The following is a 72,089-nucleotide window of genomic DNA, read 5'->3' as shown; positions in this document are numbered from 1 at the left end:
AAAACCTCTGTAAAATCTGTATCTATCTGCAAAGACGATTATTATTATTATTATTATTATTCACTATGTGTATAAATCACCTCTCATTTGTGATTCTCAAAGAATTACACAACAGTAGGAATTTTTATTAGAGCTGATTGGCAAGACATTGGGGGTTATACTGACTTTGAAGGGCTTTGAAGGGCAAGTTTTGCCTATGTTAATTTAAAAAAAAAAGTTTTGGCATACTTAGAATAAGAAGTGTTGTTGGGGGTTTGTGTTGTTACTTTGAATTATATATCTATTTCAATTTCTTTCTTATATTTTATATAAAAAACACCAATGAAAATGATGGAATGTGGGGTTTATTCCCTTTTTAAAAAATTGTCCTTGTGTAGAATTTTGAAAATGTTGAAGGGCTTCTTCCCACCTTGAAATACCATAATTTTTTTTTAGGCAAAGTTCTGTTTTCCATCTAGGTCTAGTCTTCATTACACACTTGCAATTGCTGCCTTGCTCTGATAGCTGCCAAATGGGGAAACTTGTGAAAGGGTCTGGCCAACATGATAATAGCTGCTGGTAAAGCAGGACACCCCTTGACTCCAAAGCCACTTCTCTAAGTACCAGAGTTGAGTACAGAGGTCAGGTCAGCTTAGCCCACATTCTCTTTTAGTGCAGGGTATGTAGCGATAGGACAACGGGGAATGGCTTCAAACGGACAGAGGGTAGGTTTAGATTAGATATTATGAAGAAACTCTTTATTATGAGGGTAGTGAGGCATTGGCACAGGTTGCCCAGAGATACTGTGGCTGCCCCATCCTGGGAAATGCTGAAGGCCAGGTTGGATGGGGCTTTGAGTAACCTGGTCTAGTGGAAGGTGTTCCTGCTCACGGCAGGGGTGTTTGAACTAGATGACCTTTAAGGGCTATTCCAATTCAAATGATTCTTTGATTCCATGATTCTATGAAAAGTATTTTGTGCTGGTAAACAAAGAAAGAATGTCAGGACCTCTGAATGGTGTGCAGCAGGGGATCAGTATTCCCTTCTGCCATGTATGTTCCATGTCCCCTGGGTACACTACATAAAATGCAACCTTATCCCTATGTATCAGTCATGAAACATTGCTGCCATTTGCCAGTGTAAGATCATCATTTTGTGCCTCAATTGCACAATGTGAAGTGGATGTTCTGAGTCTTCCTTTTCCCTGCCAATTTTCTTGCCTTGTCTTTTAGCCCTTAAGTTCATTGCTTTCTGAAACAAAGCTGATGTTTTGTTATGTGCGTGTTTATTCTGCACAGCAGGGACTTGCATATGAGTTGGAGCTGAAGAAATAAATAGCATAATATAAACAAAATCCAACATCAGCTGATGTATCAAAGGCAGATAAATAAAATGAGCAAAAGACAAATGTGTGCTTGGAAACAGTGCCTTAGATAAACGTTTTGCTTTAGACTTATGGTGTTTTTTGTGATACAGCACCATACCCTTAATTACCTTTTGAAGCCAGCAATGAGCTCTCTTTTCTTTTTTGTTCTGCTCAGAGATTAATGTGGGATTTCACCCTTGCATGAATATTTTTACTTTGTTGAGTTAAACTTTTGTTTGCCTGATAAGTTCAACTGACCAAACTAAATTAGCTGCTCTGAGAATACACTCAAAGCAAAGCATCTTTATATGGTTTCTCTCATAAAAGTTTAATGCAGTGTATGATTAGAAAAGGTTGAGTGCTTCCATTAATTCTGCAGTGTTTTCTCACCCATTTATTCTGATAAACCTAATATTTTGCTGACAGGATGAATCTAGGCTCATTTAAAGGTGTATGTAAATACATATTTATCATTGTACCCCAGAAACAACATCCCACAGGAAGGGAAACAAAGCAGGAGTTTTCATGAGACTCAGCTGACATTTTCTGTCCTCTCAGAGCTTTAGAGATGATGGAGAACTCTGCGAGAATGTTAAAGTCTGGGAATCCCAGATATGTGGTTAATGGAGTTGAGTGATGTGCAGATCAGTAAGATGTCCCCGAGGAATTGGTGCCTCTCTGTTGCTGTTGCAGATCCCTTCCCTTAATAGCACAGCCTGGGCAGAAGCTGCAATGTTGCCATAGTCGTGTAGCAGCAGCAGTAGGACAAAATTTGTAAGAGTTAATACTGCTTGAGGCATCATTAATTCCTAATGGGTGTTGTGGAGAACAATATTATAGAGATCCTCTCCTGCTTGAAATCCCATACAGTCTAATCCCTTGGTGTACTGCTAATAGTAGTGATGTAAAACTATGCATAGGTCTGTTATTACAACTTCTGCTTTGCTCTCTGTTTATCTTTTTATTGAAAAGTTGGCTAAAATTAGGCTTTCTCAGGAATTTTCAGAAAGATTTTTACTTGAGATTACAACTTCAGGACTCTGAATATTATGTATATTTCTCCTGCACTTTGTGGTTATAGCTTCCAATAAATCTTGGAGAGTGCTATATAATTTCTTACTGAAAGAATTTTAATACAGTTTCCAAACAGTATTGCTAACTTCAGAAAAAAACTAATGTGAAGCAAATAACTCTATAAATTTGTCTTACAATGCTCCCCCCCTCCCTTTTTTATTGTCAAGTTTCAATGCAAGATTTCACTGGAATGCACACATTTCCATATTTTGGTACACAAAGATACAAGTTGTCTTTAATACAGACAGCTCTGATCACCTCAGGGAGATGATTTTGTAGTGCCTGTTGGGTGGCCTCATAATGTGTATGTGTGTGTGTGTGAATTCTTGAGTCTTCTGAACCCAAGAGAACAGCAGCATTTTACCTCTCCTTAAAATGCTTCAGACTCCTTTGCAAAATTAACACTTCAGTGACTCCTGAGTGGGTAAATTGGCTGCTGCAGCAGTTCTTGGCAAGGTCAGCACTGCAATGTGTTGTAGGTAATGGAAGGCAGCTCTTATAGCAAGTGTGTATCACCCTGCCTTGGAACTGTTCCCCTCTTCCGTGCTTGTGTATGGGGACAGGGGGTGGGGTGTGGGTGTGCCTGCACTTTCTTCAGGACCTTTTCCTCCTTAGCTTTAGTAAGTCCATCATTGGAATATGAATGTGTGGAAGTTAAAAGACTCTATGCCTTTAATAAAAATTCCTAATAATCAGGCACTAAACATATGTTTAAATTGTTTCAGTGCTCCTTAGTGCTTTCAAAGATGCCTATCCTACTCTCTGCATACGTACAGGGGGACAAAGGATACACAACTGGAGTTATCTGTCTTTTAAAATCTTGCCAATTTTTTTCCAGAAACAATAATATATTGCAATATTGCTGCAACAAAATTCTGTTCCTTAGACATGCACCCAAATTTTCTGAAGGGCCAGAGAAAAAGGAAGCAAAGCTAAATAGCCAACTGTCTTCCTAAGAAAAAAGTTAGCAACATTTTCCTAGAAGAAGAGGAACATTAACCCACAGCTAGGTGTCCTAACAGCTAGCTGTGTCTGTTGATTGGGTCTGTGAATTTATTCCAGTGCTTTTAATTTGTTGCAGAACATCCAGCATGTAGGCTATAATAATCTCTGCCATGATGCCACTGATATTCTTCAGGGATGTCAGAAATGGATTTGGCTCCACTGTTTCCTGGCCTTTTGTACTTTGTCAAAAAGATTTTCCATTGTCTGTTTCCCAAAACAGTTGTCTTTCCATGAAGGGCTGTTCTGAGTCCAAGGGAGAGGGAACAGATGCCTCATCATCCACTCCAATTAAAGAATTTTCAGAGGGAAGGAAATCCTGCCATGGTGCCTGAGTCACAGAGCTAACATAAGGGACCGGGATATTGTTCCCATTGTGTGCTGAATTGATACTTCCTGATATAATTAAAATTTTATCACTTTCTCTGCTATTAGGAATGTGGAAAATTATTTGGGGTTCCTAGTTGCATTGTAATGGGCATCTTTTACTGAAATTTAGAATAGAACTTGGAGACACAAATACTCATTGACTTCCTGAACAATTTATCTGAAGCAAATTTTGTGCCACAGGTTTGTTTCTTTTTAATTTAAAAAAATGGAAAACAAAGAAAAAAAAAATTCCTAAAGCTCTACTTGTCATTATAAAGAAAACCTTGAAAATATCTCCCAGGCTTGGTTATATGATGTTATTCAAGATCAGCTATTTCTGAGTAACTCCATATATGGGTTTTCTTATTCCATAATTATCATGACTCTCATTTTTAGCTTAACTCCTTTTCAAAGTGCATTAAGTTGAGCAAGAGCATAGCAGTCTGGGAAGGGAAATCGAAAAACAGCCTCCTGAAGAATGCCTTCCTGTGTTGGTAGTGTAGTCAGTTTACAGGATGCTTTGAAGAAAGAAGATGGGAAAGATCCTACCAAACCAACTACGAGCCTAAAGTGGTGACATTATTATCATGGTTGCCATATAGAGCTGGTAATAAGCTACATATTTATTTTTTATAATAAAAATCGACAAACGTGCAACATGGAACACAAAGCTTAGGTAGGAAATGCTTTAAACTGAAACACGTGTAGTGTTTCACCAGGGACAAGGGAAAAATTTTACCACTTGTTGATAGAAGGGGCTGTATGGTGGGTTGACCCTCCCTGGACTCCAGGTGCCCACCACAGCCACTCTGTCACTCCCCTCCTCAGCTGGACAGGGGAGAGAAAGCAGAATCAAAGGCTCGTGGGTTGAGGTAAGAAAAGGGAGAGATCACTCACCAATTACCGTCTGGGTCAAAGCAGACTCAAGTTGAGGAAATTAATCTAATTTATTGCCAATCAAATCAGAGTAGAACAATGAGAAATAAAACCAAATCTTCAAACACTTTCCCCCCACCCATCCCTGCTTCCCAGGTTAGCTTCACTTCGATTTTCTCTACCTCCACTCAGCTAGCAGTGCAGGTGGATGGGGAATGGGAGTTGTAGTCAGTTCATCACACATTATCCCTGCTACTCCTGCCAGGAGCCTACTTCAGCACAGGCTCTCCATGGGGTCACAGCCTCCTTCAGGCATCCACCTGCTCCAGTGTGGGATCCTCCAGGGGCTGCTGGTGGATATTTGCACCACCATGGACCTCCATGGGCTGAAGGGGCACAGCTGCCCCACCACGGCCTGCACCACAGGCTGCAGGGGAATCTCTGCTCTGGCACCTGAAGCACCTCCTCCCCCTCCATCTGCACTGACCTTGATGTCTGCAGAGCTGTTGCTCTGGAATATTCTCACTCCTTTTTCTGGCTGCAATTGCACAGTAACTTTTCCCCTTCTTAAATTTGTTATCCCAGAGGTGCCACCACCATTGCTGATGGGCTCTGCCTTGGCCAGCAGTGGGACCATCTTGGAGCCGGCTGGCATTGACGCTGTTGGACATGGGGGAAGCTTCTGGCAGTTTCTCACAGAAGCCACCTCTGTAGCCCCCAAAACCTGACCACACAAACCCAATACAAGCTGTTAGTCAGCCAGTCAAGCATGGGACATGATACCTCATCTAGCAAAGAGGTATTTTTCAACTCCAAGGGAGCCAAACAGTGTTTATTTTACAAAGTGGAAATGGTCAGCTGATAAAGTGGATAAGGTGGAAAAAATTTGGCTTATGAACCCTGGCTGGATTTTATATGGGAGGTGGCTTATAGAGTGTATTATACTTTTTAATGATGTTACCTGAGGCGTGTGTGTCACTGAAACAGGGAACCTCTTGTAAGAAAAACCTGCAAAATATTCAACTGTACAATGAAAAAAAAAAAAAAAGAGGTGTAAGTAGAAAGACGCTTTTTTGTGCATCTTTAATTTGTTTTGTACTAAAGTGATTCTGAAGTATCTGGGTAATAAGAAGCCACTCCATATCCAGGTATGTGGTGACTCTAAAGCTATCACATCTAACCTGGGGCATCAGGGTTGTTGGAGTGAGTGCCTGTGTGTTTTGCAGTGTATCCAAAGGGCAGCAGTTGCCCCATCCAGGTTGAGAGCATGATTCTGGGATTTAGAGAAGAAGAAGGGTTTTCTGGTGATGTGTTAGAGTTGATGGCAGAACTCACTGACAATCAGAAAAATACCTTGGACTCTGGCTGGCCCAAGGAGAGTTCATTACAGTCAGCAACTGCTGTTGGCTGGCACAAACTGCAATTTCAGCATCTCTAGTTTGCTGGAGCAGTAAAAAATGTAAGTATTACAAGGCACAAAATACAGATTCCACCCCACAATATACAGGCCACACAAGAGTGGTTATAGGGAAACACTTAACCCCCAACACACATGACAGAGGTATGTATAGCACAGGGAGACTTTCAGAGTCTGCCTCAGAGATTTGTCAGAGTCTCTCTTTGGAGACTCTGTGGTGATTTTCATGGGTTGGAGAAATTTTATGCTGAAGTGTTGAATATAATCAAAAGGATCTATCTTTTGTGGATATAACACAGTGAAAAAACACTGACCCTTGTTTTGTGACACTCTGTACTTCCTCTTTATGCATGAAACATAAAAGAAGAAAACATTGCTTAGAAGTGAGGAGTTTCATACAGGAGGAAGCTTTATTTTTGTGTCAGTTTGTTATTGTTTAGCGTATTTTGAATTGTTTACCTTTTGCTACTTTCTTTCAGTTGCCTGGAAACATTTAGTAAGTTGTTAGCACCACAGCATCAGCTGATTTTAAATTCAACTACAATGAGCTTAACACATAAATTTATAATCTGTTTTTCAAAACACCCCAAGAACACTGAATTAAAGGGCTTTATTCTTAGTCAGGTTTTGAGCAAGTAGGAATCAATTTTATCAGGACAACAGCATAGAATGTACTTTTTACAGTTACATAAACTTCTTGTCCTGACCTTGTATGCATTGCTGAGCCAAAATTTCTCACCAAAACCACTATCCCTTTCTCTGAGAACCAGACTGATGATGTTGCATGTGTTACAAGTCACTAATCCAATATAGTTTAGGGTTTTTTTAATTGCTCTTTCAACTTTCTATACTGATTTTAATCTCAGAAATCTGAGAAATCTATGTGATACCAGGACTTTGACTCTGCAAGGTTTTGAACATCTCCCTGAAACCTGCTTTTGACTCCCATCAGAGTTTATGAAAGTGTTCGATCAGCATTGGTATTTCTGCTACACTTATACTATAAGGAGTATAGCAGACCATGGTGTACCTTCACACTGAAATCATCCAGTGTAAAGTTGCACTATGTTGGACACATCTGCAAAGAGTTCACATCTGGCATTCTAGAGTAAATATCCCAGCAGCACTTTTAAATGCCTGTTATATGAAATTGTTGCCAGGATAATTCATGTTAGTGATCAGTCTCAGTTAATACCTAACTGTAAATGTTTATTTTACTTATGGGACTTTTTGAAATATATTGATATCTCTCCTCTAAATATATACCACTGCTCATAGGTGAAAGAATATTAAAAGGTTCACAATATTATAGAATCCACACTGTTCAGTTTTAAGTAGTTTCGTTTTAGAGTATTTAGTGCTTAACATTCCAACTATATTGTAACCCATAAATATGGGTTTCCCTTTCCCCATCCTCGACGTGGGGGAGCCCAGCTCTAGTTCCTTCTCCGTCTGAAGAACCATTTCCGACGTCTTGTGGGACGGGGAAGGGGAACTCCAGAGACAGGGTTTTTCAGGCCCCGAACCTGGAGGGGAGAGGTGCCCTCCCCTCCCCCCACCACCCACGTGGCTCCATGGCAGGCACAGAGACAGCACACCGGGCGTGGAGAGGAGGCAAGAGAGCGTTTATTGTTGGGAAGGGGTTTATAAGGCTTTTAGGAGGGTCAAAGGGGAACCAATCACGAGTTCAGGGTCACACAAAAGAAACCATCAGGTAAAGGGTCAACAGCCAATAGGAAGGGGTTAAACAAAGGACCAATGGGACACCTCAGGACACTTTTCCCAGGACACTCCTGCATGGGAGATAACAGTTGCTGTGGGGGGTATTGGGAAGAAGAAACACGTGTTTGCAAAGGGACCACAAAGAGCCATTTTAAAACATGTTTAAACAAGTTTCTCATCAGATTCACTGCCACACATAAACCTTCACTACTTTTTCTGCAGTGGTATTTCCTTAACTAAATGAGCTACCAGAATTAGCTTCCTAAAAGTTCAAGTTGAACAAGCAAGCTATCCAACAGTTGCCCTGATACATGTTAATTGGTTGAGATGGAAAGCACTGCTGAGAACTCTCTGACATCTCATTTTAAACACAGTACTATGTGTATTTTATGTCTCAGTTCATCTGAGACCCCTCTCCTCTCAGTCCTGGGCATGATGATATACATAAACTGTACCTCATTTTGAATTTACAGTAAAATCTTGGAATAAACAGAAAAGCAACATGCAGTAAAGGGGAACAAAGAAGCAATAGCAAGGAAAAGACTGATGGCAACCATTGTGAAAGAGCCTGCATTCTGCATAATGGTACTATTCATATATATAAATCACGTGCTTATGTGTTTTTCTGGATCTGGGCCTAACGGCACAACTGGATTTCTTTCAAGTGACAAGCACAAGAAAAAGCAGAGCACAAATATATATTCCTCTGGTGGAGGGTGTAGTTCAGGCCCACAAATTAGAAAGTTAAGGACTGTAAAGGAAAGCTGCAAAAGACCTGGAAAAGAAGAGAGCAGAATATGATTTTGCACTGTGGTGTCTTAGTGTTAGTATTTAAAACTGAAGATGCTTATTTGGTGAGTTTGAAGGTTCACTTTCCACCTTCCATTAATCTTCGGTTGTAATTTAAGAGAATGGGACTGGATGTGGACTGAAGTCCTTCTGAGGTAAAGAACAAGGCTATACTTTGGTCTCTGAGGAGGCTACCTACTCAGTGCAGGCTACTCTACTTAGTGCAGAGTAGGGTTTTGAAAGCTTTTGTAAGAGTGCATTATGAAATGCTGAATTGGTATTGGATGGCGATTGTGAAAGATATCAAGAGGGTGGTAACAGATTGGTGAATATCCTGAGTGCTGTGCAGTGTAGAACTAAAGTACAGGTAGGTCACAGCGGATTCCCTTCAGATCTGGCCAGTGTTATATGCAGAAGACAGAATGCAGCTTGTTCATCTGCCAGATCAGAGATCCTGCTGCCATGCTTAATCTGTTCTTTTGTCAGATAGCCAGTTGGCAGTCTAAACTCTGATTCATATATATTCTTAATGTTAATGTTTGCATGTTGCATAGTAAAAGTATAATAGGTGCAGAAATAAAATTGCAGCTTGGTCAGCTTCATTTTAAAGCAGATCATTCATTTGAGTGGAAAATTAGTGGCTATTCTACTCTCTGTTTTCCTCTACATAGATATACACAGAAATAGAAAAAGGTTTTATTAATTGATGATGGTACATTAATGTCATCTAAAGATGTAGTTAAACAGGAAGATAATTGGATTAATGCATAAAATACAATATTTCAGCCCAACAGATCTAACAAATGTGACGCTGTGCCTTATCCAATGTGTGTGAAATCTCACATGAGATTAGAGAACACAAGGCCTTATATTGCAGAATCTTCCATTCCTGCCTCAACCACACAGCCATAATCATAAGTATTTATTACAAAAATCAGTGATCTTAGTTTTCCTGACAGCTTTTGTTCACTGTTCCTAGGAACTGTTTTCTATCTTTTCTCAAGAGGGTATTTAGAATTTAAGCTCCCTCTCTCTACTTGTTTATTATGTACAGTGCTGTTCATTTGCCAAATGACCATGGTGCCAAGTTCCAGCTTGGCATTTGTGGAACATTTTCCTTTCAGTCCCTTGAGAATACACGCTTTGGCCTTTCCAAAACCAGCAAATTCTCAACACTCTAATGAAGTGGTGTGGTCTAGGCTGAAATGGACAGAAAAGTTACCAGCATCTGTCTCAGATTTGTGGCTACAACACAACACAAATTACAGAGTTATTGATGATAGCTTTTGAAAGAAAAAAAAAAAAATGAAGGGAGACTTTTTTTTTTGATTCTGAATTTGAATAAAATATCTCTAGTGGCACGGGTAGAGCATTAAAGTCTTTTAGTACATATTATATCCTATTGGAGACTGTTAAAAGAAAAAAAACACTGTGCAGCAGTAGGCCAGACTTGTGAAGGATTGTGTAATTCTGCTCCAGTAAAATTGGCCTTTTACAATTCATTATATTGTAAGTCAATATAAAATCAAGAGACCTCATTTACAAACTGGGAATCCCCAGCATAGTCACTTTCCAAACAGGGTACCTGATCAAAAGCATTTCCTATCAATTCTGGTGTTTGTCAGTTCCTTAAAACCTTTTATTCTGCTACCTGTAGGCAAGCTGAGAACAACCACCATCATTGAAAAAATATTGATTTTTCTAGGATATCCTGTGTTTGTTCTACAAATAGAAAATAGACTCAGAATACAGTTTATGTCATGATGAGAAGAAAATGTTTTGATTAAGTCTGGAATCTGTGTTCTCTTAACCCTTCAGTGCTCAATTTTTACAGTTTAAAAGAAATAATATGATACTCTTCTTTAAAACACAACAATAGCTCATGTTGTACTTTGTTAAATCTGGCCAGTATTCTTCCATTAAAAAATGAGAAGATGAATAAGCATACAGGGCTTAATCAGACAGAGACTTTAAATGTATTAATTCATCTTGATGTGCCTAGCTTCTGCATATCCTCCTTTGGAACAGAATTGTTAGTCTGCTAGGTCTCTGAGGACTAGCTTTTTACATGTGCGCTGGCAAGTGAATCCCATTCCTTTGTAAATGAGTAATAGGGAGAGACAGGGCAACAAGAGCCACAACCAATCTCTGTTAGGATTAGACAACCTTGTAGCTGCTCAGTAAGAAGTGAAAACTGGTTAGTTGGAGCCTGAATAGGCAGAACAAGGAACTGTTGCTGAGCTGCTCATGTGTGACATCTTTGGAATAGAGGGGGTAGGGGCAGGCAGCTGATTTTGTTGGAAGTGTTTTTCAGTAGTAAGTGTGGGACTGTCATCTTAATTCCATGTCTATTGGACTGTCCCAGTCTGCATCCAGCTCACTTTGGCCCATCTTTCTCATCTGCATCTGGCTTATCCAGATTCACAGCATCACATCCCTGGAAGAGTCTGGTACAGTAAAAAGGCAAACTCACATATGCCAGTACAGCTGAGCTGCTCATTCTTCTGTGCATTCACAGGGTCTTCAGCAGTTGCTTCACTGAAGAGCCCATGTTTAGTCCTTTAGTTCCCCTGAAGAACTATGAGGTAGTGCTACAACAAATAAAGAAGGTGGGGGTACTTTAGTCACAATATCAAGCCAAAAAGAAAGAATGGGGTTCTCATGCAAGGGTCTGACTCCACTACCCCAACAAAAAGTCTTTGGTATGATCCCAGTGCCCTTCTCTAGTCCGGAAACAGGCTTGAGTTTCAGATGCAGCACAATCACTTGAGCAGTCTTGGGCTGCATCTTACAACACCGTCCACAGTCTTCTGGATATTGCTAATTTATGTGATACAGAACAATGTTTGCCTCCTTACAGTATCACGGATTACCCTGAGAAGTGTCTTTAGCAACTGTCTGACAACTGACAGCTGCCTGTTGGGAGCGATGGGCTTCCATACTGCAGTGACCTCCTCTCTGAAGGTGACCTCTTGGGTGATATTTTAGCTCCTGGATCAATTTTACAAGCAAGATTCCCAATAATTACCTAGGCGTTTGGGTTTTTTTCCTGAAAAATATGTGAAATGTTAAGTACTTCAGAGGCTTTCAATCCCTGCTTTCCTGCTGAGAAGAGATGGATTTTTTCTGGAGTTTTTTTCTGAAATTGATGTAGAGTAGGAACATAGTTCTCAGTGGTGTTGTATCATATAACATTTGGCTAATGCTTTGGGGCTATTTCTGGTAATTGCAACAGGAATTACAGTGTCAGGATAAGTCTATTATATGTTCTAATAAAATAACTAGTAGTCTGATGCTGTCAACATGAATAACAGAGATTTGCAGTCTTTTACCTCATTTGTGCTGCATATATTAAAGAATGAGCTCAGTGCTTAACAGAGATTACATGGGGACTATGAAATGAAGAAACTATAGTTGCAAAAAGCAGTTTTATTCAACAACAGGTTACTGTCATTTTACTGCATGCTTATGAAAAACTGGACTTTCTAGTTAAAACCAGACTCCATTAGCATGTAAATATTAGCCTATATAGAAATAGGGCATGTCAGTTAAAAAAAAATGGAGAAACATTTATCAATTAATTTGAAATCCATATAATTTACACAGTTTCATGAAGCTGTCTGCAGTCTCTTCAGAAATACCTAATTTATAGAGGCCCCTGCACTTGGCAAACTATCCAATGAATAAGATAAAACAATAAAGATAATGAATAGCTGATGTATGGACAGTGCAAATGTGCTATTCCATCCATGATGGAAAAAGAAACATGTTATTTAAGGCAGAGATGTATCAAATGAATAAACAAAAGAACGTAACATACTCATAGACACACATATGAATGAGGACATTTAAAGACTTATGTTCTGTTCTGTTGATACTGTTCTGCAAAAATCTGCTGCAGTCTATTGATTAGTTCATCCTGCACCAACCCATAAGTGGTATATCTGCATAATTAAAATTGAATTATACAGATGCATGTGAGTAATCCTGCCTCAAAACAGGGAACTGAAAAAACAGTAGGGTCCTCTGATTTATTTTAAAATGTGAAGACTTTTAGGGCAAACAAAACAAGATCCAAGCAATAAAAAAACCCACAAAATAAGGTATTGGAATGGGAAAGGAATCAAGAAGATAAATCTTCAATAGAATATTGATTTTTATCCACAAAAAAAGAGATCACCCAGAGTAGAGAATATTTAACCAAGAAGACAGCAGAAAATAAGTGAACTTCCACCAATCCCATAAAGAAGGTGCAGTCATCTAAGCAGAACTATGAAAAGGACTAAAAATATCTTCCTGATAAAAGGTATCCCGAGAGAAGGACTGGAAATATATTTCATAGTTTTGTGATAATTTACTTTGACATTGGGAGTGAAAATTTCATTGTTTTTAGGAATCTCCTTTTGCTTCACTTGAGTATGTTTATGTCTAAACAAGTTAAAATTTAGTCTACTTTGAAGATGAATCACCTCTGGATGCTTTGAGTGAGGAAAAAAAAATTTCATTTTGATCTTCTTAAGTTTACTCTGCACACATTAGAGAGAGGGGTAACAAAGGGAGTGTCTTTTTCTTGATGATTTTTTTTTTTTTTTAATCATGTTTTCTGACTAAGGTAGTGTTCACCTGAAGGAAGGAGTTAAACAATACCCAAACAGCTCAGGAGCTGTCTGTCAATCAGGGCTAATCTTGAGGCAGAAGCCATAAGAGGCTTCAGAAAGAGGGAAGTAGTGCTGGCATTTATTTTGCCTCTCTCTATTTATCAATTGAGAATGACTGGGCCTGAGTCGTTAAGGAATATGAGTGGTTTATTGTGTGGATAATCAAAACCTGTGCAAGAAAAGACAGATATATTTCAGAAAGCCCAGATTGTGCATCTTCAATGTGAGCTCCCAAACTCTGTGGTTCCACAACACAACAGGGTGACAGTCTATGGTGGGCATTTGATGCATAGCTAAATAGTCCTGAAAATAATTTAAAAAATGGCAGATAAGGGAGACAAAGCTCTTTTTGATAACTCTGGTACTATTTCCATGCCTAAGATGCTTATCCACCTAGGAAAGGTCTGGTTAGAGCAGAAACAACAGGAATCTGATCTCAAAATAGAAACTGGCGATAGAATAGCAAAATGATTTGATAGTGATGCTGAATTTCTAGTCAATCATAAGCAAGGCTTTACATATATTCTCCATGCTATACAAGGCTGGTTGTTAATTTTTTCTCAGTTTTGCCTTGTCTTGTTGTGGTATGAAATAGCATCTCATTACATAACTTGAGTGTTCCAAGTCTGCCACAGTTATCATTTGCTGCCATACATTCTTATTTGGATAAGAAATTGGTACTTTAGCTTCAGTTTATATTACTGCTTTTGCCCATTTTACAGACTTATACATGATACCATGGACTCACGAGTCTGCCTTTACTGTAAGAGTAAAATGACTCAGTTTGGGCCTGGGAGCCAGAGAGCTAAATATAGTACATAGCATTAGAGCCTGGTACAGCTCGGGGAAAAAAATCCATTTGAGGACTTACAAAAGGTCAGTTTGGAACAGAGGTGCCTGAGGTGCAGAAACACTTGCCCTGACAACTAACTTCACTCTGTTACCATTTGAGAGTAGCACAGCAGAGCTGCTGGAGACAGAAGAAAGTGTAGGAAGGTAAGACAGGGAGAGGAAGAAACAGACACAGAAAAGCTCTCAGCTGGTTATTCCAAGCACTACTGCAGGATGTGGGCTATTAAATATCCAGTTCTGTGGGAAAGTGGTGTTAGGGCACTGCAGATATCTGGGGTACCAGCTCTGAGCTGTGCACCAGCTTTCCCAGCTCTGGAGAGCAGAGATCCCCCAGCTGTCCCCATCTTTTAGTTTTGGAGCCCAGCAGCTTTTAGTTTTGGAGTGCCTTTGTAGAGCTGATGTAATGCAGTCTCCTCCGCATGATAAACATTGTCATGAGTACTGGGACTGGGGGCAGCCTGCTTCACTGTGTTCAGGAGCAACACTTTGGTGGTAGCCTGCCTTCCCAAAAAATGCTCCGACAGACCTGTTGGAGGAGTTCAGAATGCTGGGAGGGAGCATCCTGAAAAGATGTGCTCTATATATAAAAAAAAAAAAAGGCACAGCATATCAAACCGCTCCAGTTGCAAGACTGGGTCCCGTGCTGAGACAATAAAATAGCATATGGCTCTAGCCCTGTGTTCCATTTTTAATCAGTTTGCAACCCCTTCCTTAATGTTCACTGATATTTGTAAATAAATTGTGAACATCTCAGCTCCATTGTCTCAACTGAAACTGTTGAATAAAAATGCTTCTGAAAATATTTTCCAAAATTGGAACACTCTTTTGAACAGCAGAGTTAAATCATGAAATAGCTGTCATTTTCATGAAATAGCTGCTGTTTTCCTGCTGTAGGCTATCTTTTCAGCCTAAAACACACAGCTGGCAAGAGCAAATCTTTCATGTGTGAAAGGGCAAATCCCCCCCTACACTCCATCTCTCTCAGTGACCGACTCTGGCTGCTAGTTGTGTAGCACCAGCAGAGCCAGGAAAAGGTGTTAAGAGTGTCTGCTTCAACTGAGTCCTGCTGAAGACTGTTAGGGAGTGATACAGCCCAACTGCTGTGGGAAGGAAACTCATCTCACCCCATCCTTTTAGGGTGGGTGAAGAAATGGGAGCAGGTATGGCAACCCACACTTCTCTTTTGTCTTGGTACTATGGTGCCTCTGGGAGAAAAGACTTCTATTTTGTTGGCCCCAACTCTAAAAACTGCAGCAAGACTTTTTGCAAGGCCCCATGACACAGCTCAGAGGGGAAACAGCAGACAAAAGAGTCCTTTGAATTACATGTGGAAGTGCTGTACTGCTTCCAAAGAGAAAATACTACATACATGAGCCATCTAGGCTATGGATAACAGCACCAATTCTATATTCTGAAAATAACAACCGGTCCCTTTAAGAGCTTTATTAAAACTTCCTTTCTAGGTAATTAACTGTTTCTCCTGACCAAAGTTTCTGGAACATTAGCAGATGTACAATAAAAGACATTTTTACTTCCATTTGAACTGGAGCCATGGCATACACTTACTAGGAAACTATCGTCTTGTTGAATGTGTACAAACTCAGCATACTCTGTGCAAATTCTTTATTGAAACAATGATCAATGCACAAGCTACATCACATTTCATTTCGCCACTTCAGCATGAATTGGTCTCTTTGTGGTTTATGGCCATGAGCTATAAAATCATAACAGTTATTTAAATCAAAGTACAGTAACTGCTTCTCAAAAGAACACATTCATATTTGTCTTACATTTCTTTTAAAATCAGAAAGGATTTCATAATAAATGAAATTTAACTTAAGATACTTTAGTGCAAGCATTTCCTTTGCATCTAAGAAGCTTTCAGTTGTCCCACTAAGTATGGTATACTTGAGGCCAACTCTTAAAATAGCATGCTGCCAAGATATTCCATGAGAACTTTTAAAATTCGACACTGTTAACACTTTCCGGAATTAGTTCATCTGACCAAACTGAAAGTCAGAAAGCCCTGGTTATATGTTACAGTACTTTTGTCAAAAGGAAACTGCAAATCAAGGAAGTAACATAGTATGTACATTAGAATAAAACAGGCACTGATTTTAAAAAAAATCAACATCTGCCCACATATGCCATTTCACAAGTCTCATGATTATACAGTAGTTTTTAAGCACAGCAACAAACTGCTGTGCCTTATCAAATACCAATAAACCTGCATAAAAATGCTGATTTATGGGTTCTTTAGATTTTTTTAAATGACTCATAAAATGACTGAAGGGTAGGTTTCATCACAAACATGCTCAAATCAGAGAATAAAAAAGAATACCGGTAAACAAGTGCTGCTCAAAAAGAAAATGTTGAGCAAGTAGATAGTGAATATTATGCTTAAGTGATCAGATTAATATGGTCTTACATTTACTGGAAAAAGAATAGTAAGTATAAAATTCAAATTCAACACTGGTTTCTTGTACTGCAGAAATCTAGTCATCTTTCATGAAATTTTGGCAAAAATATTTGAAAATGGTATAAATATATCATGCAAATCTCTTTTCCTTTCTAAGCCTGGATTTGTGTTCCTTGTGCTTTTAGAACACAATTTCAGTTGGACTGGGTTTTCCAGATTCTGAGTGTTTTAAGAACCATTAGTGTTTGGTGATAAAAGAAATAGAACAATGTAACAAAAGGTGTGCATAGCCCAATGATGGGAACAGATTAATGTCCCTGAAGTGCTTAAGGTACATGAAAATACTTAACAATGCAAATGTTAATGTTTTCTTAGAGCCTTCATTAATTTTATATTTGTCAATTGCGTTCTCGCACCATAAAGTAGCCATTCACTAAGAAATACTGCAAGACACAATCATTTACTTCATAATAGAGCACAGGCAGAGAGTTTGGAACAGGAAAGATGGGTTTGGATCTGGCTTCCCATCTGTCTCCCACAAAGGAAGTGCCTCAAAGCATATAAAAAGCTTTAGGCTCAGAGGTGTCACAGAATGGATGCATAAAGATATCGAGCAGCATACATGAAAACACAAAAAAAATACATAAACCAAATGCATCTCTATTTTGTTCAGCTACAGCGCTGTTCGGCTTTTATTCCAATAATACCACAAAGTTAAATGTCCAAAGAATTTATAGCTGACTGGTTATACCCGTGAACTCTCAGCTTGAAGTGAGTCCAGCTCCAGCAAATTCAGGGTTCCCTTTGACCCTGCAACTGCAGGAATCCAGCACTACACGAATTGCATGTATCTAATCCAAGTGCCTGTTGCTCATATGTGGTTTGCAATGTGCGTTTGTGGGTACTTCAAATACATGCCCCTTGTGGGAAAACTTTGGAAAAAAACATCATCGGTATCTTTAAGGAAGTTGACATCGAGATACTGAAGAAAACCATGGTGATCGTTTGCTCTCAAATGTTTCTCAATAAATACATACTAAACAGGCTGAAGGACAGCCTGAGGGAAGCAGTCAGGGTCAGAACTGCCTGGTAACAAACACCATAGGAATACATGATCTCTACTGTAAAAATTTCATAGTTAAAAAACAATTAAAATTAAAATACTTCAGTTTAATAAATATTTTCATAACTTTTTTTTTTTTTAAAGTATGCTTTAAGGAGAACATCCTTGCTTATCTGTGCAATCTTAGTTGGGCACCAAGTAGGTAACTTCAGCATGCATGAGCATGTCTGTAAATGCTGGACAGGCAGAAAAATCAAGATGCCTCTTTTCAGGAGGTTAAAGTGAATTAAAAGAATTTAGTGCAAGTTCCTGCTTTTGTTTCTGCCCTTGTCCTTTTTCATACCAGAAGCAAATTAAGTAACTTGAAAAACTGATGTGAACACTAAACAGAAATGTGCTTTGGACTCAGATAAGAAGTTAACAGTTTGCATCAACAGTATTTTCAATCACACTGGTCAGAAGTGAGGTTCTTTATGGTATTCTCTTAATCTACTTTGTGTTCTAGATTTATATTGCTTTGCTGGAACTAAAATATTTCCAGCCACATTCCTAAAGGGACTTTGCCCTTGCATGTTTCCTTTAGGGCATGTGCAAATTATTTTGTATAGACACCTGCCACTGTGGTGAGCACAAACATGAGGCAACTGAATGATGCAATTTTTCAGAAGCTGGTTGTAAAATCTGAAGTCCATTATTAAACATGTAATTTTTTTTAGTAACCATAGATAGGTAAATATGGAGCCTTCTCTGCATCACCTACATAAGTCATGGAGTATTCCGATATTACATTGCTAGTGAGGCTCTGCACTTTAACATGAGGAAGCTGACATAAACCCTCAGTTAATTATCAAGGGTTCTTTTAGATAGCTGCAACATTGACTTTGTCTGGTCTTGACTACCAGTTAATATAACTGATTGCCTCCAACAGGCACCTTATGTAGATGTGGCTGCTTCACTAAAATGTCCAGAGAGCTATCCATACATCGTCTCCCCAGAGACCTAAGAGACTTCTTTTTCTGCACTATACTTGATTCTGGATTTATTTTAAGTATCTATACTTACACTAAAACCCTTCTTAAAAACTATAGGGTGATAGTTTGTTCATTAGTTCCAAACAAAATGTGTCAGGTAATTAAGTAATATTAACCCTACACAAACTTCTCCTGGTAAGAGCTTGCTTTCCAGACTCACTGCAGAGGAGGTCCTTTTTATTGTCTGTCTGCAACAGAAATTATCACTTCCCTTCCACTCCTGGCACTTCCTGGCATAAATGCTGATCCTTTTAAACACCACGATTGCTGTGGTCATTAAAGCTTTACTGGGGTAGAGTCACATGTACTCAAGCAGTGAACATTCTACATAGGTAGGAGGTTCTTAAAATACCAAAGCAATTGTATCACAGTAAACAGTTTGCATGACTGTCATTGTAATTTCTCAGGACACTTGATTATATTTTTTTTCCCAGTTTGGATACAACACTCTCAAACTGATGCTTATATACAAATTTTGGATTGATCTTCAGAATCTGAATTTGCACAAAATTAAGAATCCCAATAAAAGGGTATTTTGCCATTTGAGCCTTGTCATCAACTGATTACTGTCATTTGCAGGACTGTTAAGGAATCTGCATATCTTCTGGTACAGTAGTACATACTTACTCCTTCCAAATTACTTCAAAACAAGACATCTTGCATATTTGCAGCTGTTTGGCATATAAAATTCTGGCAAGGTAAAAAATGGTCAAATATATGCAAAAAAACCTTGCAGAGATGTTGGACTGCAACTTTCTGTAAGATGTTTATGGGCCTTCCCATCTGTAAAATACACCTCAAAGTTGTTCCTCCATGCAAAACAAACAATTGTTGGCATCTTTGTTCCACGGAAAAGAGAAAACTATTTTCCATGTGCCTAAGCAGTGTGGTCACAAATGAAATGGAAACATTTTAACTTTCTTTAATAGCCCTCTAAATCACAATGTAGCTGAGCAAACAGGCTTTGTAAATGGGATCTATTAGGATTTTATTTGGCTATTGGAGTGCTGCCTCTTGGGCAATATTTCAAATTCACAAGTTAATATCTGCAAAAATGCAATAGAGGGAAATAACAAGAGTGAAGGAGGAAGATGGAAACCAGTTTTATATTTAGTAAGTTCAAGTGATCTTCATCAAAGACTATCAGTGACTTCCAGGAGGCCACTACAGGTGACTCCAACCTAGAAAATGCTGAGGTAAATGTTTCTTGGAAATACTCCTAATCAAAGAGAGCAATCAATATTAATGTAATAGCAATTACTCTGCCATACATCATGGTAAACGAAACTCAAACTGAGAAGAAAGTGCCAAATAATCCACTTACATGCTTTTGCTATGATAGTCTCCAGGTAAGGCTTAGCGGCAAGTACAATATGTATTTTTAAAAGAGCTCCACCTGATTTTCCTGCTATGCATAGATTCAGGAGTAACTATCATACATGGCTTTCATATATAACACATGTATTTGTGTCATTTGCCAATGCCGTGTCATCAGAACTGAGTTCAGCAGAAGTCTCAGGAGGCGGCTCTGCAGGAAGTGCTGGTGTTTGAAGAGTGTCTTCTTCCTTGGTGTCCAACTGCATGCTTTCCTGTGACTGACCATCCATGCAGTCCTTTTTGGACAACGGGTGAACTGACACTTTTATTGCAATCTGTTGAGGTGGCTCATGCAGTGACGATGCGTCTGAGTCAGCTGTGGGAGAGTCACTGCGTGTCAAAGCATTTGGGATCATATATAGCTCATCTGTTTCAGTGGTTTCCTGGCCTTCTGCTGCCTGACGTACAAAATTCTGTCCTTGCTCCTCCAGACCAACAACCTCCATAATTTCTTCCATTATAGTCCTGCAGTTCATGATGAGAGGTGGCAAAGGTACGCTCCGAGCAAGCTCTTCAATATAGCGAGCAAATTCCATGGTCTTGAACTGGGTTACTTTGGCAAGCTCAAGCGTTTTGGCTGATGTGATAATTGGGATACGCTTCGCAATCTCAAAGGCTTTCTGAAGTTTCTCTGCCCCTTCTGTTCTAAAGAATTCATTGATTGCTTTCTCAGTTTTTTTCAGATGACTGCTCATCATACATAACCGAGTAATGTTCAGTATCATAACAATGGTAAAAGCTACAAGGCAGACAATCATGTAATAGATTCCCATATCTCCAGAGGTAAAAACAACCCTCAGTGTCACAGTATTGTTAACGCTGCCATATGTATTAGATGCGACACATGTGTATTTACCTCTGTCTTCAAAAGACACCCTGGTAATGTTTAGTAGCCCGTTGTCAAGAAACCACCATTTTCCTGTCAGAGAGGAGACAGAGTAATTTAGTTAGAGGTATTTTGTTCACATGATCAGCATAGTCTTAAACATCAGCTTTGTCAAACTGGCTTCAGATTTTGGAAGAAGAAATAACATTCACAAGAAGACAAAGAATTTACCATCACAAAGACCTGTCTGTCCCTGAGACCCTAACTGTGTTGCTATCAAATCCCTGACAGCAACTGTGAATAGTCAGAGCACACCCTAAAAGGGTTTCATAAAAAATGTTAATATGCATGACAACTATCTCAATCTTATGGTCAGTTAAGTTACAAAGATAGGACTATTTACCCCAGAGAGCCTCCCAAACACAGGTCACACTTCTTCAAAGAACAGCAACAATGGGATTGTGAGACAGAAAAACCTAGTAAGTCCTCCTTGTTTTGTTCCCTGGCAATGCATTTGCTTACAATTGGGCTATTTTTGGTGTTTTCTTACAGTATCTCATATAATTCTGCTAATGTAAACTTTGAAAACTCTAAAATTTCAGACATCATATACTAGACTGCTTGCTCTCTGAGGAGTTGAGAATCTGATTTTGAAGTATGATTTTAAAGAAAGGGAAATAGGATAGGAGGAGTAAGATAGATGGGAAAGAAAAGAGCCATGATAGGGAACATCTTGTTTGTCAGTATGAACTTCTATGCACCAGAATGGAATTTCTTTTACTTTTATGAGTCATTTCTATCAGTGTAATATCGATAACTTTGTCCACTGCATGTACATGTACATTTCATATACACATACATTTCCACTTCATATTCTTTGAATATGAACAGTTTAGCTATGAAACTGAGTTTGAAACGTTAAAATCCATTGCTCTTATCACTGCTAAAGTTATTCAAGATTCAGCTAGTTATTGTATTTGCCATTATATATTGGTAATGAATTAAGATTTTTAGTTTTAGTGAATTTCATTTTTATTCAACTATCACTACACTATTTAAGAGCTGAGGACATATATTTTTGCTTTATTTGATGTGATACGACTTCTTAAATTGTAACATTGCTATAAATAACATGATTCACTCCAACAGGAAAGCCTGGTGTCGATGCTTTCCTTCATGTAAACCCAACCTTGACACAGGCTGATGGAAGCCAACTCAACTGTTTTCAATCTCTGTAACACAATCCAAAGACATTCCTGACAGCTATCTGCTGAAGGTAGAAATTGAATTTCAATAACCTTCCACAGGAAGGAACATCATATGTTCACCTGTCTTTACCATCAGGAAGTTGTTTTTCCTTAAACCTAACCTAACCAGCTGCCTATTTATTCAGGCAGCTGAACAAAGACACAGAACATGTGATCAGAGGACTAAAGTAGCACAAAATCCCTGTGCAATGCCTGTAAATCACAAGGCAAGGATTGTAATCCTGCCACAGGTTGGTGTATACCTTGCTTCTACATTTATTTTATCCTTGTCATAGACATTCTTTCATTGTTACAAAGATTGTTCTATTTTTTTTTAATTTTATTTCTTTTAAGGAAGAAACTATGGGCAATTCTGAAACTCATTAGTCAAAAAAAGCCTTTAATTCAGAGTAGTTGTGAGCTTTTACCATGTTCAAAGTTCTTCTAATTAAACATGGCTCATCCAAATAGGTTTTTTTTACATTATCTCCAGTAGAAACCTATGTAGAAAGTACTCCCACAATGCCCCTGCCTCAGTTCATGTGTACAGACAGCTCTTAATTACATCTAAAAAGATGTAATCCTCTTAGAAGCTTTAACTTAACTGAAGCGGTGTTTTTTTTACCCTAGCATAATTCTTGAAAACAGTTGAATCACTTTTTCTGAAATTAAAAATAGAATAACAAAAAATACAGAGTATTCCTGATCGGTATTTCTTTGAATTGCAATGTTGGTCCTTCTTGCAAAGTAGGTTTTTATTAATTGTGAGATGACAAGATGCCTTGCTGATGTACCCTGGCTCCAGCTGTTATAAATGACATAATGGTATTGAACTGTGACTCAATGACTGGGTCTGTGCCAGTGGATCCTGGCAGACAGTATAAGCCAAATAAGAAAACAGTGATTAGAAAAAGTATCATTGCTGGGTTTTGATAACAATTCAATGCCATACTTAACATCATAAAGAAAGGTCTCACGCTAGGAAACATTTCTTACAGAAAAATTACAGTTTCTTAAAGGAGGTAGTGCACTGTTGAAATTCTAACTTATAAAGTGATGTTGTCTTAATACTACATCTGCAATTTTATTGATTTGGTCAAAGTTTTTGCTCATCTACCTAAATGGTTGTTTTAGTAGCTGCCTCTCTCAGTTGATTACACAAAGACCTAAATTTAAATGCTGCACTAAAGGGGAAATTTTCTTTTAGCAAGCCTTAGTAAAACACACCAGCACACTTATCACCGTATGTTGCCACAACCACAAAATATTCGCAAGTCTGCTTACTAGCTCAATTATTTCCTTTCACTAACTGTACTCAGAAAATTATAACATGCCATAATGTAAAATACAACCAGTTATGCAGTAAGCTTTTACAGGTACACTACGCTGTTGCACATTCAGCTGGGTCAGTCGTTACTCCCATCATAACAGAGTTCTCTGTCAGGTCAGCTATTAGTTAGGCACGCTGTCTTGCATTCAGTGTGAATAGTTAAGTGTTTATTTCATCATGCTGTGAACGAAGCAGTCAGTATGGAAGGATTACATGAGAAAAACACCTTTCATATAGCCACACTGCCCTCAAACACTCCCTAGAAGTATAACTAGGATTATCACCCAAACCTTCCATTTTAAGGAAAGTAAGCAAATGTGTAATTAAGGTCTCTGGCAAATGCCAGTGAAGAGTTTTAACTAAAGACAGGAAGGCTCAGACTTGGTGTGTCCTTCTGACTGCTGCCCTATATAGGTTTTTCACTTGGTCGTTCAGGGCATCTCCTGTTTCTCACACTCCCATGGCACTCTGCATAAAGACAGCAGGTGTCTCAGGGAGTTAGCTATGTTGAGTGCATGCCAACAGACTATTCTCATATGTCATGAAAATCCTCGTTTGAGCTGGAAAATAGCTTTTTAATCTTTTTTTTGGTGCCAGAGAAGAACAAAAGATGACAGAATGAGAAATAGGAACAAATTCAAAATCTTCCAATGAAAAGAAGCCTATCTACACCTTCTGTTAAGTGCTTCAGCTTTTTGTTATGTGTTGCTATAAATAACATACAAAAAAGTTACTCTTTTCTTCTAAGGTGCACATAAAAAATTTATAACTGCCACCAGGCTTTCATTTATTTTCACACAGGGAAATACCACAGTCAGGCCATTAAATCTGCTGAAATCAGAAGTGTCTCCGGACAGTCTACATCAGTGATATTACTAAGATCTTACCTTTATTCTCCTCCTCTTGGAGCAGGCGACCATTGGAATTGTACCACCTATAACGTGGACTAGGACTACCTTGGACATTGCAGTCGATCAAGGCACTACTGCCCTCCTTGACTATAACATGGTCGATGCGGGAGATCACCACAGGCACGGATCCTGTATTTACGTCAGTGCGGTTGAAAGTGCTGTTAGTCACATCCTCAGCAGTTGTCAAAGCTGCTAATAAGATGACAAGGCGTGTGGTAGGCAGAAAGTACAAAAAGTGGTGGCTGTTCAGTATGTCCATTTTCCTTCAGTGGTGTACACGACTGCTGGGAACTGGGACCGGTTCTGTTGAATGCAGGTCCTTGGGGTGAGCAGGTCACAGCAGAGTTCTATTTTGATCTGTGCGATTTTATGTTTAAAACATCCTATAAAATAAATAAATAAGTACAATGAGATGGCATATATAAACAATCCATTAGATGTGCTCTTTTAAAATAGTGACACGTCCATTAATGCATTTCACAATCATCAGCTCAGTGTCTTGTCTAAATGCTAATGTTATCACAGTCCTTATTCTTACTGGAAAAAGATGCATATATTTTCCTGACAGTAGTGTTGTTTGGAGTGGCAGGTGTGGGAGAAGGCTTTTATCACCTAGACACTTAGCAGCAATTTAGCTACAGTAGCAGCTACAGTTTTATGCCAAAAGTTCAACAGATTTTTCTTCCTTTTTTTTTTTATTTTCTTTTTAATTTTTAACATTTGCAAAATCAACAGGAGAAACAAAGGTACAGTACATTAAAGCTGTCACTACCAGCTCAGTGCTGCAACTCTGTCACGGGCATGGTCTTAGATGAATTGTGAAACAGTGTAAGAAAGAACTACTCCATGAAAGGTTTTTGAAACTAATCTTGGAATACTTGATACACACAATTTTGCCCAAACACAATAGCACATACAGCAAAACATCTCAGATCATTCTTTTTTTTTAAGCTACAGCTAAGTTAAAACATAACATGGAAGATATTCTTAAAAGAGAATATTTCATACTTGATAAAGTAATTTCAGTGTTATTTTTAGAGCAAATTTAGAAAGAAGAATATTTGCTAGTGACATAATTATAGGTAAGGTTCCTTTGAGATACAAATGAAGTTAGGACTTTTCAGTTCCTTATGTGGCATTAAGCATTTTGCCTGTAGGACTTTTTGCACACTCTCACTACAGTATTTTCCCTCAACTAATCACTGACAATGAGCCCTTTCTAAACAGTGATTTCAGTTTCTGGACAGAGGTGGGATTGGGGGGGGGAGGGTTACAAATGTGCTCTCTGTTGGCCTCATTATGCTCCCAGTGAACACAATTGGCATTCAGTGCTGACTGAGGGCAGAATGTTGGCCACTAAATGAGCACCTTGGAAAATTTCACTTGAAAGTCTAAAGGCCACAAATGATGTTAAAATCATGTCATAGTATCCACCTATATTGGTTTTATTCACATATTTCTAAGGTAAATAAGTAAAACAGTGAAACTTATTAATTAAAGGAATCTATTTGGAATCCAAATATAGGAAACTATCTAACAAACTTTCCCCAAATGCACATTTCCATTTTGAAACTGTTTAATTTTTTTTAAAGATAATGTTGACATCATGGTCACTCATCTACCTTAGCATGGCAAATGACTGCTGACAAAGTTAGGTCAGTTCCATATGTAAAGGAAACACTAAAATAAAAAGAAACAAACAAGGAAATAATCCCCTTCCCTATTTTATTCTTTATTCAAAAAGAAAAGAAAGCAACATTACTGTCTTTCACGGTAATATTTGACTTAGGTTGTTTTCTTATCCATTCCCTGTTCTCTGTAAAGCAATGAACTTTCTTTCATACAAATAGATACAGCTGTTATTTAAAGGGCAAAATAGTTTTTCCATTTTGCAGGATGAATCATTACTAGAAATGACAAACTATGTTTTTTTGGATAAGCTACATGCATGGTGTAGATGGCTGTCCCAGCTCTAAACCTGCCCTTGTTTTATTCTGTTTTTCTATTTATTGAATGTGGAAGTATTTGTCTTGAAGAGACAGAATAATTTTAAAATTAATATGCAAATCTCATGTTTCATATAAAGCTATATAAACAATGACTTCAGAAATCCATTCCCTATTATGCAAAGCATGTAGAGCCTGTGCTTTTGAAGATCTGTATAGGTACAGTCTGTCTGAGTCAGCAATTTGAAAAAAACCCCTTCAATTCTGCCTATTCACTTCAGTAACTCTCTGCATCTCATTTCTACTACTCCATTAACCTCAGAGACTGCCATTCGTCATGGTTACACATATTAACTCTATAAAATGTTTCTGTACAGTGTTATAGATCTGCATTGCACCATACAGAAAAGCCAAAATCACACTTCCTGGCAAGGGAACAGGAACAGAGACTGGCTGGATTAATACAATGAAAAGGGCAAAAGAACAATGGAAACTGATTAAGCTTTGTGTTGCTAATTACTGGCTGTGGTTTGTTATTGCTGTATTTGAGCCTATCATATTTTTTGATGGCAGAAACATCAGTAGCAATCAAAAAATGATGTTTAACGTTTCATTTTCAGAAGGAAATGAAATAGCATCTCTCCAACGGGTGAACAGAAAACCTGTAAGGAAGGCTCCACAGTGTACTGGGAAGTTCGAGGCAGCTGATGGACCACTGATACCCTACAGCACAGGGATGCTGTGGGTGGATGTTTAGAAAGTGTGTGATGGCAGTAAGACGTGCCTATTCTGCATGTTTACCTATGTTTAACACAGAGCATAAGAAAGAAAAAACTGTACCTTTGTGTGCTGATAACAAATGTGACTGGCCCTTAATATGGTCAAAGGTTGATTACTTGTCTGAACCTAACAGTGACTCCCCCATTCTGGCACAGAATCATAAATAGCTGCAGTAATTTTAAGAAATAGAGCTGAATAATTTATGTCTACCGTGTGAGATTCTTACCTACTCCTGTTACTCCTGGGAATGTACTTTCTCATGCATGTTCCTGGAATGAAGAATATTAAGACAACACTAAATACCTCTGTAGATACATTTCTGTTTGAAATAGATACAGTTTGATGGAAGAGGAATAACCAGGCAACAGGTTTAAAGCAGAATGTTTGGAAATGGAGGCTGCTGCTTTCATGTACCATCCAAGGAGGTGCTTTTGATGGATGCCTTAGTATGTTCGAGGAGACCGGGAGAGGTGTCTCCGAAGAACGGTGTTTTTAAGATGCAAGTTTAAACAAATGTTCCCAGGGCAACTAGGAGGTTGGTAGGCAATCTTTTCTTTGGTGTGCATCCTCTCCACTGTTACCGAGGAACAAAAAAAAAAGGAAGAGACCAAAGAAGGTTTTCTCAGCATCACCTGACACAAGAAAATTACAGGGTGGCCATGCAGGGACCTGCATGTCCAGGACCCTCTGCTAACCTGTTGGGCATGACCAAAAATGATGGAGTCAGGTTAGGAAAGCAGGAAGAAGCAGAGAAAGACAGAGAACTGAAAGGGTAGAAAATGTGCTTACACCAGAGTCTGGTGCAAAGGAAGATTTGCTGAGAGTTCCCGTCCTCCTACCTTGCCATAGGCACAATAGCAGCCTGAGGATATCAGGGAACACAAATCTGGGAGCCAGCTGCTTTGTTAAACATAAATGATGTAAGGAGTTATAATTTAATCATGCAACTAAATGGGGAGAAGACTGAGACCAAAATAGGACTGCTAGCGATGTCTGCCCACGTTCTGGCAAAACAGTGAGAGAATACAGAATACTGGAGAAGTGCATACAGTGCTGTCACCCAGGATCTTGGCCACGAGAGGCAGCAGTTAGCTGTGACCCATGGTAAACCTGATGAAGGCAGCCAAAATTGTAACCTTTTCATCTGACTTGAAGTCAGAGAAAGCTGGATTGACTAGTGTAAAACAAAGATTCCTGTAATAACTCCTCTAGACTGAAAGTGAATGAAGGAGGACATCTGCCATACTGAAAATCACTCTGTAGGAACAGATTGAGTCTCTGGGAGCATTTTTGCCACAAAAGGGTCACTATAAACAAAAAGCTAATTTCTGGTTATGGAAAGAATGTAAGCATTCCTTTCTCCCATCTCTAAAGCACATCAGCTACCTGTAAAGGACTTCAAAAGTAAAAGACTATATAATATACTTAACGTAGTTATGTATGCTTTTTTCCTTTTATTTTTTTTTAATTTTAAATTCGTAGTGCATGAAATGGAAAAAGAATACCTCTGGCTATTCTGACTACCTTTTCCACCCAAAGTTGTAGTCAGGGACAGGCTTACCTCCCAAGATGGAATCAGAGGAATCCCCAAACCCTCCTCCAGCACCTGGAACATATATATAGGTAATTTTCCAGCTATATTGTATCTGGAGCAACATTTACCACGAAAAGATGTTTGCCAGTGGTCTGTACATTAAATAGCTTTGTTTTTTTTCTTCCCCAACCCAAATGATATAAACTGAAAATATGAAATTAACAGATTTACTGCTCTTGGGATTAACTTCCTAGGAAAGTTGCATGAGACTTGAGCCACATGAGAGCACATGACAAGCTTTTCTTCTAACTAACATGAGAGGCAGCTCTAGCATGCTTTCTATGCATTTCTATCCAAAAAGTCCCCTGGAATGTGCTCCAGAACAAGCAGAGCTGCAGCATGGTGGTATTACTCCTAACTATGTGAAACAGGGACAAAAACTAAGATTAGAACTTCTTTGTCCAAAATCAAGCATCAGTCTAAACAAAAGACATGGCTAGGACTGCCTAGGAACATGTTCTGACTGACCATTTATTTATTCATGTCATAGCTGTGTTTGCCTCCCACATTACTGCCACTAAAGAAAATGACTTTGGGTGAGGGGCCACATTTGTAAGTACTGCATTTGTGCAGAACAACACGATGACAGAGCACAAAAGAACAGAAAAGGAGGCCAATGATGCATACCTTTTCCTGGCTCGCTCACTTCTGTAAGACTGGCTTGTTCTTGGAATAATGTGTAATCCTATTAACTGTGAGGTTATTCAATTCAGAAGTGAAGCACAAGAAGCCAGCCTATTGTATAATGCATAAATTGTGTTCCTATAGCTTTAACATCCCAATGCTATCTTGCTTGGCTTGTAAGTGACCAAGAAAATTAAATTATTTTCATTCTAGTTCTCATTTGTCTAAAATAAATATCAAGGTTGATGATACAAAGCAAAATTAAGGCTAATTTTTAATTATTTAAAAACTATTTACCACCTTTCCTAGTTTACAGGGGCAATGTTTTTACAGAGAGGGCAAAAGTAAAAGTTAACAGGATTTACTGGAATGGGAATGCAAATGAAAGAACTTATGCCACACAGAAGGTGAGAAGCTCACTGCCACTTCACAGGCTTAAGAGTGAGAACCACCTACTGAAAAGCTTAAGTTATTAGGGTCCAGACAGGCAGATGAAGAGAAATGTCACTCATTTACAATTAGCATAAACTAACTTATTTTTCTACTCATTTGCTAGTTGATAAAATAGTAACGCTTGGTTCTGAAAGAGCTGCTCTGTTCATTCTCTTTGAGGGGGGGGCAGGTTTCAGTCCTTCGTAACTTTGTGACTTTCTGCTCCCCTGGCTATGTTGAGTAGGCAGCACTGGTGATGTTTGTAAGATAAAGAGCTCCCTTCTGCATGTTTAGACTGGGGCTTCCCAACTGGGCAGCAGCTCCCAGCTATACACGCTTAGTCTCTTCAGCTGCTCTCAGCTGCCTGGGAATCTTTAATAAACTTTTCATCAGGGCTGAGCCCTGGCCATTTGTGCTCAGCCACCTGCTGTCAAACTTGCTGCCTTCAGCCACCTGATGGGAGGGTATAGAGAAGACAGACAGGGCTCCTCTCAGAGATGTGCTGTGAAATGACATGAGAAAAGGGACACAAGCTGCAACAATGGAAATTATGATTATTTAAGCAGAAGGTCAGTTAAACCCGACAATAGGTTACCCAGATGGGCTGTGGAATCTTCATCCTTTGAGATGTTCAAAACTTGACTGAGCTGGCGTACGGTGGCTCTGCTTTGAGCAGGACGTTGGATCAGATGGCCTCCAGAGGCCACCCCCCCCCAGTCCAAACTAAAGAAACTCTAATACTCCAGAAACACAAATCCAAGTATTGCCTTGGAGAAGTCAATGTTAAAAAATATGGCTGATCTTAAAAATTGCTATATGAGATGCTAGGAAATTGCCTTCATGATCCCCTACATAATTTTTGAATAGCAAAATTTTAGAATAACAAGACAGACTGAGAGTGTTGACTACAGCCTGAAAAAAAAAAAGTGCTTAAGTAAATAGAATGGTAAGTCCTTTTTACCATATAGAGAAGACATTTCCAAGCAAAGTAACTAATGAAATATCACTCATTTGGGGTGTCTGCAATAGTGAATGTTGGGGGCTTTTTTCCCACACGTAGATAGTCAGACTCTAAAGTTCACGGTTATTATCTGCTGATATATCTGGTTTCTTGATACTAGAGAGTTGTCAGTTGTGGTGAATCTAATCTTGAAATAGAATAAGGCAGAAATAAGTCAGACTCAAAGAGACTAAGATGACTTTTTCAGACTACTGATTTCAGATGGAAGATAAGTAAGAAGAAATGTCAAAAATATGCACAGTGTTGAATGGCGTAAAGAAGACAGCTGAGACATGCATATTTACTGCTTCCTATAATACTAAAATGAGGCAAATTTCAGTGAAACTGAAGTGCAAGATGAAACAGTGGGAGGAAAGAAAATAAGGGGTTTTTGTAACAATGATCACACTGCAATTTCACAGAATCACAGAATGGTTTGGGTTGGAAGGGACCATAACGATCCTCTGGTTCCAATCCATCTCTATGGGCAAGGGCACCTTCCACTAGACCAGGTCAGTCAAAGCCACATCCAACCTGTCCTGGAACACTTACAGGGATGAGGCAGCCACAACTTCACTGGGCAACCTGTTCCAGTGCTTCTCCACACTCACAGTAAAGAATTGCTTCCTAATATCTAATCTAATCCTACCTTCTGCCAGTGTAAAGCCATTCCCCCTTGTCCTATATCTACATGCCCTTGTAAAAAGACCTTCTCTAGCTCTCTTGCAGGCCCCTTAGGTACTGGAAGGCTGCTGTAAGGTCTCCCTGGAGCCTCCTCTTCTCCAGGCTGAAAAACCCCAACTCTCTGAGCCTATTTTCATAGAAGAGGTGCTCCAGCCCTCCAGGCATCTTTGTTGCCCTCCTCTGGACTTGCTTCCTCCCATCCACATCTTGTGCTGAGGGCTCCAGACCCAGATGCAGTACTCCAGGTGAGGTTTCATGAGGGCAGAGTAGCGGGGAGAAATGCTTCCCTCAAGGTGATTGTCTCAATTTCTTGACACGGGATAAAATAAGGGCTGGGAATCTAGGAAGATTCAAGAGAGACTGTATATCATTTACAAGTATAGATTCATGGATTATGACAGCTTATGATGAATGTGGGGACTTAACTGTCTTCTGTGTATTCGTTGTCCTCTGCGTGTAGAGCCCTGGGCAGTGAACAGGAAGGGTGGTCAGTATGGCACCTTGGAGCCCTTTTCTAGGACTCCTGTCTTAAATAAAATATAACAAAGAAGCCTATAAATTAATTGTATGTTTTGCAGGCACTGCTAAGCTCTTACAGGCAAACACTCGTCAATTTGCTTTGTAAGGTGAAAAATGATACTTAACAGAAGAAAGAAAATAGGAAAATCAAGGGCTGTAGCTTATTCTACCATTGATGTCAGAACCTGAGCAAAACTTTGTCATTATAAGTTTCTATCTTCTAAAATTATTCTGTTCTGAACACACACAACACTGTAGGGGGTAATAAAGTTAATGACCACAGAGATACGGTTGTCTTAGTTTCAGGGTTCTATGGTGTTAACAATACACTGCAGCAAGCACCAAGCTTGTTTTATATGTGTGATTGAAAATTATTATAACCAGACTTTTCATACAGGGAAAGAAGCATATGCCATTTTATTCAGCAGGAGTTTTCATGTTGCCTTTGTGAGTGTGTAAATATTTTAGAATTTTTTGTACTGTAAATTTCTCCTCAGTTTTTTTCCTCTTCACCGTACTTCATGTCTCAGTATTGCAAAACTATCAAGCATATGGTATCCTAAAGACTTTAAGACCCTCTTCACTTTAAATATTTTAATGGATACATTGATTTACACCATATGTTTGAATAGTCTGATGTGCACTTCCCGCCTGTCAATGAACACCCAGGGATGCTAATCCATTAACCTAAAAAAGAATGAATGAAGATTGTTGGCAGGTAATTATTGGAGGGATTATTTAAAAGTACCTCAAGAATGCCAAACCTCTGAAAAGTTCCCTTTGATGTCACAGCTCCTGTAATTCCAGCATCTGTGCCGTATATATATGAAATACACTGAAGGAACAAAAGCAGTCGGGCAGCTTGGATGCTTAACTTCTCATTAAAAAGCTGTAGCTCAATTGTGCATTCCAATATGGACTGAGCAATTTAAGTGTTCTTTCTACATAGTATTTTAATGACTGTAGCAAAAGCAAAGTTCTATATTTAGTGGAGAAGCTTGCTGTTTTTAATCAGGGGAAGTACTGTGGTGGAAATGTCCTACTGAGTTGTGGGCTACCCAGATCATAAAGCAAACTCAACACTATCGATAGTGGAGACTTTTCAAGGCCCAGCTTATGCTTGATTAGTATACACACTTTAAGGAATTTTATTCTTAGAAATAAATACTTCACTTATATAGATTACCTAGATTTATTTGGTGTTTGTGTTTATTTGGAGGCTGCACAATTAGCATTCAATATAGTTTTGTATCCAAAGCTGTTATTCCAGAAACTTTTGTATGGCTTTGTTAAGCTTGCTTAACTCGATGCAAGCTTTCAGCATAGGTGCTAGTTTGCTGTTGCAGTAAATGCAAGTGGATCAATGCTTAAAAGTCCCCTTTGTTGAGAAAGGACCATTAAGATGCACAGAGAATCTCTTGCACACTTCCACATACATCTGCATGCTGCCTGGCCTCACCAAGTTCTACATATCTTTCATTTTCTTTACTCACCTGTTATATTTTATTTATTTCTGCACTCTGTAAGCATTATTCTGCCAACAGATTAAATAATCAAAGCAAATGCAACAGATCTCATATTCCCTCAACAGGGTTTACAAGACTCTGCTAAGAACATAGCAATGCAGAATGTGGTCCAGTTCGCTTCCTTCCACTGTCTCTTTTGAACAGTGCTTGTCAAAGCTAGCCATCCTTTAAGCACATCTAGTGGTTTTCTTTTTCCAAAAGAAAAAGAAAAATTCCAGATAGAGGACATTCAAATAAGACACAAAATTAAAAATTAAGTTTTGCTTAAACAAAGATATGAAGGAATTTGCAGGGCTAAAAAAATCTACTATTTAAACTCTAAATTTTGAATAAGTGAGTATGTTCAATGCACTGATGCAGTTTTTATGACGCTATTTTAACAAAAAGCTCCCATTTTAGTTGGAATATTAAAGAGACAAAAAAATTGAAGAAAAAAGATTTGAGGATTTGAGTATGGCTAATTCTCCTCTATCCCTATAGAACTGTAAGATAGATACAATTTTTAATAACTGGCTTTCACATCTATTGGTTGCCAAGGTACAGGGCAAAGAGGTTACAAGTGGATGCTGTGATTAGAACAGGATTAACCTTGTCTGAGGGGGAATTTAAAGGAATGTAACTATTCATGACTGATTGCAATTGAAAAGGATCATTTCAGGTCAGAAGCGTCTGCACCTCTTTCCTCCACAAGTAACAAAGGGGACAGCAGATGGATTCAAATAAGTTTGCCCTGCACCACACCACAGCTTAAGACTTGCTTGTACACAAACACGATCAATTCAGCTCCCTCCAAGCATGACTATATGAGGCCATGAATATGCAATAATTTAGTTGCAGGCCCTCAAGAGCTTACCAAAGAACATCTGTAATTTCAGACTTGTGTGCTGGTTATTTCTACATCATATTGAAAAATGTAACGTTAAAGTTACATAACTTTCTCAGCATCCCGTATTGCTGTTAGGACCGTGCCAGCTCCATCCTTGTCCTCCATAGTAGAGCAGAACCTGTCTATTTGCATGGAGGCAAGAGGGACAGGGAAGGACAAGGGCAGGGAGGCAACTCGAGTTATACTATACAGATCACTTCCGAATTCACTACCACGCTCCCACCATGTGTTAAATGTCTTAAGAGTGACTGATTTTATCTCTAAACTTTCAGGATGGGAAATATGCACTAGACACATAATACATATCACTGTATTAAAGTAGGAAGAAAACCTTTTTTTTGTTTGTTTTGGATGTTCTGCTCTTTGTCTAGGCCTCTGAAAACTTCAAATTCTTCAGAAAAAAAAACAGGTGTACAATATGCACTCCAGCTGTGTAAGCTGCACTCAGCATCAACTGACATTGACATACTATAGTCTAAATGAGAAGGCTTTCTAATAAAAAAGGATTCCTACTACAGCAACCACAAGTATATCAATGGTGCTGTTGCTAACTGTACACACTAAGCCAGACAGACAAAGGATTTCTGCCATGCAAAACATCATCTCCACTGAAAAAAAGATCTGCTGTATTTTGTCCTGCTGCAGTGAAGAGAGAAACTCTTCCATGATGTAATGTCTCTAAACAACTAAAATGCTACATTTTCCCCCCTTTAACTCCTTTGTATTCTTCCATTTGAACTAATCTTACAGTCTTGCAGACAAACACGTACCAAATGAGGTTTCATTTAGGATTTTGCCTTGCTTACACAGTTGATACTTCTATTTCCCTGAGCGGGGTTATCAGGGTAGCTCCATCTGACATGCTTCGATCTAACAAATGAAAGAGGGCTGTTAGGAGTGTAGTCTCTTACAAAACTCTCCAGATAAGTGCACTAGAAAAGTGCCTGCTCAGTAGTGCTCTCTGTTCTTTTAAGGTCTCTTGTCCGATATTGCTTGCATTTGCCCTTTAAGAAACAGTATTTGAGAGATCATTGCACGACTGCTCTGAATTTTTAGATTCTAGTTCCCTCGGGGCACTTCTGAAATTGAGTTTTATCGTATGAGGCTATCCTGTGAAGTAAAAGAGTAATTAAAACAAACTATCAGGTGGCAGCCCTTATTTTAAATTTAAGGCAGCACACCTTAAGCTCTCTTAGAAGTCAGTTCTATGGAAGAGGTCTCAGCACTGAGGTGTGACCTCCCATTCTCCTTCCCAGGTCGGGACAGCAGCGAGCATCCTGCGCGCAGGAGCTGGAGGGCTCCAGTAAAAGCTTTGGGCTCCTTAGCTTTTTTGCCTAACGAAACCCACTTTCCTGCAAGCCCCGGTGCGATCTGACATAATCTCTTGAACTTCAGTGTTGAACACAGCATTGCTCCGCTCCCGTTGCGCGGGTACTACCGGGCTGCACGGTGGGCTCTCCGCGATCGCCAGCCGCCGCGGGAGGAGCGCCGCGCCGGGCTCGCCTGGCTGCAGCGCTCCCGGCACGGCCACCGGGCCCTTCCGACTCCCCGGGGCCGCCGCCAGGACAGCGCGCCCGCCCCGGGGCTCACCGCCGAGCTCCGCGGCCACCGCGGCCCCGGGGACGGCACGCAGGTCTCCGGCAGCCGCGGCAGGTGCCGGCGGCGGCAGCGCCTCCCCGGGACCGCCGCCTGCCCGCCCGCCCACAGGGGAACCGCGGCCCTCGCCCCGCCGCTCACCTGCCCGCCCGCTGCTCCCGCTCGCACGGTGCTGCTGCTGCTGCTGCCGCCGCTGCTGCCGCTGCCGACGCCCCCCGGCAGCGCCCCCCGCCGCCGCGCCCCTCAGCGCGCCCCGCGCAGCACCATATCGGGGCCGGGGCCGGCGCCGCGGCCGGGGCCAGGGCCGGGGCGGGCGGAGCGCGGCACTGCCGCAGTGCCGCGCCGTGCCCGTGCCGTGCCGTGCCGTGCCGTGCCGTGCCCGCCGTGCGCTGCGCTGCGGTCCCGCCGCTCCGCCGCCGGCTCCGGCGGGGAAACTAGGTCAGGGCAGCACTGAGCATGCTCGGGGCCGGGCCGGGGGGCGGCCCCGGGGCCCGCGGGGGGCACGGGGGGCGGCAGGGCCCGGGGCTGCCGGGCTGGAGCGGGGCCGGGGCCGCGCGGCGGCGGGAGGAGCGGCGGCAGGGCTTGGAACGAGCGGGCGGTGCGGGGCCGCTGCGGGAAAGGCGGGGAGGTGCCGGGGGGTGCGAGTCCCTTGTACCTGAGGAAAGCCTGCGGTCCGGCGGGATGCGCGCTCCGGTCATCGCAGCCTTTATCAGAGACGCTGGCGGGAGCAAGTGCTGCAGGAAAGGGTAACACCCCAGCCTGCCTAGGTAATTTCGAGAACCAAAATGCCGCTCTTCAGAGAAATAGAACACGTGGGTTTCCCGCAAGGTTTTATTCCTAACGGGATTGCAGCACCCAACTCCAGTTTAAGCTGAGTCTGAGGAGGTCCCAGCCCGTGGGAAGCCGACACTGACACTGTAGGTGTCTAAGTGCTCTGTCACCAGAGGGTAAAGCTGCCTTGTAGCTTGAGCAAAACTGTAGTTGGTGCTACCTGTGCAGGCTGTGCAGATGCCAAAATAGGGATTAGGATGTATGTGGACAGCCACAGGCAGGAGTCTGGCAGGGATGCAGTGTGTGCTGGTGCTGTCCTGCACCAGCCTCCCGTGCTTCCTCCCTGACCTTGTGGCGTCAGAAAAGGAGGATGTAGGGTGACCTTCAGCTGAGTGGCAAGGCGAATGGGATAAACCATGGAGGTCTGTGTTTCCAGATGTTTGTAGTTTTATTATAGCCAGACCTTGGTCTTCCGAGCCTCTTCTGATTGCTTCCAGGGAGTAGTAACTGAAGGTCTTCTGCTAATGGGAGAAGTGATGAGAGCACTTGCTGAAACAGCCAGGAAAACATGGGTTAGGACTGCATGTCATCATAGGGGGAGGTGTACGAGAGGCACACTGTGATGCACATCAAAGCAGGTCTCCAGCCTGCCCAGGGAAAACTGAGGAGGAATAGCACAGAGGCAGACCCACTCCAAGGAGCTCGGCTAGTTAGGAGGGCCTGGGTGTCTGGTCCCACTACCTTGCATGTAAGAAGTGCAGAGCTGGTTACAGCAGTTGGACACAGATGTATCCAGTGCTTGGGAGTGGTGCAGGCACTGGTGAGACTAGGATCCTGACAGCCAGGGCTTCTTGTGTTCAATGTTTCCAGTTTGGAGAAATTGGAAGACAGTGGGGAAGATGCATCTCATGTTGTCAAACTTGGGCAGAGCCAGGTTGAGCAGAGCCAACTGAGGGAATAGGTCAAGGAGTGTGCTTCTTACTCATCCACTCTTCCAGCAAAACATTTTCTTGATGGGAGGAGTTGTTTAGGTCATAGGTTCTTATTTGCCACTGACTTGTGATTTGTGCTAGCTTGGCTCCACTTACTATGTACTGGTTTTTACTTTTAACCATCTTGAAGCACTGGTTTTGAACACAATCGAGTGGCATTTGTTTATCAGTTAATGATGAAGCAGTTAGATAGCTGAGTCCACCAGTCTTACAAACTCCTTTAAGCCAGATAGCATTCTGCTACTCTCTGAGTGCCTGTCAGATCTGTATGTGAGATGAGGTCGAATTTTTGTATTTGGAAAAGTCTTTGAGGACTGCAGTAGGTAGGAAGTAAGCAATTAAAGCGCTGGTTATCCTGCACAACTTCCTTCATTTCAGTGTTTCCTTGATGTCCCTTTTTTCCTTCCCCTTCTCCAACTCTTGCAATCAACATGTTGCCTGAGGAAGACAGCTGAGCTGGAAGGGCAAATTGCTTGTTCTAACATCCGTGACACACAGCCTCTAGCCGACCATAAACTCCTGAAGACTGGCAAGAAACTACCTTCCGGCAGATCGGGCTGCCTTGCCTAGAGCTTGCAATGGTTGATCCTGGACCTTGCTTCCAGCATTAGATATCTCCATGGTATATGTAATTTGTGCTTAAACACTGCGAGTTTGGCAAACTTTCTGAACTGCCCGCACCCTGGTGACTAATCTTGATGTCTTTGGTGCGTAGGAGAAAACAGCTAAGGTGTCTGGGAGAAGAAGAGCTGACTTCAAATTCCTGCTTTATCCAGCTTGGAGCAACATCTGAAATCCCAGTCTGTTATGTCAGCGTGTGAACTTTCTGAGGCCTTTCTCCAGCCTGTTTTCCAATAGTGCTTGCACCAGCTGCATGGAGAGCACTGGCGCACTGATTTGAGCAGGGACTAAAACACAGGTCTTCTGGATGTGCAGTCTACCTCTAGTTAAGCTATAAAAACCTCCCTCATTTACCTGAGATTAAATTGTTATATACAGGTGAAAGGGTGTAAATGATAAAATTAGGGATGTTGTTATTTTCTTTGATAATGCCTGCTGTAGATAAACCCTGAGATTCTAAACTTTGTGCTACAATGAGGAGGTTCTACTCCTATAAAACCATAGCATCTTTTAATAAGATACGTTCTTTTATCTTAGAGCTAACAGAACTTTGGTATTGCTAATAGTCTTATCTGAACAGCATAATCAATGAGGCCTTGTAATCATGCTGTTAGAAGTCTAAGATAAGATTAAATTGTACATTTTGTGTAATTACAATCCCTCCATCCGCTAGGTGGAGCATGATATGGGAATGGCTGAGACAAGCTTTTTGTGCCACACAATGTAAAGTAACAGAAGAGAAATAAAAGAAAAAAGAAAGTTTTTTAAATAGTATTGAGCAAACCAGCTGTATTAATATGCCAATCAACACAGATACATTAGGAGATATTCCATTTAGAAATTAGCTTGCCATATTTCTCATGAAGTAGAAAGGAAATTTTGATTACAAGAAGTATCTTGTTTCAGTATGGTGATGTTACTCTTTTCTTTGTTTTTTAAAATTTCTAGACTTGAGTAGAATTAGATCTTGCCTGAATACTAATGAGAAAATACTAACTTTCTTTGTTAGGATACATATCTTTGGCATGCTACACTAACTCAATTAAATCGTTTTCTGAAATACGAGCTGTATTTTAGTTTTAGCTGTATACGTTACCTGAGTTGATACTTTAGTCACTGTAATCATATTATTCCCATCTGAAAGACTGCAATTCCAGGCTAGACCAGCACTGCTTTCTTTTTTGAGTAGCATCCCGTTTTTTGGGAAAGATGTGGACACCTGAAAGGCTTGCAGCTGATCTTGATGGAGATGGAGAAATCATATAGTTCTGGGAACTCTGGCCTGCACCAGAGGTGCTAGACTGCTGTGGGAGGAAGTGTTACAGAAGGGAATGGGCGTTCCCACCTTGAAGTAGACAGCTGGGATCTAGTTCAAAGTACTTTGTTTATTAATTTACTTTAGCCAGCATACATTCTTGCAGCAAGGAAACACTTCTTTTGGTACCTTGCTTTTTATCAGTCCTTTCAGAAATATCTTACTCTGAACTGTGTCCCAGAGCATTGTGTCTTATGTTTTGTTCTTGTTTCTCCTCCCTACCTTTTGAAATAACTCAAAATAATATAAAAAACATTAGGCATGAAGCTCATGAACTTTTGATGTTTTTTATTTGTACCTCATAATATCATGTAGTGCTAACTATTTCACTTCTGCATTTCCGAATTTTTTACTTTCCAGTTTTCTTGATGCTTCCTTTTTTATTCCCTCAGGTGAACAGGAATGACCAATTAAATTTTATTCCTCCTTATCTTTTAAGACGTGGGCCTACAAAAGTAACTTGTTTTTGTACCTTTACTGTGACTCCTCTCTTTGCTCCTCTCAGAGGAGGAAAAATTCTCAGCTTGTTTGAGGACGACTTTCTCTGCAGTGATCCATTTTTGTCACTCATTTCTGGGGGAAATTCCTTCCTGAACTGTGTCCTAGGCACAGTCCATAAATGAAAAAAAACCCACTAATTATGTTGTCACTATAACATTATCTTATTTGACTGCATATATGATTCTTCTTGAAATTAACAGCATATCTTTTGTGGTTTCATTTCCTTTTTGAGGTTCTCCTGGCTTTGCAGTATATTCTTTTGTTGTCAAGGTCTCTCCCATGTCCTACATGTGTGTGGACAGTTTCTACATGCACTTGTAGTTGTGTTTGAAAGTTTGTTGTTCCAGCTCTTCAGTGATGTGTGCTGCAGAAAGTCTAGCTGTTGATGAGCTAAGGCAAGGGCAGATATGTCTGCATAAATTACTGGCAGCTGAGGAGAGGGTGAAATCCACACCTCTTGTGATCTGAAGGGAAAATTCCACAATGAAGTCACAGAAAACGGGGTTCAAAGGGTTTGGCACCATTGTTTAAAAGCTGTCAAGCTCTTTAGGACATGAGGGAATAAAAGGGCAGGTGTCCCCATCCCACATCCCAGCACAAAACTTTCCATGTGTAAGCTGAGGCTAACTGAGAACAATTCTTACAGATAAAAGAGTTTTGGTTCCTTTCTTTTCCTGCACCTCATACCACTTCCCTGTCCCATGATTTCCTATATATTTCCTTCTAGCTACACAAAACTGGAGACAGAATATTGCTTCAGAGGACACTGATGAGATGAGGCTCAAGGCTGGAAATGGAGTCGCTGAGCCAGGCATAGAAGAGTTTCAGCTCTCTGTCAAAACCTAAGAGAGTTTTTGACTTTAGACAGAAATATTGGATGACAAATGGATTAGTGGGGACGCTGGATGAGCCAAAGGCCTAAGAACAGTTACCTTAATAATGTAAAATGCCTCAGACTCTTTAATTCTTTTCCTTTCTTACCAAATAATCTTACTTAATTCAACTTTCTATTGTATGAAAGAATGATCATTTCTCTAATCGCCTTTGCTGACCTCACCTGGCCCATAGCTCTCCAGCTGAATAAACTGAGATAGGGCAATAAAAAACAAATCTTCACCACTAATTAGCTTTTGAAATATCAGTGTGCTGCATGAACTGACTATCAGGCATTGTACCACCGTGGAAACAATCTACAACTGCATGTCGTGAGTGTAAAATAGTATGAGCCACAGAATACAGTGCTGAATTGCACCTGAATGAAAAGATACTGGGAATGTTGCATGACCTTCATCAAGATTCAGGGTTTATGTCAGTGAGAAAGATGAGACAAATTATTCATGAGGCTGCAAGGGGGAGACAGGACATGTGATCTTGGAGCAGTTAAAGTTATCTTATTCTTGGGGAGAAAAATCAAGATGATTATGTTAATATTACCATCTATGTTACACTCTCACCAGAGTCAGAATTTTAGAAATGTGTCAAGCTTTGTGTGTTTTATCCAACTGCAAAAATGCAATAGGATTTTAAAGCATCAGTCGATACTGGGTTTATTCTTTTTTGGTTTTGTATTTTTTATGAAGCAAATGCTTTCATAAACAAGGTGAATCAATAGGTGTGAATCATCAGTACGGTGGCTATAGGATGGGAGAAGCTTTTAAAGAATATAATTTAATCATGCACTAATATGTGAAAACAACAACAGACATAAATTAAAACAAAAAGACAACAAACTATTAAGTATTTTATAAAATAAAAAGAAAACCCGAAATGGTTTTCAGTGATGTGGTCTGAAGCTATGTTCTTTAGGGACACTACACTTATCAGAGGAAGCTGAGTATATTATTGCAGGAGATAATAGGAAATGTGACTTTGAAGATAGTGCTTATTGCTTATTCTCACTAGGAGTGAGAATTCTGTTTTTCAGCATGGTCTGCACTTCAGCAGCATTGCTGAGCAGCGCTGGTGCAATAAATGCAGAATTTGTCCTTACATAGAAAGCGTGCCAGGCTGGACCTTTTTAGTTTCAGAAGCCTGGTGTGTTGTAAGCCCATGCATTTTCTTATTAGATACAGATTTTGCTTTCATAAAAGAAAGCATGTAACCTCTTTTTTATGAATAAATATACTATTTCAACTAATGCTCGAAGTCCACAGTAGAACAGTGAAATTAAGTATGTGAGTAATTGCAGTGAGTCAAACCAAACCTGACACGCATCAAATAAGAAGTAAAAGTATTGGATGTCTGAAGTCTGAATATTTTCTGCTAAAGAAAACCATATAAAATGTAGAGTGGTATTTTTTCCTGCAGCCATTTCAGTTTACCTGCAGTGTACAGAGGTTTGACATTAGCAGTTGTCCCTGACGATCTCAGACAGTGTCGACACAAACAGAATGATCACATTTATATCTACTGCATGGAAATCCAACTATGCTTCAAGGAGGATACAACCCCGTACAACCTTGGGACACCTACAAGGGAAGGGACTTGAGTCGCTGTAAGTGTTTGAAAGAGAATGGGGCACATCTTACAGCTCTGGCTGGAAAAGTAGATTCAGAGAACTGTAGTTTTAAGCTGAAACCTCATCCGTTTACAGCCTGTTGTTATTAAGTCATACTGGGCTGGGCAGTTTAGTTCCTGGCAAGTAAAAAAACATTTCTGAGATCTCCAGGTGCACCGGGCTTTCCTCCTGGCTGTTTCTGTGGGGGGTCCCAATCTGAGAAGCTGTTCTCCACCTGCTGAGGTCTTAATTTCTCAAACTGACAGAAGTGGTACAGAATTCCCTCTTTGGGTTGGTTATTTTTGCTCAGTCCCTGGAAAAAGGCAAACACTACACTGTCCAGCTAAAATGATTTTGGTCCTGAAAGCCACTTTTTTTGGTCATTTTCAGTAATATTCGCAAGAGATTTTTTGCTTTTCCCATGACTATATTCTACAGCTGGCAACTCCAGTGGATTATCACATTAAATACTGTGTTTTCTGTTGTGTCAGTTCTGTGGTATAAACTGTTGTCTCAATAAAGCTCATTTTTAACTAAGTTCATTTTTAATACTATGTTGAGCTTTAAGATTTCGCTACCTTAAAATTTACATTTCTGAGGTCACATTAGATCAGTTAATCCAACGTGTATTTTGCCTTTTCAGATAGTTCATCCTGCTAATTAAATGTACTTAAACAGTACTTGAACCTTTATGCAGAAGCCTTTTCAATTCAGACTTTCAGCTTTGCCACAATGTAACCCTGCCATCTACTGGAAAGTATTTAGTAATGGGTCTGAAATGCACAGATGATGAGATACATGAAAAAGGATCAAACATAGTAAACATGTGCTTTTCTTTTCCCTCTCAGACAGTCAACGTTTTCTTCATCAAAGGTTTTCAAATCTCTCATCCTGCAGCTATCTTTTGAGTAGTGTCCCAGGACTGGGGAGGATGGTTGGGAAGTCACCTGGGCTCACAGCTCCCTGCATGACTGGAAAGCTTGGGAGTTCAGTGGGCAGTCAGGGAGTGCACAGTTCCTTTGGTGGCTCAGAGATTTTGCACGTGTGCATCTGATTTCTAGTTAAACAGGTATCTGGACCCTCAAGATCACAAGATATTCATCTGGAAAGAAGAAAGAAGCAAGCATCTGGATAGAGTAGCTGCACTGGAGGAGCTGTGCCTGTTCTTGTGTTTCCAAACTCTGCTTGCAGGTAATGTTGTGGAATAGGCTCTGGGGCTACTGCATCCAATTTTGTCCTCTTCTCTGTAAGTTACTAGTAGACTGGTGGCATCTGGAAATACTGGGTCTAGTAAAAGATGAAAGCTCCTCTTGGTTTTCAGGGCTCATGTTTTTCTTGCCTTGTTCGTTTGCGTAGCTGAGAGGTGCAAAGAGTTCTTGTAACCTGGTCAGGCATATACTGATGTCTGTGCCTCTGGGAACATCTTGCCTCTGATAATGATATCAGAGCTGATATCTTTAATGATCATAGACCCACTACATGTTGTGCTCTTCCTATACACTTTCTTCCTATACCCTCTTTGTGGATGAGTTTTTCTTTAGTTGTTCCGCAAGACTTTCCCCCCCCCCCCCCCCGAATTAAACCTATAGCCTTGTGCAAAAGTCAGCCTAAAGATCAGGTGGAATTATCTTCCCTGGAAGAGAGAGAAAGAACCCCAAGCAAAACAGTAAAGCAAAATTTGCCCCATAAAAGAGTTGAAGGGATTCATAAATCATCTGGCATTGGTTTGTAAGGACTGGAAGCTATTTCCCTGTTTAGTGAGCTGAAATGCAGATATTCACAGCTAAAACTGTCCATACAGGGCTCTGTACCCCTTAACACAATACAAGCAACTTCACCAGCTTGGATACAGCCATATGTGTTGCACAATGTTCAATCCCAGAAAATAAACCCAACAGCAACTTCAGCTGTGCTGAGCAGGACACAGTGCTTGGTCAGACTCACAGACATCTTGTCTATGTCACTGGATGCAGCTCCCTGCAGAAGGAGCTAGGTTAGATGTGCTATACCTAATGACAACTGGTTTAGCAACTGTGGCAGCTCCCCATTAGCAAGCAGAAGTTTCTCCAGAACAATTTTTCAGTGGGAACAGCTTAGAAAATGAAGTATATTAAGTATCTACTTCAGTTTTGTTTTTAAGACTAGATTAAAGAGCAAGATACAACAGGTGAGTAATTTTAAAGATTATTGTATAATGGCAGAGATGTAGTAGAAGTCTCATTAGGGCTCTCTTTCCTCCACATAGTATTTTTCAAAAGAGATGATATTTCTTGATAGGAGACCTTTCTATTATGGAGGAAATTATGTAACTTTCTCTTTGATAGCCGAAAAGACCAAAATTGTTATCTACTCTCCATTAAAATTGTCATTTTACAGCTCACCTTCTCACAGAAAGACCTTGAATAGGGTTGGTGTTACTTCCAGATATCAAAAGAAAAAAGTAATTGGTACCAGCATATTGTCTAGATATTAATCATATTTCAGTTTTACCTTTGTTGAAAAAATAATTTACTCCCACCATATATTAGAAGGGAGGAGATTTGGCACAATCATAGGCTTACTGTGATTCTATGTAATATTTTTAATCTCAAAACCATTTCAGGTTATTTAGTCTTATGGAGGATTGTCTCCTACACTCTAATAGATGGCAGTTTTAGATGGCAAGATTTTAAAGCCCCAGATATGGGATATCATTTATCTAGGAGTGAAGTGAGATGAGGTGCAAAAAGTACTGCGTCACAGATGGGACCGATGGGGTCGGGCTCCAGGCTTTGCAGAAGAATCTTTGCACTAGGTATAAACAGAGGTACTTTTACAGGGAGAGGGCACGGGAATTGCTGCAGCTATTCATGATCAGAAGCCAAGAAAGAAGCATAATTTGAGTGGCTGCCAGTGAAATAAGTACTAATTTTTTGCTCCAGTACTGAACTAGAACTGCTTGTCCTTAGGATGAAAGATGGGTGGGATGGGGTGGGACAAGGTACTGTGATGTTGCTCTACCCTCCTGTGAACACCATGTCTCTTACATGCAATCAACCAAATGATGTGGGTTGGGTTATTTTTTTCCTCCAGCTACGGTACATTCTCTGCATATTACACTGAAGTATTTGTTGACCAAAAGTATGACAATTTCAGTCGTGGCTAGATCCTAAAGGGAACCAAAAATATTCTGGTTTAGCTTCTCCTGTCACATCGTGGTAGTGTATGCAGCAGTAGTAGGAAAAATCTCTTCCATCTCCCCTGCATTTCACCTCCTAAAAGAGCAGCCACTGTCTACCCTATTCAGAACATATTATTTTTTTCCATACATACCTTCTTTTTTCTTCTGATGGTTTTTAAGAGCTCATTAAAACTGATTCTTCCTTTTTACAGGGCTGAGATATTTATGCATTATAAAAGTTTTGTCTACAACAGAGGTTGATTTTATTGCCTACATTCATTGTTCCTAAGCCTGCTTTAATGAGACATTCCAGGAGAAATCTTAACAGATACTGACAGATTGCCTGGGAGAGAGAAAGTGTTATCATCTACTAGAATAAATGAAATTGCAATATACTGCCAAAATATTAATTTTTGCAGAGTTAAATAGGATAATTCTTGTTTGTGGAAAATTATCTATGTACTTTTCAGAACAGACAGATGTAAGAAATGTATTTGAAAAACAGGAAGAACAGAGCAGAGTATCCATTTGCCCAGCCTTCCACCAGTAACCCTTACTGCTCCAAAGGTGGGAATGGCTGTTGTGAATACATTGAGCATTTTTGGTAAAGGGTAACCACAACAATTCCAACTGGCAGAACAAACAGGGTGTATTTAGTGTTTCTTATGCATTCTACAGAATTTTATTATTTTAATTTCATTCCTGCCAAATACTCCTCACCTTCAGCACTTGTGCTGAGTGAGTTGTCTCTCCACTTTGAAGAGGAGAACGGTGTCAGTTCTCACTTACCATGGAGATGCTCTGGAGGGAAGCAATGCAGAGGCAGGGGCAATACACCCTGAGGTGCTCTTTCCCCCAGTCTTTGTGCACTTACAAGCCAGGAGTCATCTTAGATAAACCCAGCTGATGTGAGCTGTGGCCAGGCACCTCACAGGTCCAGTCGGGCACATATATTCAAGCAATCCACATCAGGTACTTGGTGGGAGATGTAGCTGTGCATTTCAAGGACATAGGTAATTCAAGATAATTGAAACATCAACAGGAGCACGTGTCTTTCTCTTTAATGCACTTGATTTGTGGATAATTGGTTTCTCTTTGCATGATATATATATAGTTCATGAATTGATGACAAGCAGTTGTTGAAAGGATTTGCAGCTCTGGAAGAATAAAGTGCTTCCACTGTTCTTGTTTATTGTTTGATGAAAAATATGTCATTTTGCTTGAGGAGTTTATTTCTGGAGTCCAGAGAACAGCTTAATCACTTTAGAAGGCTAATTTATGAAACCACTGTAAAATATCAGAGTCTATAGAGTAACTTGTGTACAACATGGCTCATAGAATCAAACAGTATTTAAGCATAAAAAGTGAGAGAATTATTTGATATTATACCTGATATTTAAAAAAATAGATAAGAAATCAAGATGTATTACAAATAAATGGTATTTTATTTGGAAAATGTAAATTGGTGGTAAAATGAATTATCTGTAAAATCTATTGATTTTAAAGTCCATGGAGACTTTTAAAATATAAAAATTAAATGGTTATTCACTCAAATATCATTCATTCTCATAAAGATAAAACAAACTCAGTTCATCTAAGTGGGGATTTCCTATTATTTGTTTGATTTGTAAATAGTTTATGAAGACATTTTCAAAACTAAGCATTTTCTTTTCAAGCGCCTTCTTTGCTGTGAAAGAGATTTAACTTTGGTGACACTTCTTTATGGAATGTAAGGCCAATGCATCAGACTTGCTTAGGTCCTTTGTGGAGGTATGTAGAGGTGCTGCTGGGTGACTGCAGGCTGCTCTCAGATTTTACATGGGGAATAAGAATTCATTATTTTGGGTATACTCTCTCATTTCAAGATCTCAGAGTGCTAGAAAATGGATATGAAGCTACTGGGTTTATGCAGCCACTTAAGTGGTTACAAATCTTTTGGCTGACATGGTAGTGATACTGCTGAGCAGCCTGTGTTTCTTCTTGGGGTTCTTGGGCTGCTTGTTGATGAGCATAAATGCACTTATTAAAAAGGAAACAAAATAATTGTGTTCTTTTGTCATTCAGAGAGCCAACAATAGTCTTAATTTACTTGTCCAAGGGGCTCGATGCTCTGAACTCCTGGGCTCTCAGTAAGGTGCAGTGTATCCTTGAGTAAATTGCTTGAACTTTTTGCCCTGAGCTACAGTTTATACACCTCTAACATGAGAGTAGTATATTCATGAGTAGGTTACAGGGACACTTTCAGGACATCTTTGCTGGATGTTCTATTGTTTGCATGTACTGTGCAAAGTATTTTTATTTGGACTTATCGTGCAATTCTTGATAGTTACTGAAGGTAAGATTGTTACCTTTTTTTCAATGTCCAAGTAAAATTAGAACCACAGTTTCCATGCATCAATAAATGCAGGTTTCTAAAAGTTCCAGTTCACACGAACTGGGTTTTGTTTTGATCTCTTCATACAGTTTATCTTTTAGTTCCTGATAATGTCCTAAAATCCTGATGTTGAAAATACAGGAAAAAGCAGATAAAGTGTCCTAAAAGAAGAGAAGCTGGAGTTGACCTAATTCAAATACCAGCAACTAACATACTGAATGCTAATATCAAGCTGGAATACTGTGTTAGTAAGAAACTTTAGGCAAGAGTGTCATGTCACATGTTAAAAGCCCCAGGCAAACATTCCATCTTGCTCCCCTCCATGCTGTTCCACTTGACTTTGAGCCTTTATTCTCTCAAGTCGTTTGATTAGCATGGCATATAGACTGATGTCTTAGGCTTCAGAATTTATACTGTAATGCAGCAATTTTTCAGTGTCTGAGATGACCCTGCTCTGAAATGAACCCAATAATCAGTCTGAGTCAGCATTTCTACTTGCCTGGAACAGTCTCCAACATCTGTAATCAGCAAATACAACAGTATCTGTGAAAGTGGTCTGGTGAGATACACAAATCATATATGACTGAGAGATAGATGGTTCAGCTCTGGAGAAAGACATATGGAAACACTGAAGTTTATCGGGAAAACTGCACTGATTTGTTATTTTGCATTTGCTCCCTTGTCTTGGGCAGATGTGTGATCTTGCTCAGTACTTTCTGAGCAACAGAGCTTGGTACTTCAGACACCCAGTACTGGTTCTGTCCTCATCTCACCTGCACTCTATGCTTTGCACCAAGACAGCTCAGAGAACTTTCCAATAATAATCTGTGTAGGTCAAAGTTTCGAGGCACTAAAAATTATGAATTTACCACTATGGTAAAAATGAATTTGACTGCTTACAAATAATGAGAATAACCATATATTAGTCAGGGGTTAAAGATGTGTGGCTTTCTGATGGGCCCATTTGGTAGAGAGAAATCTTTGCTTTTTTTGGTACTCAAGCTGATGTTGGTCAGTGTAGACAAATCTGTTGTCTGCCTGAGCTGACTGTGGATGTCGATGAGTCCATTGCTACCACAGCTGGAACTGCTGAGTTCTCCTGTGCCTTTACTCGGCTACTACTAACCACTTTGTTGTTGCACCTTCCCCACAAGGAGAGGGCCAGTATTTTCAGACTATTTCTATGACGGATGAAAGGAGGGCCTGTGTTCATGTGTGCTGTAACAGCTGCCTGAACAGTCTTGAGATTTCAGTCCTATCAAGCAGAGCTTCTAGCTTAGCCCTCAGAGATAGAAAGCCTTGCTAGAATGGTACCACTCCTAAGCTAAGGAGCCTTTGTGCACATCATGACTCTAATGTTAGCTTCTTGATTGCTGGTTTCAAGGCAAACCACCTTTACTAATTGGGGGATGTGCTCCCTGTAGCTGTCATCTGCTCAGTCAGGCTGTTTGGGTTCCCAGCATGCAGCTGCAGATCCCTTTGTGCAGGAAAGAGGCCTTGCTCCTAGAAGTGAATAATAATTATGATCTGCTCTGGATTTTGCTCGCTAAGCTCCCAACTGTAAAATGAAGATTTTTATCTATGTGGTAGGTGGGTTGTGAAAATACCTACATTGTGTATTATCCAGCATTCCAATACTATACTAGTCTCCAACAAGCAGAAGCAATGCTATTTATGATTTTTTTTCAGGATACCACTTCTTAGGTCTTTGTGACTTCAAGTAATTGCTGACATTCAGGATCACTTACCAGCTTTAGGCCTTTAAGAGAGCTTTTAATGGCTAGTTCACCTCTATCTGGAATCTCTTTCCTCTCTCCTAGAATTACACTGATCCAGGCTCAAAGTGAACAGAATTGGCTATAATGTCATTACAAAGTCCAGCGTGATTATAGACTATCAATAACTAACAAAAAGTTTATCACAAGACCCTCTAGGTTGATAGGCAGAAGAGATTATGGCTAACAGGAGCTGAGAAAGAATACGATTTCTTCATTTAAATGAGTTAAATCCAGAGAGCAAATTTAGATTAAATTAATGCATTTGTGATAGATGTGCAAGCCAACTCCAGTGGGGACATAAATCCAAAATTGTTAGTTGCATTTCAGTTGCCAGATTATTGCAGATCGAGTGTAAATATTTGACAATGTTGCACTGCAACTGCTTCTAAGTATCAGTTTATATGCTTGGGCACTCATCAGTTGTTAAAAACAAACTATTTGCACATGAAGGCAAACAAGTGTGATGAAGATTTGACAGGATTCAGCAGGATGAAAATCAAGTATCTCAGTCATAAGTTTTGCTTTCTCTCACAACACTCCTAATTTTTTCTAACAAGGTTAGGTATAAGGGCTATTCCTTCTTCACCATCTGTGGAGATTATGCTTCCTTGTGTCAGAAGCTTAATATGAGCCTCATAGAGCTTCAGATAAGTAACTGCAACTGTTTGGGGCTGGATTCTGACAAATAGCCCATACAACTATTTACAGAAACAACTGAGGGTTTTTCTACTCTGTGGAAGTACCATTCCTGTTCAGCAATGGAGAAACAGTTAGGCACCACTTTTGTTATTGTATGAATGTCTCTTGCCAATACTCTAGTGAAGGAGGATGTACTGCAGACCTAGAAAACTACTCCAAAGTCCTTTCTGCTAATTGAAAAGTGTTCCACAGTGACTGTAGGATTGGGAACATGTGTCTGGTTTTGTATTGGAAAAAAAGTAAGTCAATGGCTTGATAATGAGTATAATTTATGTTAGAACAAAAACTGATGATGGAAAGAAAACTAAGACCATTGCCAGGGTATTTCTTAGACTTTAGAACAGCTGGGTTTTTCTCCACTCTAAGGGGTTGTTTTCTTTAGTTTCCTTTTGGTTTTTTTTTGGCACAGTGTTTATAAATTGCATACTGTACACAAGTAGTCTTAAAGAAAAAGAATTCAGTAAATTATTGTTGGGATTACAAGAACCAAGAAGCTCACACCATGTAAAATTCTCTATAGTCTGTGTAAATACATTTTTCGTACTTATACCTAAGGTGCAGGCCAGGTTTCACTGGGGCTCAAAAAAACTGATGGAAATGCTGCACTGGAGACAGCATTTTTGAATACAAGAGTATGGTCACTCAGATCTTCCTGGCTGATGGTGTTCTTATAATATTATATTCATGCTTCTTCTAGTGTTTTACATTTTTTGGTATAGGAACTGTAAAACTCCTAAAAGTTCAAACCCTAGTCTTGCTAATCTTGCAGTTGGTACCAGTCTTGAGATTGGTACAAAGGTTCATCCATCCTAGGCATTTATACATTCTGGGGAGACAAGCGTTTCTCTTTGTGGACATTTTCTGTGTCCATCTCATTTAACAGAATTGTATTATATTACATTCTCAGAGGAAACAGTGTGCAAATAATAGATCAGATCCAAATCATCACAATAGCCCTGTGATTTCCTCTTCACAGCCCTTGAAATTTGTCTTCTGAAAGAAAACATCACTTGACTCACAGCATATTCAAACCATCAAAAATTCACAACACAGGCAAAACTACTTGCAGAATATTTTTTTCCCCCGAGTGGATAGTTTATACTCACCCCTCTCTCCATGGCTTCTTCCATGATCAGCTGTTGTATTTTGAAGGTTTCCTTAATTGTAATCCATAAAACCATTCCAGTGGAAGGGCAGTTCTTCTCTGCCAAGCCTGGCAAAAGAAAAGATATAAAATCAATGTTCTATTGACCCTGCAACCCTCTAACACTGTCAGAGTAGCTTCAAGATGGGCAAGATTTCATCTACAATACTGTGGGCAATTTACTTATGTTTACAATATTTTTTTACAGCCATGTTTTATGTGATGACCAAGCAATTCTCTCTTCTTCTGAGCCATGGGCTAGGTATCCTCTTGTCAGTCAATCATAATTCCAAATCAGTGATGTACACACTTCAGCATAACTTAATCAATGCTTGTTTTAAATAAAATATTTTAAAATAATTTAAAAAGCTTAATTATCCTCCATTACTACCAGATGTATACTGGCAGAAAAGGTAGAGAAATGCAGGAATGCCATCTTCATTTGCACTGGTAATGATCATGCTAATTTGATCCTTTTCAGTGCAGTGTGGTACATTGCCTCTTTCCATCAGTTCATTACATGATCCGCGCCTTCTGCTAAATCATTATATTTGCAGCAAATCATGGTACCAGTTTGTATTTCACTGTAAAAGCTGTAGTTCTCTTGAAAAAATGCTCCTTGCGGACAGCCTATTTGTAGCTAGCATCTTTCAGTAGGAGGGCTGCTAACTTCATTTGCTTTCCTCTGTTTTTACACAAGTGGTGGGCTGTAGGCTCATTGACAGTCAATTTTTTCATTATCAGCATATGCAGCTGTTTGAATACTAATTATTCCCTCATTCTTGTCCATTTTCTGCTGATTGTCAAAGAAGCTAAAGTGTTTTGTGGAAAGTCCAGATTAGAGGTCAATTTTGCATGATGATTATTGTTTAAATAAAACAGAAGGCATAACAAAACGACTTCCTGGGAAGATACATGTCTTATATAATTACCTTTGGGCAAAATTAGGCTGTGAAAGTAAATCTGAACTGCAGAGTTGTTTGATGCAGTTAGAAATATTTTTAAAGTGTTTTAATATTTATAACAGTTCTTAAAAAAGAAAGTCCAGCAGTTTTAGCAACACTTGCCTTGCATAGCTTATTTACCCCACAGTCAGAGGCTACCTTTACAGTTTATCAGGTGAAAAAATATTTCCCTAAAGAAAACAAACCTACTGTAGTCTTTGCTGTGCAGGTTGTATGAAAGCTTATAGGCTGCAAACCAGAAGACTATTACCTTAGCTGTGCGTTTGAGGCACTGCTTATCACACAATCCAACTCTGAGGCAAGCAGCTCTTGGCTCCAAGGCAGCAGGACAGGCACAAAACTTATTTCCTGCACAAGCTGCAGGGAGTTGTGAGTTAATGGAGATTTTCTCTACCCAAAACAGTAATCTGGATTAAAAAAAAAACCCAAACAACTAAATGTTTTATGTTTTATGCTTTATCTGAAAGCCAAGACTTACCTAGGTAGAGGTGAATGCAGCAAAATGCAGTCACTTCCCATCACCAGTGCCTCCAAAGTTTGGTTCCTTCAACTGCTGCTCTCTCTGGGAAGCTCTCACTTTTGGCAGTGCTTAGAATATCTTTTACATCCTCACTAAGCAAGAGATTTCACCGGAACTGCCTCCAGTTGCTGGCCTCTGACAGAGAGCAGGACAACCCTTGCAGAGCTGAGGGTGATTTGCATTCAGATCCCTGTGATGTTCCTTCAGCAGATGAGTCGCCAGCTTTGTGAGCGCTGCAGACTGATGGGTTCACATGCCTGGCTCTTGCCTGCACACTGCTCTGAGAGCTTCTGGTTAAACTGCAGGTATCACTTACAATCTTTGACAACCTGGGTGATTTAGGCTCTCTGCTCTTTGCCTCTCACCAGCTCACATTTTTCTGTGAGGAGCTCACTGAAGATGCACGTCAGGGCGTCCCTTTCAGGATGGGCTCCCAGCTGAAATCTCCCTAACTCCCATGTTCAAAAAGGTGTGAAAAGTGTCCTGGAGTTCACCCGTGTGTAACCCTTAGTGTCTGCCTCTTCCTCAATGTCACTCTGTGCTTCTGTGTGGGAGTGAGTTTGTGCTCCAGGTGAAGAGGGGCTTCTCTGCCAGGCTAACTTCTGGTAGTCTGATGAGGTGTTACAGTGAGTGTGACCAGCAAGTTTAAATCCAGAGATGATTATACTAATTTAAACCTTTTCTACGCAGTTTGGCTTCGTGTGTATGTAAGTGTACACATGCAGATTCTCATTTCCAAAGACAGGCAGAGGCTGTATCACCTCTTTCCCTCATTTGATTATGTGGCTTGCTGCTGTTGGTAATGGATTACATTTGCAGCTATTACGAATTGCTCTTAGATATAATTTAGTCTTGTTAGATATAGAAGGAAAATAAAACAAAAGGCAATTTGTTATCAAATCATAATACTCTTGCCACATAAAAGCCTTTCTGATTATTACTGTTAAGTTAGTCAATAATGTGTTCTGATGCTTAATGTAAGTGGAAATGCGGCATCCAGAGTAATATGAGACAGTACATGTGCACAGCAGACATTGTCTCATCTCTAAAAAATTACTGTATCCCTACTGCAAGAAAAATGTTAATTTTCATAGAAATTCAAAGAAAAACTCTGATTCTTGTCAAGCTCTGAGCATTTTAACATGTTTGAAGTTCTCTTGGCGCTGCTTCTGCCTGAATAAAAGACACAGTTTTCTGCAAGATAGGCAGATATGTAAGGCTGGTACTCATAGCTCTATATTTGCTTCCAAATTAGAGTTATGTGTCCTTCTGACAGTAAACATATTTTGCATGGAATTAGAGTTTGTTTATGTAAATTTATAAAGTCATATAATAACTAACAGGGCCTGTTAAACTAAACTGAGAGTTGGTGTAAGCCATTGTCACTTGGAGATGAACTCCGAGATGGGAGGGTGGGTAACATGGTGGGTAAAGGGTTTGACCTCCAGTGCTACAAGAAAAAAAGCAAAGCTTGAGTTCATAGCAGGTTACTGGAGAAGCTTTTCAGAGTTCAGGCATAAAACACTGAGCTGTGTTTGTTTTGGGATCCTAAAGCAGTTTTTAGGTTATGATTAGCTTTGGCTGGGATGAAGGTTAGGAGTTAGACTCAGTAAAACTGATTTATGCAAATCTAAAAAGTTACCTGAACTCCGCCATAATCCTACTAGTAATTTCTATCTGGCCTAGAAAAGATATGGGGCAAAACCATATTTGGGGAAAAGAAGTGGGGTGCAATGGCTGGACCTCGAGTTGGGGGCTTGAATTCACAGATCTCCAGGGCAAAGGAGAGTGTCTGCAAGGGGAAAGAGGACTGCTGGCCTGTGTTTTGGCTGGCAAGTTGGGGGCAGTGTGAAAGGACAGAGGTTATATTGTGATATATGTTGAATTAATGCTAAGACTGACTTAAGAAATTATGCCAAACTTTGTTTCTGAGCCACCTTTTACTTTGGTGCTTAATTGCAAGGCTAGGGAAAAGATCGGTCTTAGTGTTGCAATACAAGCTGGGATTTGCCTTTGCTAGGGCCAGTAAGTCTTGCTGACAAGTTGGTTATACAGAGCTGGGCAGACTATGTTGGGTGTCAGTGCCAGTTTGTGTTACTGTGATGTTTGTACATGTGGATCTGATTAGTGTCACTAGGTTAGGGGAAGCTTATTCTAGGCTTGTGCTTAGAATTAGAGTTTGCAAAACCAAGTGTGGAAAAACTCAGATGCAAGCCTGTTTTAACTCATGTGAACTGTCTCTGCACAAATGTATAATTAAAAGTTATCAATTATGGGTATTTTTCAGGAGGCTGAAAAATTTCAGGTAAAATGCTCTTCAAATATAATTTTCTTCTTTGAATTTGCTTGGATCTTGGCAAACATAACAGCAGCACAGATACTACCAATGTGCGCTGAACACACTGACCTTTCAGCAATTTGTCTTTATGTCAAGCATCGTATCCTTCTGGGCCACGGGGAATCCCAGCACACTGGAAGCAAATCCAAGTAAAAGTAAAAAAAAATCAATGCTCTTGAATTCAAAGAACAGCAGAGACATAAGTCAGTCATAGAGATGTCATTCCTTACTACCCTCCCTGTCATGTTCAGCCGTAATTTAATTGGAAATCGATTTTAAGTGCTGTCCTAGATGGGGCTTCTTCTGACTATGTTTTTCCAAAGTCCTTTGTTTTTTTCATGAAAGCTTTAAAAAAAGAACAAAGTTGGTGGCTGACTAGTGGTAAATATAAGGAAAAAGCATCAAAACCCAATATGTATAGTCTGCAGCAGTTTATAACCTGCTGTAGTTTTGTTTCATTAGAATCTATTAGACAGATTTCATCATGTTTTGGGAAGTCAATGAGTCACTGCACTTGTAATGAGTAGATATTTGTGCATTAAATTATTGTCTCCTATTATGTCATATGCATGTCATGTGAAGGAGCTCTGCCTTAATTTGCTTTGTCATTAATCATTACAAGTAAAAATTGAGGAAGAAGTTAAGGAGGATTTATCATGCACATGGAGTGTAAGGCTTTATTGATAGACTGCGGGATGATGCCTGTTAAATGTTTGCCTTTGCTAAGTAATATAAAGCCAGCTTGCCAAGGACAAGCTCCAAAGGAATCACAAATCTACAGATTTGTTTTTTTAAAGTGTAATCAGTCAGAGGCCACTCTGTGGTCACTTGTAGGTGAATCGACAAAGAACAGCACTTGATTCCTCAAGGACTTGTAAAGGAGAAGAACTATCAAAATCAGCCACACTACTTTGAAGCACTGCAAAGAGCATAATGCTCAGGGAGAGAAGGAAGGTGTTCTCAGATCTGTGTGATGAAGTCCTGCTTCTCCACTATCTCAATTATGTAACTAGAGGCTTGGTTTATACAGCACATGAGATTCTGGCTTTAAAAAAAATTTTCAGCAAAGACTACTGAAGACTTGAGACTCTTTGCTTGTTTGAATAGTACAGAAACCATGGATATCTTCTGCAAGTTGGTAATATGAGAATACATTTTTAAGTTGTGCTTGTCCTGCAGAGATGATTTTGAAAAAAAATTAAATGTGACCACTTACCATCAGTGTTCATAGAGAGAAAAGATAGTTTCTTAGGCTTTTAATATTCTTTTCAAAATTGCCTACATGGCACAAAAATGGCTTGAATGCCTTTTCTGGGATAGTTTAAGGAGGCAACCTTTTTGACTTTGCATCTTTGTGGAGGGTCAGGTGAAGCATTAGCTTCACTATGCTGAGCTAATGTTTGTGGGAACAGAGCTCCAGGGAAAATGAGTTTTAAGGCCTGATAATCAACACCCACTACTTTTCTCTGCACAGGTCCATGCAGCAGTTGTACTTTCCAGACATGAGCACCAGTGAGTTTAATCAGCTCTTGAGTTTGAAGACCAGTGACAAGTGTTGTTCCTCAAGGGTTGATATTGCGAGTGTTTACATCTTTGTCAGTGACATGGACAGTTGGATTGAGTGCACCCTTGGAAAGTTTGATGATGACACCAAGCTGAGTGGTGCAGTTGACACAGTGGAGGGAAGGGATGTCATCCAGAGGGACTGTTGCATTCAGGTCTAGGGCCCACGACATAAGAAGGATGTGGACAGGATGGAGCAAGTCCAGAGGAGGGCCACAAAGCTGATCAGAGGTTGGAGCACCTCTCCTATGGAGACAAGTTGAGAGAGTTTTGGCTGTTCAAAACAGGAGAAGAGAGAGCTCTGGAGAGAACCTATAGCAGCCTTCCAGCTGCTATAGCAGCTCCTGAGGAGAGATGAAGAGGGACTTTTTACAAGGACATGGAGCGATAAGCCAAGGGACAACAGCTTTAAATTGAAAGAGAGTAGATTTATATTAGATATTAGGAAGAAATTCTTTACTGTAAGGGTGGTGAGTCACTGGCACAGGTTGCTCAGAGATGTTGTGGCTGCCCCATTCCAGGAAATGTTGAAGGCCAGGTTGGATGGGGCTCTAAGTAACCTGGTCTAGTGGACCGTGTTCCTGCCTGTGGCAGGGGGTGGAACTAGATAGTCTTGAGGATCTCCTCAAACCCAAACCATTCAATGATATTATTGCCCGCAAAAGAGACTCCGGGCCAAATTAGGGTATAAGATAAGATAAGAAAGCAGAAAGCTTTAATGAGCCACTGGGCTCCGGGAATACAACTGATGTGTGTGCGGTTTCGACTCAGGTGTTACAATTTTATAATGATGTCCATCCAGTCCGTGTTCATCCACCTCCCGGCTCTGCCCCATTCTGCAGCCTGGCACACCCCTTCGGGAATTGAGTCTGGGGGAGTTTGGGACCCCTCTTTCATCATCTTCCTCTTCATCAAAGCACGTGCAGCCCTTGGAGGCCTTCCAAAGTTCCCGGTCTGAAGGCTGTTGTCTTTATTTACAATCCTTGGGGCAGGCGTTAAGGTGCTTTTTGCAAATCTACATTGAAAAGAAGACTAAACAACTGGACTTAATGGAATTTTGAGGGAGTGATAGGGAATGGGGAACAGTGTTGGGTAAATGTGTAAAATACTGTGCTAAAGGGTGAGGGATATAATGCAGCTACTTTAGAAATCTATAAAAATTAAAAAATCAAAAACTCTAAGGCAACAATATATATGATTGTATATGTTTCACTCTTGCATTGGCATAAGTGGGTTTTGTGGGCAAAATTTGACCAGTGCTGAATGACAGCCTGGGTGGCCTCTAAGTGCCAAAATATATTTAAAGCAAAGGATTCTGTCAATATATTTGCATGTTTAACTGGGGCAGATGAAAATACATTGTTCATTGTGGAAGAAAAATAGTTCATGACAAGAATACTAAAAGAATACAAGTACTTACCTATTCCTACTGAAGAATATAATTTGGGTCACCCTCTGTCGTAAGGAAATCAAAGCCTTACAAGCAAAAAAGAAAATGTATTTAAAAAGTAGCTATATTCTACATTTTCTTTATTTCACTGAAGCATACTGACAGTGTCTGATCGTAACAGTGGAACAAGAACCAGTGGAATTAAATTATATTTCTCCTGGAGCTGTTTTGTTCCTCTTACCACACAGTCACTAGGGAAACTGAGGAAGGGTTATGAGCCAGGCAAACTGGAAGGTTTTCAAATAGCTTTACATGCAGAAGCAATATTTTTTCTCTCTGAGTTATATTCACATTATATTCCCCTGTGGGAGGGACAGCAAATAAACTGAAGTCTGGTCAAAAGTACATTACAAATTTGTCATTGACAAAAGGTGCCTTTCATTTACACAAACTTGTCACTGTAAGTTTTCTGTGACTCAGCAAACTGCGGGGTTTGGCTTTCAGAATTAAATAGTCTCCTGTGGCACAATGCCAGAGTTCAGTGTGCTTTCACTTTGTATTATCAGAAACTGAAAGTCAATAAAATTTATAGAAGCAGAATTTTCCAGCCTGGCCATGACCTTGCTGTAGAAAGCTGTACATTCAGCCGTGCCAGCTACAGTCTCTTATTGTTCAGAGAATGAGTCTTCACTCTGGCTTGTATCTAGACTACTTTTTGTACAGGAGGAAAACCATGGATTTTCATGTCTTATGATATGGTGCAATTTAAACTAGATTATACATTATAAAACCACGGTGTACTGAATTGGTCTCTCCATCTTGCTTTAGCAAGAAATGCAAGGCAACAGCTTTCCATAAGAACTGCAAAAAGGGATAATTTTCATTTCTGCTGAGGAAATAAGAAAAAGCTTTAGGGGGCAGAAATCAGGCTTATTTTTCTGGACATCCTGTAAATTGCTTTCTAACTAATGGAATAAGTTCCATTACTTTATTATGGGCCCAGTCCTTAAGTTCATGAAGTCGTTTGCTAAATTTTCTGAAAATATTTTGGAGAATTAAAACTGGAATTTAAATTCATATTCATTTGTTACACAGCTTAGAGAGTATATATCTTTTCACCTCAACAGTCTAATGAAACAGACCCTGCATGGCCTCACTTTGGGCTTTATGTCATTGACTATGGCTCACTGATGAGGTTTCCAAAGCTTCCCACCACCTGGATGCTCTGTGCTCTCACTGTTCTGTTCTTTTTCTTTCTCAACAGGATGATTCCTCTCTTGTTAATAAGATGATTACTCCTTTGTTTTTGATAAACCTGATACATTGCTCACAAATCAATTGGCAAAAAACATCATATCTGTTTCTGCTGTAGAAACACTGCTAGTGTTTCTGGTCTATGGGTGCTAGTGTTCTGCTCTATGTTTTGGAACCTTTCCCATAAAGAATTTAATTATGTTTTCTTTTTCCCTGATTACCTTCACTCTTATCTCAATCATTTTTTTCTGGCTGCTTCACCTGTCTGTATATATGAGATAGCAACATAATCCTTGGGCTGGCAACAGTGATATATGCTGATAAAGGACGACTTATTTTGTAAATATTGAACTTGGGTCCTGAAATGCATTGTGGTTAAAAACCATGCTGTTAGATATTGACAGATGATACTTGCCATCAAAAATCAGACAAAGATAAGAATTGAAAAAAGCAGCACCTGCTTGTAAGTTCACTTGAAAATCCCCTGAAATAAAGTGGTCCTTCAAGTAGGTCAGTGCATAATTTCAGTGAATAATAAAAGCAATTAATACACATGTGCAAAACTACCTTCCTGAAGTCATAGGTGTTGCAGCAATTGGCTTATTACCCCTCAAACCAAAGCAAACCAGACCTGGTTTGGTACTGTCTGGTGGAGAAAATAAATCTTATTTTGCTGATAAGATTGAGTGGAAAAATAGGACCCCAGAACACAAAATAAATATAAACACCTTCTACTGAAAAACATTATCAGATGCACCAGTTCACTCAGGAAAGATCATATTCAGCAGCACTATGCCATGTTTATTCTTACTTTGTCTTTTATGTACCTATGCTGGGTTCAGCAATGGAAAATCAAAATTCTATATAGAAATACAAACCCATAATTTACGTGCATGCTTCAGGAAGCCTCAATTTTGTGTCTGAAGATTTGGGATAATGGTACCCAACAAAGCAGCATCATTACTACTGCTTAATAATTTGAATGCTGCTTTCTCAGTTAGTGATCTTGTCTACATTTTGAGAGGCAGGACAGTATTCTATGGGCTAAGCTCTACATAAATATTATCACCTGGAGACTTACTAAAATATTGTATCTTTCTGCTTCTTCACTGGACTGTTGAATGGCACCCTAGTTTGAGACCACTCATTGCTTTCTACCCCGTTTTATCTTTTTATATGAACATCCCAAGGTTCTACATATTCACGCTCTTCTAACACAGGTGTGTGGACCATATTCTTAATGCTGATAAGACAACATAAAAAGCTTTTCTCCATTAAAATTTGCCTTTACTGGCAAAATATTGTTTCCACATGCCCTGCTTTTGACAGTACTGTAACCCTACTCCTGTTTAATCTCATGCAAGAAAGCAGAGCAGGAAAAGCACGTTGATACTCATCTGTGTGAAAGTGCCAAGACATACTCTGAGATCTGCATTCATGAAACTGTGCTAATAATCAGAGCATTGAGATCAGTTAAAAGGCCTGATTTTATTTTTAATAAATATCAGCTAAGTAGAAAAGGGAAGGTTTTTTAAGAGGTGCTTATAAAGGGATCTACAAATGACAGGCACTGTGATTCAGTGACAATGCTGATGCTCTGCCATGGCAAGACTTTTAGAGCAAATGCCACTTCAAAATCAGTCTGCATAAGAACATGAGAACCACTGTGGTAAATTAGAAGGCATGTAGTATCCAGCTGCCTTATTTGACACAGGATGATCTCAAATGCATCTCACTTTCTGCATTCATAATTGTGCAGCAAGGGAAGCTGTTCAGGAGACTGTCTTCCCAGGCCTCTGTGTCCTTGGTGGAAGGAGATGGGGCAATTGCCTTCAGTGTAGCTAAAGTGATTCAGAGCAATGGAGCCTAAAGAAAGACTTGTGACCTAAAGAAAAGCTTGAACTTACCTAGCAGTAAACTGACTCAGTGCCTCTGTATGAATTGAGGATTGCTCTACATTTTGGCCTTAGATTTTAATTCTCACTGTCATTAACTTCCTATGCAATAATACATCTTAACTGAACAGGCCTTGCTAAAAACAGAGACAAGCTAACATAAACACCTAATATTGCCATATTAGTTTAGAACAATATTTTTTGTCCAGTATAGTGTCTCTGCCAGTGGCCAAGGCAAGAGCATAAAAAATGGGGAAATATTTAGTGATTCTTTGAGCTCCTTTCCCATTCAGGCAATCACTGGATTAGGAACTCCTGGTATGGACCACACAGATCATTGTGTTTAATAGTCTTTTATGGATCTGTTTCCAATCATAGTGTTTAATCCCTTTTTCAGATCCAATTATATATTTGGCCCACACAAAGTCCTGTGTAATGTTATGGTGCATGTAATAGTTTTCCTGTTCCATCAGCATCTGCTTGTTAAATCCCCACTACTTTTTCTGCTATGAGAACAGTGCACAACTACTCCCTGTGAGTTTTGCCTGTGCTGTTGCTGGTTTTATAAATCTGTCTTGCATACCTTCAACCTCTTTTCAAGCTGCAGCACCTGGTCCTTTTTGTACATCCTTTAGGGAAACTGTTTCATATCCTTGTATGCTTTTGAATGCTGTGATGTGGGGTGCATATATGAAAGAGTTCTGATTTTCTGAATTAAGAGTGCTGTGTAGGAGCAAGAGAACAGGTTTTGTTGCAGGTTGTGCAGCTCATTCATCACAGTGCATTGTATCTTCTGTGGTCTGCGAAGCTGTTACTGGTAGCAAGCTGTGACAACTATTAAATGCCAAGTTTGGAGGCAGAGATGTTAGCGAATCTATTAGAAGAATTGTATTATAGCCTGGGTAACAAACAGAATAAGCAGTATTTTCTATGAGATTCTTCAAAGTGTCAGTAGTTACATAGTAAAATATGATTGTTTTAGCCTGATGTTTATCATTCTTAATATACAATTTTATACAAATTTTAGAGAAGTAAAATATTCTTGTCCCTTGATAAAGAAGCCCATTTCACAATCAGAAAATGTGGTTAGAACTGTGAATGAGTACTAGAACCATGTCTAACAGAGCAAGTCTCTCTCAACAATTTGTGTGGCTTTGGGGAAGATTTCTTCTTGTCTGTTGTAACTAGACTTTTCTTTTATGCTTTGTCCTACTCTCCTTCTCTGCTGTAGGACTTTGCTCCAGTGTTATCCTCGCTTCATTTGTATTGAGTATCACCAATACTTTAAAGAGTGGAAGTCAGAGCTAGCTATTAAACTGTCTGTAAATATCTTTTCCACTGTTATTAGACCTCAGAGACAACATGAGGGTGTACATGTGCATTGCAACATTTTGTTTAGGAAGCTCACAAGAACATCGCAAACATTTTCTCTTGTCCTTATAATTCTAAATCATGAAACTTTTTATATGGGATTTACCAACACCATGTAATCATGTTAGGAATTTTAGTTCCATTTTAAAAACTAACTTGGTCACTCAGGAGTCTAATATACAAAAATAATCTGTAGGACTTCACCTTCCTAAATGCTTTACTCACTCTGAAAATCAGTTTTACTTTTAGAATGAGTTAGGGGATTGAACAAACATTTTTACTCCATCCCACATTCATGGCTTTGGTACTACAGCTAAGGAATTCCAAATCAGTTTTCTGAATGCCACTTTTACAAAATAGCCCAAGGCCTAAACTGTCAGGATGAAAAACATATGGATCCAATGGCCTTTTTAAATAAAATGCTCCTGATGCTCCTGATCAGATGTCTGTGTTGTTTATGATAATATGAGAATCGAAAAAGGCTAAAATGTGAGTTCCTTATTTTTGACACCAGACAGCAAAGGCTGATGTGCCAGTACAGAAGCTATTCCCACATACTATTTTACCTACTTTGCAAACCCTTCTTGTCTAAAAGGGAAATGTCTTTTCCTTGATTAGGATAGGTTTTGAGGAGACTTACAGAGTCTTTTGAAAACTCATTAATTAGGAGTGCAGCTCCAGACTTTTGAAACATATCCTTTTTATCCCTTACTTTTTGGCTTTAGGGAAATAGCTGAATTAATACAAGTGACATAACTGGAGAGAATGCCATGTAATGAAGGGCTCTTTAATCAATAGATTATTCTAGTGGGTTTTGCATCACTGCAAGCCTTAAAACCAAGATAGGATATCTTTCTCAGAGGTAATGAAAATGTATGTCCTTCCTTATAAAGCTGATGATTATTTCCTCTGGCTTTGAAACTCACGAGTTCCTGGGATTCTTGTTCATAGTAAACAGCACTTGCAAACATGACTGATATTCAGAGAGTTCAATCCCTGAGTCATCTGTGCATGTTGCTTTCTAAAAGGCCTCTCTGCACATCTATTGTGTGGGAACTAACATCTGCGGGTTATTGCGGAATCGCTAGGGAGGAAAATAAATATCGCCGTAAAAGATTGCTATTATAATATGCTTGATAAAAGTACCATTGCTGAGTAACCTAATTCATCTTGAGAGTAAAAGTAAGGAGTTCCTAAAGGTATCCAAAAGGAAAGTTTAAACAGAATAACACAAATTAGTCAGTTTTCTGATAAATACGACTAGTTCCTGATTTATATGACCTTTATAAGTAAGAATAACGGGAAAAATTATTATGCCAGTTAGGAAGCAGAAAGAGACAACATGTTTTTTCCCTTGGTCTGTTCAGCCTGGAGGAGACTGAGGGGAGACCTCGTTGCAGTGTACAATTTCCTTGTGAGGGAAAGAAGAGGGGCAGACACTGATCTCTACTGAGCCACACAGACACTCCACTGGTGACAGGCTGTTGGTGATGTGCAGAGAAAAGATTGAATTTCCTCTTTGCTAGCACATCAGGACACCAGGAGGATTTTATGTCTGGCCTCTCAAGCTGGATCTGCCTTTTAATTTAGTCACACATCCAAGCCATCTCTGCACTTTGCAGCTTCTTGAGCAGCATATCTAAGATCAATTCTTTGCTTACTTCCCAGATTACTGCAGGTTTTAGGCAAATCCACAGGAGAAGGACTGCCACAGGCAGACAAGGCGTTTCAGTGGATGAGCTTGGCCCCTCCATGGAGTCAGGCTTGATTCGGGCAGCCAGGACCCATGGAATGACAAAGTGTGGGGAGAACCCACAGTCCCAAATCTGCTCTGAGCATGCCAACACTGTCTTTGCAGACAAACTTTTCCCATTTTACACTGTTTGATGCTGCTAACGTGCAATGCCTCTTGTGCAGTGCTGTTTAACAGGAAGTTTTCACATCTCAACTCAATTTCTTAATCGTGTAGAAATTTTGAAAGCTCTGATGTTGCTATCAGTAAGGCAATTTTTACCTTGGGCTCAATTTAGAAAATCATTTTATACAATTACTTGATGTGTCTGTTTAGTTAAAATAATATATTTTTATAGAGGAAAAATGTAAACATCATTTAAGACTGATTTTAGTTTTGCTATCAGCTAATTTAGACAGAGTTTGGTTTTTCCCGATTGTGATGAAGCATCTACAATTAAATTAATATCCTGAACAATGCAAATCAAACAATGGCAGTGAAATCCTATATGCACATGCTGTTTCCCTGAACCTTTTAACGCACCTTGGTCTCCTGGGAGAGAGAATTCACTGTGATTAAATGTTCCAGGAGGATGCCATTCAGAGACAAAAGGAAGAGTGGGCAACAGGTTCAGATACAAAGAAATGATGAGGCAAATGAAAGTTTTGGCTTTCCCTTTCTGTTTCATCCATCCAAGAGCAAGAAATCTCTCTCATTCATAGCTGGGTTTAAGCCATCTGATGCAAGTGACACCATTTACCTTTGGGGAAGAGAGGATACAGAGCAGTGAAAGGGCTTGGTGCAGTAAGCACGTCCCCTGATGTCCCAGTAATGGGCGGTTGTGGAAGAGGCTGCAGCAGTGCTGTAGAGCTGCCTGACATGGGCAGCTTCCCACAGGCTGGGTCTCCAGACTTATTTCTGAGTTGTCATTTAGCTGCCTCTTCTCTTGTACCTACACTTTGGTTACACGGGATTTTCATGCTTTTGGCAGACAAAAAACGTAGAAATTCTGGGCGAATAGCCACTGTACATGACCCAAACAATTCTGCTGTACAAGGGACATAAATCTCAACCCATTCTATGCACATCATGCACACGTGTTGTTCCACACATCGAGACTCACACAACACTTCTGCTTTGTGAATTTTACAGATGCATCAAGGGGGAACAGTTTTTCCATAGGTTTATGGAATTATTAATGGTAACAACTTCAACATAATTCCATTTATTATGCATAAAACACATTTAAAAATTCTAAGTTCACACAGGTCAATGATCTGAAGGAAAATATCCCCCCTTACTTTCAAACAAGAGCCCTTCAGCACAGCTGTGATTAGTGAATAATTGAGGAAAAAAAGATTTTTATGGGGAATTCACTAGAAGAGAGAATGTATGTGTGTATATAAACAGACAGTTTTTATGTTGAACTGTGAGCATGTAGAGAATTATTTCATCTAACTGAATGTTAGTCCCTGAGCATCAGTGGTGGTGTCTAAGAATTTGTAGAGTTATTGTTGAAAACGGTTTAGTTTTGGGGCATTGTCCCCTAAATTATGAATGCAAGTTCCATTTTAAGCTTCATCCTTTAAAAATTGTTTCTGTATGGAACCTTGTATTTTACAATCTTGTAACCTACAGATCCACAGTACTTTCAGTCCTGCTGTTGCAATCTGGATTGTGATCCACTGGGGCAAATATGTAAAAGAACTCCACTGAGCTGTACTGGTGCATGCCCTAATCCATCTTGTTTTCTTTATTATTCAATAACAGTTTTGAACGGCTCACTCTAGGCTGTGTGTTACACAGGAACAGAACAATTGCAGTGTTCGAAATGTAATAATTCTGAATGAAAAATGCAAAGGATACATTTTCATTCTTCTATCATTGCTCCCAGGAATACCATGCTGTACGTCACTTTTCTCATAGTGATTATGGAAGCTATTGTGTAACCCTGCAAAGCTCAGATGTTACCATGAGAGAAGAATAACGGTCTTGCTGACTCGTTTCATGAATGAATATCCCAGAAATACAGTAACAAATCTGACTACAGCTAGAAGATTCCCTATAGCTGAACAGAATTTGGAAAATACCTTCAAAATTATATTTTCTTTTTATTTTCAACTTATATTAAATCAGATCTGGATTGATATAACAAGTGAATATACTGTGAAAGGTTCTGGAAAAAATTAACATGAAGGTATTTCTGTTCCTTGATTTACACAGAACTTCAAACTTTCTCTGCATTTGGTTAATAATGAACTTAAAATACTTTCTTGCAGTTTCATCCAAAAAATCAAGCATTAACAGAGGTAAAACACCATTGGCCTGTCCCAGGATTTTGGGTCATGTTTATTGTATGCTGGAATTCCTATGCCCCCTGTTCAGTTACTTACGCTCTCTGTTTAGAAACACATCTGACTGATTAACCAAGAACTGTTCTATTAGCACATCTGCGTGCCTTTGCAAACAAGAGATTTTCTAACACAGGTACAGAGTAATTATTCACAGACTGAGGTAAAAGCCAGCAATCAGAAAACCTTTTACAAAATAGAGAATGAGCTGCAAAGCCCATGCAAACTGGAAGGGACCTCAGGCCATACAGTTTTATTTGTAATCATAGCCTAATTTTGCTGGATCAGTTTCTTTTTTTTTAACATCATTATATCGGTTTTGTCTGTCAAAACTTTAGTAAAATTAAATACTGATTCTCAAATCCTCAAAACCAGATGCCATACAGTAGGACAAGAAGGAAAGTGACACACAAAACAATTCCAATGAAAGATGTTGGAGGAATGTATCAGTTGAGATTAAGTAACAGTGGCTAAGACCACCTCAAGTGCAACTTCCTAAGTAACTGATTTCTCTGTTTCCCAACCCAAATGGAAAGTAAAAGTCAGAACAAAAATTTATTCAAAGCTAACAAAACCATAGATTTGACAGGAAATAGAACAATTTGGTTTTGAGTATTTTAAATTTTTCTGAATTGTAATATATTTAGTAATGAAATGCCTTGTCAAAATAAATTAGGCAAATTGTTTTTCACTTCCATTTTTTGTCTTTTTTTTAGCTGAAAATATCTAAGGAAACATTTACTGTATTGTGCTTGCTTATAAAGTGTTCTGATGAAATCCAAATGTTAGTAAATATTTCTGGAGATGATTTTAATTGCTGCAAGAGCTCTATTTAGCTTTTTCACAAAGATTCTTTTATAAGGTCAGCCAGTCTCTTGAAGGCCTGCAATGACAAAAATGTGTTTCACATTTATATTTAGCATTACATAAACAGACAACACATCAAACCTGTTAAACTACTAAAACTGCCCTAACCATACACAAACAATAAAAAGGCAATAGAAGTGCTTATCTTTACAAAACTTCACAACTGAATGAAATTATAACTACAAATATTGAACTGTTTCAAGCATCTGAATCAAATGAGTATTAAATCTGCACAAACAGATGTCTCCTATCTTTCTTCCCAATGATTTTACAGATAGAGCCAATAGCATAAAAAATGCTCCTAAAACACATACAAGAGTAATTATTGAGAAATAAAATAAAACATATATGTAAATTGTACGAAAGAAAAACAATATTCTTTCTTACAAAAGATTGACAACACCCACATAAAAGAAAACAGATAATTCAGTCTTAGAATCTCAGGAATGGGCAGTCTGGAAAATAAAAGATACGTGATGCCTGCTAATGCTTAAGGAAACAGCAGAACTTACTACTTACTCTGACTTCAGTAAAGCATTTATAAATAATGTCTGGGACATTTAAGTGTGAGACTCTGCATGTATGAGATACACAGAGAAATTCTAAGTGGTCCTAAAAATTTGGTACCTTTCCCGTCATCTGGATGAGTTTCTTGCTTAAGAAACAGCTAATACTGCTTCAGAAGTACTGCTTAATCACCTAAGGACTAAAAACCTACAGTAACATTCAAAAAAACATATAAGAAGTATGTAAAAATAAGGGAGCATTATTGTGTGAGAAACTGTCTTGCTAAGAATGTAAAAAAAAATAATAAATCTCACTTACCAGATCCATCTGAGTAGGAGAAGACAGAGAGAAGGAGGCTCTGACATAAGAACTCGGCTCTGAACTATTGATATTAAATGCTCCTCCAGGAACAAGTAATACCTAAGAAAAATTCATTAGCCACAGAGTTATTACCACTTCTGCATTTTTAAAACACTATATTAAATTAAATTTGAGAAGGCTCAGTGCTTAAACACTCAGATCATGGCATAATATATTTCTTCTATTCAAAATGAGGAGACAGTGATCAGACTTTTCACAACAAAATCAAAGGGTCTTGGGTTTTGGTTACCTAGGCTGGTGGGTTACTGGGTCAGACATATCATCACAATGTTTAGAAGCACCAGTGAGGTAGGGGGTAGTTTACTCAGTACACAGTGCTTATAAATTGTAGAAATAAACCCATAATTAATTTCTCTTATTAAAACGATTTAGTAAACAGCCATCATACATGTAGCTACGTATATACGGGCAACAAAGACGGCGAAGGGCCTTGAGGAGAAGCCTTATGACGAGTGGCTGAGGTCACTTGGTCTGTTCAGCCTGGAGAAGAGGAGACTGAGGGGAGCCCTCACTGCAGTTACAACTTCTTGTGAGGGGAAGAGGAAGGGCAGGCACTGATCTCTTCTCTGTGGTGAACAGTGAAAGGACCCAAGGAAATGGCCTGAAGTTGTGTCAAGGGAGGTTTAAGTTGGATATTAGGAAAAGGGTCTTCACCCAGAAGGTGGCTGGGTACTGGAACAGGCTCCCCAAGGAAGTGGTCACAGCACCAAGCCTCACAGAGATCAAGAAGCATTTGGACAATATTCTCAGGCACATGGTGTGACTCTTGGGGATGGTCGTGTGCAGGACCAAGAGTTGGACTCAATGATCCTTGTGGGTCTCTTCTAACTCAGAATATTCTATGATTCTGTCATTAATATTATATATATATCTGTTGTATACAGGACATATTGTACTAAATGTTATAACAGTTTAAATTTAAGTAAATGGATTAAATATCAACATCCGAAAACAGACATGAATGGATTTTGTTAATAAGTAACTATGCCACAATGCCTGACTTGCAGACTCAATAATGATGCATGACAAGTTCTCCTGCTTTTTTATGTGTACATATATGTGTGGATAGACATAAATATTTTATCTTTCCCACTTTTCATTTTAAGATCATAAGCCATTAAATCATAGGTCATACTTCTTTCTGCAAAGCTTTTTCCATTATCAGCTGCTGTGTATCAGAAATACCCTTAATTTTGATCCATAAGAACATGCCAGCAGCAGGAGGGTACCATTCAGCCAAGCCTGGAGAGAGAAAGAGAGAGAGAGAGAGAAAATGGGATCAAGGAAGAAACTTATGCCCCAACTTTAACAGATACATAGTTTCAGTGATATTGTGGATTTTTTGTTCCAATGAACTGAGAGGGAATGCAGGCCACCAAGCCAGGCTGCCACTTTCCAAATTTAAAGTACTCATACCTGTAAGGGCCTACTGCACTTGTGCTGGTAACCTCAATACGTTTTGTGAAAATGATTCCTCTGAATTATAGATATCCCAAACATTAGCAAACTATATTTGTTGATTACTTTCAGATCAAGTAAACAATCTAAAATAATTTTTCTGTTGCAGTTTCTCTTAATATGGCACAAAAGTGTTTTAAGTTACAATTAATATTGATTTTGTCCCAAAGAAAAGGAGAGCCTAGGAGTTACAAGGAGATGGGAGGCTTAGAAAGGATTTATCTGCAGACTTACTGTATACCTTTCGTTTACTTAGAATGCTTTATATGGTTTTGGACATATTTTTTAAAGAACTATCTATTTGACTTAACATCTTCTTCTCCAGTTCTTCCTCAATGTATTTTACCATTACATATCTACAAAATAAAGGTCTGTCTTCTATAATATTACAGCTTCTTTTACTAGAAAACATGAAGACCCTGCAGTCTTTTACAAGAGTGTATTCTCACAATATACTTTACAGTATCCTGTGCTATTACCCAAGTTTTGGAACTTGGGGAATTGAGACAAAGGGGGCGTATGTAGGCCAACAACCCATGGTTGTTCAGAGCAATGTAGAAAAATATATAAATCACCTGGAATTAGCAGAAGTAAATACATTAATGACTGTGTGGTGCCCAAGTACCCATGTCCCATGGAAGTACCACCTAGGGTAGGTGGGCAGTTCTTAAGCAGTTATTGCTGATTCCACTTAGACTGACTAAAGGCGGTGAGCGACTAACTGGGACTGCATTGTTGTTGATCAAATTCTTTCTGTGCTCTGTGGTTAACCACAAAAGGGGACACCTGAAACTGACTGACGTTAAACATCATCACTGCTGCTATAGCGATTGTGTGTATCTTCTTTTAAATTAAGGTCACTATTTCAGCGATTTTTTAAAGACAGAGATTTTAAATAGAAAAAGTATAAGAACATAATGAAGTGAAATACATGCTCTTTTAAAAACTGCTTTGCACCGTAATGTGGTGAGCTTTTTTCCCATCTCCTTGTCACACTAGAAAAGCATAAAAACAACAGCAATAAATAATTTGTCCTAAGCTTAATATTTAATGTTATTGATTTGCTTATAGTGCTTATCATCAAGAGATGAACTTAAGTGATTTTTCTTGAGCACAAAGATGATATATAGTTGGAAAAAAATTTAAGGAATTATCTCTGTTGCACTCTGACCTTTTAACCACTTGTCAGCAGCAACGAGCATTGCATCCCGCTGGGTCCTGTAGAAATCCACCACTCTGAAAGCAAATTATCAATCAACAGTCAGAACACATAGTGTTTCAGAGTCCATTTGTTTCCAAAGGCAAAACCAAAACTTTTCTACTTGAACAACCTAAGTGCACATTTAATAGAAATATAAGCATATCTTAGATGGGCACAACACAGTATACTGTGTGTATAAAACTTTGTATATATATCAGAGAAGTCCTCAATGCTACAGCACACCTCCAACAAAGAACTGTTCAACCAGACAGAAGCAGCCCTGTGTGGCTGTTTCTTAAGCTTTACATATATATCATGGAAAGGTGTTATCTATTATACTATTCTGTCTATTATAAGAGTAGATACAAGTCCTGCTAGCAATATTTACTGCACAAAACACAGATACTGAAGAAAATTAAGGACTTAAACATATGCATAAGCACAGTCTCAGTGTCTGTGCATTTGTGTTGAATTTGTGTAACAGGTACCCGTGGAAATGCATTTGACAAGGTAAAAAGCAAATCATATGATAAACCTGCCATAATTATT

General features: G+C 39.5%; 2 protein-coding genes across 5 annotated transcripts in view; both read right to left on the bottom strand.

Annotated features, from left to right (window-relative positions):
* Positions 1–15,712: 15,712 nt before the first annotated feature.
* On the bottom strand, positions 15,713–36,641 carry MFAP3L (microfibril associated protein 3 like). 2 transcript variants are annotated; one of them, XM_027725658.2, is made up of 3 exons: positions 36,551–36,641; positions 24,285–24,691; positions 15,713–20,913 (listed from the first exon to the last, which is right to left on the bottom strand). In XM_027725658.2, the coding sequence occupies exons 2-3, from the start codon at positions 24,565–24,567 to the stop codon at positions 20,051–20,053; spliced, it is 1,146 nt and encodes a 381-aa protein (XP_027581459.1). In that variant the 5' UTR covers positions 24,568–24,691; positions 36,551–36,641; the 3' UTR covers positions 15,713–20,050. The 2 variants fall into 2 exon arrangements, with proteins under 2 accessions (XP_027581459.1, XP_027581457.1); XM_027725656.2 differs by lacking the exon at positions 36,551–36,641 and adding an exon at positions 36,037–36,111.
* Positions 36,642–65,984: 29,343 nt separating this feature from the next.
* Positions 65,985–72,089, bottom strand: part of AADAT (aminoadipate aminotransferase) — a 20,077-nt gene continuing 13,972 nt past the window's right edge. For 2 of the 3 annotated variants that reach the window (XM_027725645.2, XM_039380499.1), the window contains 4 exons: positions 71,511–71,575; positions 70,017–70,123; positions 68,819–68,920; positions 65,985–68,009 (listed from right to left, as the gene is read on the bottom strand). In XM_027725645.2, coding sequence (XP_027581446.1) covers positions 67,968–68,009; positions 68,819–68,920; positions 70,017–70,123; positions 71,511–71,575 — 316 coding nt within the window. In that variant the 3' untranslated portion in view covers positions 65,985–67,967. The remainder of the gene's footprint in view (positions 68,010–68,818; positions 68,921–70,016; positions 70,124–71,510; positions 71,576–72,089) is intronic. The other variant, XR_005563252.1, reaches the window with a different exon arrangement.

Source organism: Pipra filicauda, unplaced genomic scaffold (genome assembly GCF_003945595.2).
Source record: "Pipra filicauda isolate LSUMZ 115617 unplaced genomic scaffold, ASM394559v2 scaffold196_size3971931_pilon, whole genome shotgun sequence".
Lineage (NCBI taxonomy): Eukaryota > Metazoa > Chordata > Aves > Passeriformes > Pipridae > Pipra > Pipra filicauda.
The sequence above is the reverse complement of the archived record's forward strand: the minus strand, read 5'-3'. Positions and strand labels throughout refer to the sequence as shown.

Coding starts and splice junctions, on each gene's coding strand:
- MFAP3L (XM_027725658.2), bottom strand. CDS start 24,567: ATGGACATACTGAACAGCCACCACTTTTTGTACTTTCTGCCTACCACA. Junction 20,914..24,284: donor CCAAGAGGAGGAGAATAAAG/GTAAGATCTTAG, acceptor CCTCTCTGACAG/GAAAATGGTGGTTTCTTGAC.